Genomic DNA, 72,089 nt, shown 5'->3' on the forward strand with positions numbered 1-72,089 from the left:
GACAACCTTAAGGTCCTTGTAGCTAAATTATCTGCCAAAGACTCCTCACCAAGCCCTCAGATCAAGGAACCTGAAGTATCTGTAACACTCCGAAGTGATGCAGTAAGCCATGAGCAGGAAGAACGCATGCTACAAAGACAAGTGAATGATTTGCAACACCAGATACAAATAATGGCCGTGAGCCAGCGTACCCCTAGTAGTCAGGAATGGAGACCCCAAAATACAAATGAATACAATAGTCGTCGTGGTACAGGCCGCAGCAAAAACTCTCCATCAGAGGGCTCAGGGGAATATTTTTGCTACCGGTGTGGGGAAGATGGCCATGTAGCTACTCGCTGTGATGCACCTGAGGATTCCAGTAGAGTTATTAGTCGTTTGATTCGGTCCTTGAAAAAACACAAAGATGGCCAACAAGAGGCCTCCTCTAGCAGAGCAGGGACCACCGACACTCATGTAAAGCACATGTCGAGTCGCAGTAACATGCATATATAGTGGGGCAAAAAAGTATTTAGTCAGCCACCAATTGTGCAAGTTCTCCCACTTAAAAAGATGAGAGAGGCCTGTAATTTTCATCATAGGTATACCTCAACTATGAGAGACAGAATGGGGGGAAAGAATCCAGGAAATCACATTGTAGGATTTTTTATGAATTAATTGTTAAATTCCTCGGTAAAATAAGTATTTGGTCACCTACAAACAAGCAAGATTTCTGGCTCTCACAGACCTGTAACAACTTCTTTAAGAGGCTCCTCTGTCCTCCACTCGTTACCTGTATTAATGGCACCTGTTTGAACTTGTTATCAGTATAAAAGACACCTGTCCACAACCTCAAACAGTCACACTCCAAACTCCACTATGGCCAAGACCAAAGAGCTGTCAAAGGACACCAGAAACAAAATTGTAGACCTGCACCAGGCTGGGAAGACTGAATCTGCAATAGGTAAGCAGCTTGGTATGAAGAAATTAACTGTGGGAGCAATTATTACAAAATGGAAGACATACAAGACCACTGATAATCTCCCTCGATCTGGGGCTCCACGCAAGATCTCACCCCGTGGGGTCAAAATGATCACAAGAACAGTGAGCAAAAATCCCAGAACCACACGGGGGGACCTAGTGAATGACCTGCAGAGAGCTGGGACCAAAGTAACAAAGGCTATCATCAGTAACACACTACGCCACCAGGGACTCAAATCCTGCAGTGCCAGATGTGTCCCCCTTCTTAAGCCAGTACATGTCCAGGCCCGTCTGAAGTTTGCTAGAGAGCATTTGGATGATCCAGAAGAGGATTGGGAGAATGTCATATGGGCAGATGAAACCAAAATAGAACTTTTTGGTAAAAACTCAACTTGTCGTGTTTGGAGGAGAAAGAATGCTGAGTTGCATCCAAAGAACACCATACCTACTGTGAAGCATGGGGGTGGAAACATCATGCTTTGGGGCTGTTTTTCTGCAAAGGGACCAGGACGACTGATCCGTGAAAAGGAAATAATGAATGGGGCCATGTATCGTGAGATTTTGAGTGAAAACCTCCTTCCATCAGCAAGGGCATTGAAGATGAAACGTGGCTGGGTCTTTCAGCATGACAATGATCCCAAACACACTGCCCGGGCAACGAAGGAGTGGCTTCGTAAGAAGCATTTCAAGGTCCTGGAATGGCCTAGCCAGTCTCCAGATCTCAACCCCATAGAAAATCTTTGGAGGGAGTTGAAAGTCCGTGTTGCCCAGCGACAGCCCCAAAACATCACTGCTCTAGAGGAGATCTGCATGGAGGAATGGGCCAAAATACCAGCAACAGTGTGTGAAAACCTTGTGAAGACTTACAGAAAACATTTGACCTCTGTCATTGCCAACAAAGGGTATATAACAAAGTGTTGAGATGAACTTTTGTTATTGACCAAATACTTATTTTCCACCATAATTTGCAAATAAATTCTTTAAAAATCCTACAATGTGATTTCCTGGATTCTTTCCCCCCATTCTGTCTCTCATAGTTGAAGTGTACCTATGATGAAAATTACAGGCCTCTCTCATCTTTTTAAGTGGGAGAACTTGCACAATTGGTGACTGACTAAATACTTTTTTGCCCCACTGTATCATCAGCTACTGTATTACCAGAGGGGTTAGTCGGGAAGCCCTCCGTAAGTAAGGTCATTGTTGAGGGAAATGAGTGTAGCGCCCTCATGGATAGTGGCTCCACTGTCACCATCATTTTTGATAAGTGGTATAATGAGAATCTGCCCCATATTCCAATCCAGCCCATTTCCAGCTTATGCATTTGGGGACTGAGTGACTCTAGTTACCCGTACAAGGGTTACGTGGCAGTTAATGTGAAGTTTCCCGAGGATGGGTCAAGCGGAAAGCTTCGGACTATACTCGCATTGGTCTGTCCTGACCCCCAAGGGCCAGATCAGGTACCATTGATCATTGACACTAATGCTAGAGGTTTCCACCATGAACCAGTATCAACCCATATGGCTGTGAATGCCAATCAGGCAGTGGCTTGGCAGATAGGTACTAGTAAGGTGGAGCCAGCGAGTTTGAGACTCGCTGATGCTCGGACTGATCATAGTGTTGGCCATGTGACATGGACCAGGCCAGGGCCTCTTAAGTTGACCCCTGGAGAATCCCGCATTGCTGTAGGTAGGGTATCCATCGATACACCCGGAACCCCTGGCATATGGGTCCTTGACAACTCTAATGCTCTGCCCCAGGGTGTGGCTTCGCCACCCTGTGTAGTCCTACCAACTAACCTAGATAAGAATCACTGTACAGTTCTGCTACAAAATGTGTCCTTGAAGGAGCGGTGCATCCCCAAGGGTACTGTTATTGCTCAAATACACAAAACTGATGTGGTGACGGCAGTGGACCCGAGTCATCCCTCCACGAGTAGTATACGTCCAGAACTTTTCAATTTTGGTAGCTCCCCTCTACCGGCATCCTGGAAAGATAGGTTGGCGCGGAAACTGTCAGAGAGGACAAATGTGTTTTCAGCAGAAGAGTGGGATGTGGGGTTAGCAAAAGGAGTTGAACATGAGATTCGACTCCAGGATCCAAGGCCCTTTCGGGAGCGGTCTAGGCGTATCGCTCCCGCTGACATTGATGATGTGAGGCGCCACTTACAAGAGTTGCTGGCGGCTGGGATAATCAAAGAATCCCGTAGTCCCTATGCCTCCCCTATTGTGGTGGCAAGAAAGAAAAGTGGTAAGATTAGAATGTGCATTGATTATCGCACCCTTAATTCTTGAACCATTCCAGATCAGTATACTGTACCTCGCATAGATGATGCTTTGGACTGCTTGACCGGCAGCCGTTGGTTTTCAGTGCTTGACCTGCGAAGCGGTTATTATCAAATCCCGATGTTGGAGGAAGATAAGGAGAAAACTGCGTTCATTTGCCCCTTAGGTTTCTACCAATTCGAGAGGATGCCACAGGGCACCACCGGGGCCCCTGCCACTTTCCAGAGATTAATGGAAAGGGTGGTAGGGGACATGAACCTGTTGCAGTGCATTGTTTACTTGGATGACATAATAGTTTTCAGTTGCACCCTGGAGGAGCATGAAGAGCGTCTGCTTAAAGTTCTGGATAGGTTGGAGGAGTTTGGGTTAAAGGTATCCATCGACAAATGTCAGTTTTGCCAAACCCAAGTTAAATATGTGGGGCACATTGTGTCTGCAGACGGTGTGTCCACTGATCCTGATAAACTGAGGGCAGTAGTGCAGTGGAAACCGCCAACTAACCTCAAAGCCTTGCAGTCCTTTTTGGGCTTTTGTGGCTATTATAGGTGTTTCATTGCCCATTACTCGTCCATTGTTCATCCACTAACTGACTTGACCAGGGGTTATGCCCCTCCCCAGAGAGGGCGTCCATCTAAGTCTACCCAAAACAAACCATATATGAGTAGGTCTGAGCCTTTTGGAGACCGATGGACTGCTGAGTGTGCCCAGGCCTTTGTGAAGATAAGAGATTGTCTAATTAATGCTCCAGTCTTGGCCTTTGCTGACCCAAGCAAGCCATATATACTCCATGTTGATGCCAGTTTTGATGGGTTAGGGGCCGTGTTAAACCAGGAGTACCCCGAGGGATTATGCCCAGTAGCTTTCGCCAGCAGAAAACTCAGTGTGTCAGAGAGAAACTATCCCATCCACCAGTTGGAATTTTTGGTGTTAAAGTGGGCGGTAGTCGACAAATTCCATGACTATCTATATGGAGCCCAATTCACAGTTAGAACTGACAACAACCCTTTAACGTATGTGCTGTCTTCTGCAAAGCTGAACGCTTGTGGCCATAGGTGGTTAGCAGCTTTGGCCACATACAATTTTGGAATCCAGTATAGGCCGGGACGTGAAAACATTAATGCTGACCTGTTGTCGAGAAATGTAGCAGAGGAAGAGGGGTGGATACTGCCATCCGGGGTGAAAGCAGTCTGCAAAAGTGTCAGTTTGACCCATTCCCCAGGAACTATATTACGAGGGGTTGACCAGCTAGGAGCCTCTCCCCAGTGCATTCCCCATGCTTATGTACACCCTACGTGGGTTAGCACCAAGTCATTGGAACAGCTGAGTGTAAAAGATCTACAGTTAGCGCAGGATCAGGATGAGGCCATTGGGAGGGTAAAAAAGGTTTTGGCCCATGGGGGGCACCCAATCACCCCTTTAACTGACCATGCAGAGGTCCCTTTACTGCTGAGGGAGTGGCCCCGGTTAGTTCAATGGAATGGAGTTCTGTACAGAAACCTCAGTAAGATGTCAGGAAAAGAGACGTCCCAGCTCGTCCTCCCAAAACAGTTTCGTCCACAGGCATTGAAATCCTTGCATGATGATGGGGGGCATTTGGGCATAGAGCATACTATTGAGCTTGCTAGAGATAGATTCTATTGGCCTAAGATGGCCGCTGATATAGCTAGTTATGTTAAGACCTGTGGCAGATGTGTAGCGCACAAATCCCAACCTCACCGAACAGCACCTCTCCACCAACTCACTAGCAAGGGCCCACTTGATTTGGTTTGTATAGATTTTTTGTCCATGGAGCCTGATTCATGGGGTATTGCTAATGTCTTGGTTGTAACAGACCATTATACCAGGTATGCTCAGGCGTATCCCACTAGAGATCAAAAGGCTCCCACAGTAGCTAAAGTTTTGCTGGAGAAGTTCTTTGTCCACTATGGACTACCTGCCCGCATCCACTCAGATCAGGGCCGTGATTTTGAGAGTAGGCTAATCAAGGAGCTGCTCAAGGTTCTGGGGATCCGAAAATCAAGAACAACGCCCTATCATCCCCAAGGTGACCCAAGCCTGAACGTTTTAACTGCACACTGTTGTCCATGTTGGGTACGTTAGACCTGGTTAGGAAGAGGTGTTGGAGTCAGCAAATAGGAGCCATGGTGCACGCCTACCATGCACGCGTACCAAAAACGATGCTACTGGCTACCCCCCGTACTTCCTTATGTTCAGGAGGGAGGCGCGTCTCCCAGTGGACATATGCTTCAGTGCTTTGTGGGAGGGTGAAGAGGAAAAATCCCATCAGCGGTATGTTGAGACACTTAGGAAAGACCTGAAAGATGCTTACGAATTGGCTGTCCAGGAAGCTGAAAAGAGTCACCAACGCAACAAGCAGGCCTATGATCTGAGAGTTCGCTCCCACTTGCTAGATGTTGGCGACCAGGTACTTGTCCATGCGTTTGGTGGGGCAGGCAAACAAAAACTGAAAGATAAATGGAACTCAGTCCCCTATGCAGTTGTGGAAAAATTGCCAAACCTGCCTGTGTACAGAGTAAAGCCAGAGAAGGAACAAGGTGGGCCAAAAACTCTGCACCAAGACCACCTGTTACCAATAGGCTCCCTAGTAAGATTTTCAGAAAGGTCAGATGAGGCTATGCTGATGGTTCCCAGAGTGGCTCGGACACAGCAGCAGCGTCAAGCACAGCCACAAGTGAGGGGATCAGCTGGTAGTGAGTCAGACTGGGCAGATTCTGAGGATGATGAATATGTGTACACACCTGAGGTGAAAGCAAGCTTTGCACCTCACCGAGCCCCAGATGGGCCTTCACTGTCATTGAGTAAGGTGGGTGAGCCGATAGCAGACCTACCTGGTATTGTTGAGGGAGGAACCCAAGAGGATGCTGATGCAGGTCAACTAGATCCTGATAACATTGCTGTGCCAATGGAGTGTGAAGATGGTAACATGTCTGAGGAGGGGGGTATTGAAATACTACGTTCTCCCCAAGTGCAAACTGCTAGTTCCCCGAGAGAGGCATACAGCCTCTCAGATGATAGTGTGGGAAGCGGTGATGGGGCAGAAGATATCGCCCCCCGAGAGAGACGAACAGTCAAGCCTGTGATCCGTTTCACTTACGATGAATTAGGGCAGCCCTCTGACCGTCCCGTGGTCATACAGCATAAAGGGATGAAAATATGTATATCCAGGGATGGGGAGCTGAATCGAGAGGGTCAAGTGGTTAAATGCTTAACTTATTAGTATCTTGCCTGGTCACAGTGGTTAGTTCAGTCTGATGAGGACATCCAGACCTTTAGAAAGGGGGGAGTGTAACCCAGGTGTTACTCAGGGTTGTTTTCTTTTCCTTTTTTCTAATTCATTCTGTTAAGTCAGCCATGGGTTATGTAAGTCATATTGCAAAAGGTACAGTCCGTGTATTTTGTAAGTGCTAAACATTTAAAATGGTGTACTGCTTTGTTAACTTGTATTTAATATAAAGGTAAATTTCATTAGAACAGAATGGAAATGATATAACTTTTGTTGCACAGAGCTGTGCGCATAAATCTAGATTGTCATATGTGTATATTAGTGAAATTATACTATTAGAGCATTTCATTGGTGGAGAGATAGGAAGAACTACGCAGGATACACCGGAACAGAAATGGAGAGGGCAGGGTTGAGGACGGAAGAGAAAGGAGACATGCAAGAGGAAGCGCCATTTTTTTTTTTTTAGTTAGTCGGAGCCACCGAGTTTTTCTGCAGGGCTAAATGAGAACCTGTAGCAGTAGACGACTGTTTTGTTGGGGAAAACCGTAAAGGAGTACAGAAGCAAAGACTGTATTCGGAAGACAAGCTAAGTTTAAGTGGAATAGTTCCACAGACTTTTATCGTTAGCAACTGTGTTTGGTTCGCTAGTTTTAGACCAGCTCCGCGCTGCATGTATGGCATGCTGTGTGGTGTTAGCACACTGCTAGTCCTAGCTGCTCAGTTAGCGCCCTGGCTCCCGTGCAGTCAGTGGTTCCACTGAGTGGCCGGCGCGGGAACAATGCAGCCCTGATAGCGCCCTGGTGACCAGGAAAGCCAGTGGTTCCTCTGGCTACGAGGGAAGAAGTCAGCTATTGGCCCCAGTAATCTGGGACAGCGGGTCCAAGAGATGGTTGTTTTGTGTGGCTCACATAAGAAACAGAATCAACGGTACCATGAGTAAGAGACATTGTTTCTATTAACAGGCCTGCAACGTTTATTTTTTGGGGGTATTACCGATTGAATGCCGGCTATTTTGTTTGATACATGCGCATGTGTTCCAATGTGAAAGCTTGCTGTTTGTTTTAAGTGTGGCCACATGTGTTTTATTTACTTTGCAAGTATTGCGCCCTGCGTGGCTACTGTGTTTTGTTTTTTTTTTTGATTATATGTTACGGGGCATTGTATGGGTACTAATTAGAAGTTTAATAACACACGTTTTGGTTTAACTGCCAGTTTTGATTTTGTGTGAACTAGGATTTCTGTTTGAATTCGGGGGGCATTGAGTGTGGTAGGACCGCGATAAGGAGGACAGCCAGGGAGTGACCTGTTCACAGCTAATAGCGCAGTTATTTAATTTTAAGAGGACTATTATTATTCCTTTTGGTGTGAGTGTGAAAAAATAAATAAATGTTGTGTTTGTATAAAAATATCTTGAGCGGAGCCCACTCACTGAATAGTGTCATACCTTAGAGGATAACTACAGGTAAAACCCCACTATAGTCTGGCTATCATTTGGACATGATTCGGGCTACATAAGTAACCCTGCAGTTAACAATATAACTGTATCAGATGAGCAATTAGAATGTTTTACCCCCCCTTAGAGAAATTCATTAATCTCTGCATCAAAATCTTCAACTTGTATACTAGATCCTTTACCTACATGACTCTTCAAATAGATAATACCAGAAGCAATTGCACCACTTCTAAAAATTATTCCCGTAGAACTGGCTATATACCCAAATCCTTTAAACTAGCAGTTATCAAACCCCGGATTAAAAAAAAATGACTTTGACCCCTGTCAGCTGTCCAATTATCGGCCAATATCAAACCTCCCCTTTATGTCCAAGATCCTGTGCTGTGGCACAGCAGTTATGCTCATATCAACATAGGAATAACATCCATGAAATGTATCAGTCAGGATTTAGACCTCATCATAGCATGGAGACAGCACTGGTTAAAGTAGTAAATTACCTACTGTTGGCATCTAATCAAGTCTGTGTCTCCCTACTTGTGTTGCTTAACCTTAGTGCAGCCTTTGACACCATTGATCATTCCATTATCCTGGATAGACTAGAAAATGTTGTGGGAGTGAAAGGAACAGCCCTCTCCTGGTTCAGGTCTTATTTAACTGATTGCTATCAGTTTGTTGATGTAAGTGGTGATATTTCTAGACATACTGAGATAAAGTTTGGTGTCTGACAAAGCTCTGTCATAGGCCCACTGCTATTTTTTTTTAAATATATACTGTATGTTACCTCTGGTGATATTATTAATAAGCCTGGTAATTGCTTCAACTGTTATACTAATGACACACAATTGTATGTTTCTGCACAACCAGATGAGAGACACCAGCTTAATAGAAGTGAGGAATGTGAAAAGGACATTATACACTGGATGATTATTAGCTTCCTTCTGCTTAACTCTGAAAAGACAGAAGTACTTGTCCACATGTAGCTAAAAGTAGTTTTTTTTTAATTAGACAGTAACTCTGGATGGCCTTTCTGTTTCTTCATGTGCAGCAGTAAAAGACTTCAGCATGGTCATTGAGTACAGTCTTTCATTTGAAACTCATATCGATAACATGACCCAGATAGCTTTCTTTCATGCCAGAAATATTGCTAAGATAAGAAACATAATGTCACTACATGACACAGAAAAACTGGTTCATGCATTTGTTACCTCTAGATTGAATTATTGTAATTCCTTACTGTCTGGACATTCCAATAAGTGCACACAGAAGCTCCAGTTAGTTCAAAATGCAGCAGCAAGAGTCCTTCCTATAACTAGAAGATATGACCACATCACCCCTGTCTTATCCACACTGCATTGGCTCCCAATCAAATTTTGTACTGATTTTAAAATACTACTATTGACCTTTAAAGCACTGAATGGTCTCGCGCCACAGTACCTGAACGAACCTCTGGTCCTTTATGACCCATCACACCTACTTAGATCAAAAGGTGCAGGCTATCTGCTGGTACCTCATATAGTGAAGGGTCCATCAGGGGGCAAAGCCTTTTCTTACAAAGCCCCACAGTTATGGAATAGCCTTCCAAGTTGTATCTTCTTGCCATTTTAATTATGCTGTCATAGTTAGTTTTGCCGGAGTCTATGCTTGCACTCAATGCAAAATGTATCCTGTTCTTACTCATTAGGTGACAGTGGGCATACCTAACAAACTGTGTTCCCCCTCCCCCCACTCTGTCTGTCCATCTGAGTTACATCTCGATCCTGAGACCGAGATAGTGAACTCTTCTGCTCCTCGGACCTGCCTGATCCATCCTGATGCCCTGTGTCTGGCTGGAGTCACATCACATCACTCCTGTAGAGGATGGCCCCATATGGGCAGTGGAAAGTCACACTTGGAAGATGGCTCTGGACACTTACAGTCATACATTTATGGCTGAGGCCTACAGTTGACTTGCTAACTTTAGGGTTGCAGTTGTCATGAAAAGTTCTGCACTCAATTTTCCATCAGTGAACATTCTTTGCCCTGTAATAGACAATCAATCTATGGTGTACCCCTCCTCTTGCCCAGTGTAAGCCAAGGTTTATTCTCATCTCATTATCTCTAGCCACTTTATCCTGTTCTACAGGGTTGCAGGCAAGCTGGAGCCTATCCCAGCTGACTACGGGCGAAAGGCGGGGTACACCCTAGACAAGTCGCCAGGTTATCACAGGGTTGACACATAGACACAGACAACCATTCACATTCACGGTCAATTTAGAGTCACCAGTTAACCTAACCTGCATGTCTTTGGACTGTGGGGGAAACGGGAGCACCCGGAGGAAACCCACGCGGAGAACATGCAAACTCCACACAGAAAGGCCCTCGCCGGCCACGGGGCTCGAACCCAGACCTTCTTGCTGTGAGGCGACAGCACTAACCACTATACCACTGTGCCGCCCCCAAGGTTTATTGTCATGGATAATTGGTATAGAGAATGATTGAATTAATCCTACTACTACTACGACTAATAATAATAATAATAAAAAATACAGGCTGCAGGCCCATACGATGCAGAAAACCATGATGCTGGGATCAGCTAGGCTCCTCAGAAGAGTCCTTGAATGCTAAGGCGGCTTGCTGCTGCCTGCTGGGAGTCTCTTCATTATAAAAATACTGTGACCAGAAACTACTACAACTACTATGACTACTACTACTACTACTACTACTACTAATAATAATAATAATAATAATAATAATGGCTGAAGAATGAAAAAGGGTTATAAAGGTTTGTGTGCATATATAAATATCTGAACATATGGTTGAATTGATGCATGAATGGGTGAATGAACAGACAAATGACTGGGTTAAAAAAATGGATAGGTAAAGAATGGATAGATCTTTGAATAGATAAACAGATGGTCAGCTGGATGCACAAATAGATAAATATATAAAGGAAAGGACAGATTGATCGATGAATAAATGGTTTTGGTGAATAATATGAACAAATCGATGTATGTGGACAGGAGGACAGACAGATGTATGGATAAATGAATAGATAGATAGATTAGGTGAATACATGGAAGAACAAACAGAATGGAGTGACAGAATTAGTTATTTTATATGAGCATTACTCTGATTGTAAACTGATTAAATGTTTGTTAAATACTTTACTCTTGCATTAAATGGATTAAATGGCCTCATGTGCCCACTGTCCTTTTTCCGGTAGTGTGTAGTTTGGTTTTGCTCTGAGAGCTTTATAAGCCAATGGAACTGGAAATATTCTACAACATTTAGGAACAGTAGAAAAGCAGAAAACATGTTCTTGCCTTTGACCAGAAAATTATTGTACTGCAGGTGAAACTATAACCTTAACAATGACTTTATTTTCTCTGAATATATTTGTGTCCTTTAATTATTGTTCGACAGGCTGAAAAGCCCTCAGGCCAAACATGACTCAAGGTCGAAGGCTTCAGCAGTGAAGATAAAGCCATGATTTATTTAAATGCCATAGCTGTAGATATTTTACTGCAATTTGTTTTTTAAATGAATAAAGACGCAAGGTAATAGAGTCCTGAAATCAGTAACCTTCAATTACATCCAGCAAAGTGTGGTTGGCATCACTTCAGCTCATGCAGAATATATTCATTTATGCAGCAATAAACATTGTTGAATTTGATATGAATTAAGTTGTAATGAAACCTACAAACAGTAACTGTGCCTCTTGGACTCACTTTAACCAATCGGAACTTTAGACATCAGATGCACCTGCAAATTGTATTAATTTACAGTCAAAAGACTGTGCTATAGTAATAAATCACACAATGGCAGCTGGGGAATTTCGAGGAGAAGACACAAAAGCATTTAACTAATCTCGTTAGTCATGCTTAATTGCTGCAGATGATCGTGATCTCAAAAGCTAACAGTCTTCTGTTAAAAATACATGCTATGTGCTCTGTGTTTACTACTGTTTCCATTTCACAGGATTCTTCTGCAGGCCTGGAAAGTCTTAAAATTAAAATGTTTCTCAAAAGGCACTCATTGTCAGAAAAGACCATCAGCATGAAAATTATATAAAAATGAATATAACTTGATTTAATGCAGCGTTTCATAGGCACATCACTTTTGGTGTTCACACTTTATGATGCAGTACATATAAATCATAAAACTTAGACCTCAGGTTAGAAAGACAACAGGACATGGAAATTTTGTTACATGAACAGGTCTGTTCCAGTCAGATTTACAGTGTGTGTGTGTGTGTGTGTGTGTGTGTGTGTGTGTGTGTGTACACAGTGGTGCTTGAAAGTTTGTGAACGCTTTAGAATTTTCTATATTTCTGCATAAATATGACCTAAAACATCATCAGATTTTCACACAAGTCCTAAAAGTAGATAATGAGAACCCATTTAAACAAATGAGACAAAATATTATACTTGGTAATTTATTTATTGAGGAAAATTATCCAATATTACATATCTGTGAGTGGCAAAAGTATGTGAACCTTTGCTTTCGGTATCTGGCGTGACCCTCTTGTGCAGCAATAACTGCAACTAAATGTTTCCGGTAACTGTTGATCAGTCCTGCACACCAGCTTGGAGAAATTTTAGCCCATTCCTCCATACAGAACAGCTTCAACTCTGGGATGTTGGTGGGTTTCCTCACATGAACTGCTCACTTCAGGTCCTTCCACAACATTTCGATTGGATTAAGGTGAGGACTTTGACTTGGCCATTCCAAAACATTAATTTTATTCTTCTTTAACCATTCTTTGGTAGAATGACTTGTGTGCTTAGGGTTGTTGTCTTGCTGCATGACCCACTTTCTCTTGAGATTCAGTTCATGGACAGATGTCCTGACATTTTCCTTTAGAATTTGCTGGTATCATTCAGAATTCATTATTCCATCAATGATGGCAAGCTATCCTGGCCCAGATGCAGCAAAACAAGCCCAAACCATGATACTAACACCACTATGTTTCACAGATGGGATAAGGTTCTTATGCTGAAATGCAGTGTTTTCCTTTCTCCAAACATAACACTTCTCATGTAAGCCAAAATATTCTATTTTGGTCTCATCCATCCACAAAACATTTTCCAGTAGCCTTCTCACTTGTCCATGCGATCTTTAGCAAACTGCAGATGAGCAGCGTTGTTCTTTTTGGACAGCAGTGGCTTTCTCCTTGCAACCCTGCCATGCACGCCATTGTTGTTCAGTGTTCTCCTGATGGTGGACTCATGAACATTAACATTAGCTAATGTGAGAGAGGCCTTTAGTTGCTTAGAAGTTATCCTGGGGTCCTCTGTGACCTTGCTGACTATTATGGCCCTTTTCCACTACCCTTTTTCAGCTCACTTCAGCTTGCTTCAGCTCACTTCAGCCCGACACGGCTCGCGTTTCGACTATCTAAGAACAGCATGACTCAGCTCGCTTCAGCCCTGCTCAGCCCCCAAAACTCGCACGGTTTTGGAGTGGGGCTGAAGCGAGCCAAACCGAGCTGAGTGAGGCTAGGGGTGTGAGGAGACACTCCCCTGTGCACTGATTGGTGAGGAGGAGTGTCCTCACATGCCCACACACACTCCGCGAGCACGCTGGGATCTGTAAACACCGTAAACCCAGAAGAAGAAGAATTACGAATTACGAGAATTATGAAGCCTTATGTGCCTCGCCTCATCTATACGCTCTTGCCAGTATCTGTTGGCGTTGTCGGTGACAACAAGCCACAGCACCAAGACCAGCAACACTAACGACTCCATGTCCTCCATGTTTATTGTTTACTCGCCGGGTTGTGAGACTACCGCTTAAAAGGTCACTGATGTCACTGTTTGCGCCGCCTAATGACATCACCTGACGTCCACCCACTTTCACTAACTCCACCCAATGTGTCCACCCACTTCCAGCCAGCACGGTTCAGCACGATTGTAGTCGAAATGCAACGCCAACAGCCCCGCTCAGCTCGACTCAGCCCAACTCAGCACGGCACGGCTCAGCCCAACTCAGCTGCGTTGGTAGTGGAAAAGCGGCATTACATGCCTTGCTTTTGGAGTGATCTTTGTTGGTTGACCACTCCTGGGGAGGGTAACAATGGTCTTGAATTTTCTCCATTTGTACACAATCTGTCTGACTGTGGATTGGTGGAGTCCAACCTCTTTAGAGATGATTTTGTAACCTTTTCCAGCCTCAACAATGCTTTTCTAAGGTCCTCAGAAATCTCCTTTGTTTGTGCGATGATACACTTCCACAAACATGTGTTGTGAAGATCAGACTTTGATAGATCCCTGTTATTTAAATAAAACAGTGTGCCCACTCACACCTGATTGTCATCCCATTGATTGCAAACACCTGACTCTAATTTCACCCTCAAATTAACTGCTAATCCTAGAGGTTCACATACTTTTGCCACTCACAGATATGTACAGTAATATTGGATCATATTCCTCAATAAATAAATGACCAAGGATAATATTTTTGTCTCATGTATTTAACTGGGTTCTCTTTATCTACTTTTATGACTTGTGTGAAAATCTGATTATGTTTTAGGTCATATTTATGCAGAAATATAGAAAATTCTAAAGGGTTCACAAATTTTCAAGTACCATTGTAGACTGTGCAGGGGGAAGGATGAAACTGTGACCCACCTTCTAAGTGAATGCCCCAAGCTAGCACAGTCAGAGTACAAATGTCAACATGATAATGTAGCCAAGGCCATCCACTGGGATCTGTGTATACAATATGATATGAAATGCGAGAAGAAATGAAATAATAATAATACATTTTATTTTTAAGCGCCTTTCAGGTACCCAAGGACACTGAACAGTAAAAAACAAACAATAAAAAGCAAAACAATAGAATAACAACAATAATAAAATAATAAGAAATCAAGAATAATAATAATGTTATTAAAAATCAAAGAGAAAAGGCCAAGCTAAAGAGATGTGGTTTTAGCTGTTTTTTGAAAGAGGACAGTGTTGAGCATTGGTGCAACGCTAGTGGCAGGGCATTCCACAGCTTAGGGCCATTTACACTGAAAGCCCTGTCACCCATAGAGCAGAGCTGAGAGTAAGGGACTGCTAATAGGTGGACATCTGTGGAGCGAAGATTTAGAGGTAACTGATATGGAGTTAGGAGATTTGATAAATATGGAGGGGCCAGGATGTAGGGATTTGTAGACAAGTAAGATAATTTTGTACTGGATGCGGTATTTAACTGGGAGCCAGTGCAGGTTGTATAGAATAGGAGTGATATGATCCCAGGGCCTGGTGTGAGTGAGTACCCTAGCAGCTGAGTTTTGGACATATTGCAGCCTATTAAGTCGCTTGGCTGGGATGCCATCGAGCAGGGCATTGCAGTAGTCCAGTCTTGAGGTGACAAAAGCATGTATAAGCATTTCAGCTGCAGATGAAGTTAAAGAGGGATGGAGTTTGGAGAGACTTTTCAGGTGAAAAAAGCTGTTTTAGTAATACTTTTAATGTGTGAGTCAAAAGAGAGAGTAGAGTCCAGAATAACACCCAGATTTCTTACTTCAACAGTAGTGAAGGTGAAATAACCAGGAATAGATAGCTGTGAGTGCTCCAGTTTTTTCAAGATAGAAGGGGTGGAAATGAGGATGGCTTCTGTTTTGTCTTGATTTAATTTAAGAAAGTTCTGCACCATCCAGTTGTTAACTGCATTTAGACAGTTGACAAGATTGGACGGAGGGAGTGGGTAAGAGGGTTTGGTTTGAATGTAAATTTGGGTGTCATCTGCATAACAGTGAAAGTTAAGCCCATAATGCTGTATTATGTGGCCAAGAGGAAGGATGTATATTAAAAATAATAAGGGTCCCAGGACAAAGCCCTGAGGGACACCATGAAGGAGGGGTGATTTAGGGGCTCTAAAGTCTCCAATTGACACAAACTGTTCTCTCATGGTAAGATAAGATTTGAACCAGGCTAAAGAAGAACCGGTGATGCCAAGCAGAGTTTCTAAGCGGCTCAATAAAAGATTGTGACATACAGTGTCAAAAGCTGCTGTAAGGTCGAGGAGAACAAGTATACTGACATGGCCAGTGTCAGCAGCTAACAGCAAACCATTGACAACCTTGACCAGGGCAGTTTCGGTGCTGTGCATGGCCCTAAACCCAGACTGAAACTTCTCCCAAAGATTATATTGGGTTAAATGCTCTTGGAGCTGATTGGCAACAATACGCTCTAGGACTTTTGCAATGAAGGGAAGATTGGAAATGGGGCGATAATTTTTAAAATCATCAATAGCTGCTCCAGGTTTTTTCAAGACAGGAGTCATAGCTGCTGTTTTGAGAGCCTGAGGGACTAGTCCAGTTGAAAGGGACGAGTTTATTATCTTAACCAGCAGGGGACAGAGAACTGGCAGGCAAATCTTGACCAAAGAGGTGGGCATAGCGTCGAGGAGACAGGTGGTAGGCCTGGATTTAAATACTAAGCCGAAGACATACTGCTCATCAACTAATGAGAAAGCAGAGAAAGATCCAGCTGGTGGTGGACAGGAAAAGGGGACATTAGAGGGAGTGATGGAAGTGGATTTGATCTGCTTGTATATAGAGTTAATTTTATTTTGGAAAAATTCAAGAAATTTACAACAAAGATCAGTGGAAGGAGTAAGAGGAAAGGTTTTAGCAGGCAAAAGAAGTTTGTTTACAGTAGAAAAAAGTGCTCTAGGGTTTCCTTGGCCTCTGGTAATGATGGTGGTGTACTAGCTGGTCTTGGCATCAATTAGAGACTCTTTGTAGGCAGAGACATGGTCACTGTATGCCAGTGCATGAACTGTCAGGCCAGTTTTACGACTAAGTCTCTCCAGCTGCTGACCAGCAGCCTTCATTTTATGAGCTCAGGTGTAAACCATGTAGCAGAGTGAGAGAAAGAGACAGTACGCGTCTTCAGGGGGGCAAGGTGATTGAGAGAGTCAACAAGGTGAGAGTTGTAGAGCACGACTAACTCCTCAGGTGATGAGTTTAATGATTTAGTGGTCAGAATAGGATGTAGTGTGTCAAATAAATCAGCTGTTACTATGTTTTTTTGTGTTCCTGTATGTGATGGTGCAAAATGCATGCCTGCGATGGAGAGGCTCAGGGACAGCAATATTAAAAAAAATAGCCGTGTGATCAGAAACACAGAAATCTCTGGAATATAAATTTGATGGTGTGATGCCAGAGGTACAAACAAGATCTAAGATATGACCCTTTGAGTGGGTGGGAAAATCTACATGTTGAGTGAAATCAAAACAATCAAGGACAGCCACAAAGTTTTTAGCAAAATCACAGTTATCTGAGTCAACATGAATGTTCAAATCACCAAGCACCAGCATAGATGGACACAGAGCACTGACAGATGAAAGCAGCTCAGACAATTCATTAATAAATTCAAATGGTACTAACACAGTCCCAAGCCAGTTATAGAGAACAGCCATGCTAAGGTATTGTGGGAAAGTAGATAAAGAGAACCCAGTTAAACAAATGAGACAAAAATATTATACTTGGTAATTTATTTATTGTGGAAAATGATCCAATATTACATATCTGAGTGGCAAAAGTATGTGAACCTTTAGAATTAGCAGTTAATTTAAAGGTGAAATTAGAGTCACGTATTTTCAATCAATGGAATGACAATCAAGTGTGAGTGGGCACTCGGTTTTATTTAAAGAACAGGGATCTATCAAAGTCTGATCTTCACAACACGTTTGTGGAAGTGTATCATGGCATGAACAAAGGAAATCTCCTTTGTTTGTGCCATGATACACTTCCACAAACCTCAGAAAAAGCATTGTTGATGCTCATCAGGCTGGGAAAGGTTACAAAACCATCTCTGAAGAGTTTGGACTCCACCAAGTCAGACAGATTGTGTACAAATTGAGGAAATTCAAGACCACTGTTACCCTCCCCGGGAGTGGTCGACCAACAAAGATCACTCCAAGAGCAAGGCGTGTAATAGTCGGTGAGGTCACAAATGACCTCAGAGTAACTTCTAAGCAACTGAAGGCCTCTCCCATATTGTCTAATGTTAATGTTCATGAGTCCACCATCAGGAGAACACTGAACAACAATGGTGTGCATGGCAGGGTTGCAAGGAGAAAGCCACTGCTCTCCAAAAAGAACATTGCTGCATGTCTGCAGTTTGCTAAAGATCATGTGGACAAGCCAGAAGGCTATTGGAAAAATGTTTTGTGGACAGATGAGACCAAAATATAACATTTTGGTTTAAATGAGAAGCATTATGTTTGGAGAAAAGAAAAGACTGCATTCCAGCATAAGAACATGGAACATGAACATGAAACATGGTGGTGGTAGTATCATGGTTTGGGCCTGTTTTGCTGCATCTGGGCCAGGATGGCTTGTCATCATTGATGGAACAATGAATTCTGAATTATACCAGCGAATTCTAAAGGAAAATGTCTGTGAAACATGGTGGTGGTAGTATCATGGTTTGGGCCTGTTTTGCTGCATCTGGGCCAGGATGGCTTGTCATCATTGATGGAACAATGAATTCTGAATTATACCAGCGAATTCTAAAGGAAAATGTCAGGACATCTGTCCATGAACTGAATCTCAAGAGAAGGTGGGTCATGCAGCAAGACAACAACCCTAAGCACACAAGTCGTTCTACCAAAGAATAGATAAAGAAGAATAAAGTTAATGTTTTGGAATGGCCAAGTCAAAGTCCTCACCTTAATCCAATCGAAATGTTGTGGAAGGACCTGAAGTGAGCAGTTCATGTGAGGAAACCCACCAACATCCCAGAGTTGAAGCTGTTCTGTATGGAGGAATGGGCTAAAATTCCTCCAAGCTGGTGTGCAGAACTGATCAACAGTTACCGGAAACTTTTAGTTGCAGTTATTGCTGCACAAGGGGGTCACGCCAGATACCGAAAGCAAAGGTTCACATACTTTTGCCACTCACAGATATGTAATATTGGATCATTTTCCTCAATAAATAAATGACCAACCCTGGATTATTTTTATCTCTTAAGTTGGTAAACTTTTTTTAATTTTATTTACATTTTTAAAAGGGATTGTATTTAAATTTAATTCATATAGGTCACAATTCTTCTATGCACATAAATAATAAAGTGCACCTCTATGTAGTTTTCTCACCTTGATTTAAGTCTATGACTTACATGTCATTAAGGCAGTTATGCACTTTTTGCAAAGCAAACCCATTTCTTTTGTAAACACAATTTACACACATTCTGCCCTTGACTTATGCACTTTTCATCTACACGCTTCTAAGGCCTATAGTAAATCAAGTGTTACTACATGGTGAAACACCATATTGCCTTATAAGTCAGTGGTAGGCCTGCTTATATTCTTATTATACATGCACAAATAATGTGCAAAATTCCTAAATTTGTGTGTCATTTATTGTATGATAACAATTTCCTGTCACCCTCTATTACATCATTAAACAGGAAAAAAAATGCTTACATCACATGACATCATGAAAAAAGCCTGGTACTGTACTTTAGGGAGCGATCATTATCCTATTGTTTGTACCTTGGATGTTGAGATAAGATTAAGACCAGGAGTGAGGTCAGGGAGGTGGATATTCGAAAAGGCAGATTGGGTAAGGTTCGTGGAAATTAGTAATTTATATCTTAGGTCAGTTCCAGACACAGATGATATTGAAGGACATGAAATGGAGGTGCGCCAGAGGATTTGTATGGCTGTGATGGAAACAATTCCCAAAAGTTCAGGGAAATTGGTTAGGAGTGCAGTACCATGGTGGAATGATGAGTGTGAGAAGGCTGTGAAAGGTAGAAACAGGGCTTTTAGAAGGCTGAAAAGAACACATAATTTTAAACATTTAATTGAATATAAACAGGAGGGTTATCAGACAAAGAAAAAAGACCTACTGGAGAGATTACTGCAGCTCAATAGGTTGTTGATATAAATGAAGTATGGGGCATGATTAAAAAAATGGAGGGTAACAGAAGAGAATGGAATTATCCAATTCTTTCAGATGGAGACCAGTTGGCCGTATCTAACATGGAAAAAGCAGAAATGTTTGTGAAGACTTTGAGCAAGGTTCATAGCTCTGATAATCTGTCAGAAGAGGAAAGACAGGGTAGGGAAGAGACAATGAGGGTTTATGGTGAGGTTGTTCAAAGAAAAGAAAACTCTGAGGACAAGTATAATGTTCCTCTCACACTGTTGGAACTTAAAAATGCTTTAGAAAGGTGTAGAAATTCAGCCCCCGGCCGTGATGAAGTCTGCTATAAAATGCTGTGTCATCTGAGTGATGAGAGTTTGAAGACAGTCCTAAAATTGTATAATAGGGTGTGGGAGGAGGGACGGATTCCTGCAGGCTGGAAAGAGGCTGTCATTATTCCGATTAGAAAACCAGGAAAAGATGCAAGTAACCCTGCCAATTACCGGCCAATAGCTTTGACATCCCAGTTGGGTAAATTGATGGAATGATTAGTTAATGGGAGATTAATGCACTTAATTGAGGAGAAGGGGTTGATGACAAAGTATCAGAGTGGTTTCAGGAAGGGGCGGAATACAACTGACTGTATTCTATGTCTTGAAGATGCAATTAGAAAAGCACAGGTAAAGAAAGAAACTGTTATAGCAGTGTTTTTAGATGTTGAAAAAGCATATGATGTGTTTTGGGTGGAGGGACTTTTAATTAAGATGCATTTGTTGGGCATTGGGGGAAATATCTTTAACTGGGTAATGAATTTTTTGAGTGGCAGAAGCATTCAGGTCAAAATAGAGACAGACATATCAAGACAATGTCTAGTTGAAAATGGAACTCCACAAGGGAGTGTGATCAGTCCACTGTTATTTAATATTATGATCAATGATGTTTTTTGTAATGTTCAACCAGACATTGGCCAGTCTCTGTTTGCAGACGATGGTAGTTTGTGGAAAAGGGGAAAACATGTAAGACACACTTTGAAGAGGATTCAGGAAGCCCTAACCATTGTGGGGAATTGGGATAGGAAGTGGGGTTTTAGATTTTCAGTTGAGAAAACCAAAGTAATGTTTTTTACCAGGAAGAAGATATGTGACAGTCTGGAACTACAACTTTACAACCGTCCCTTGGAGAAAGTTCCTTGTTTTAAATTCCTAGGTGTGTTTTATGACACAAGACTTACATGGAGAACACATATCTCCAGAGTGGTAGATAAATGTAAAACTGTACTGAACTTAATGAGGTGTCTTACTGGAAAGGAATGGGGGGCAGATTTGACATCTTTAAAACAGATTTATATTTACCTAATTAGAGCAAGAATTGACTATGGGTCAAACGGCTTATGCATCTGCAGCGGCGACTGTACTGGCCAGGCTGGATGTAGTCCAAGCTGATGCTTTGAGATTGTGTACCGGAGCCATACATTCTTCCCCAGTGTGTTCCTTGCAAGTTGTGGTAGGAGAAATGCCTCTTGGTTTGAGGAGAAAACAGCTGCAGGCCAATTATTGGGTAAATCTGATGGGACAAGGACCTGATCACCCTGTTAGGGGAATAATTGAGCCAAGCTGGGAGAAAGAGGTGGCAAATCTGTCAAGCTTTGGATGGACGGTAGAATCTGTGGCCCAGGACATGAAAATTCTCCATAGAACCTTTTGCCCAGGAGTATTGTGGCCGTTGATTCCTGTGTGGCAGCTGGGGGTCCCAGACACTGACTTAATGTTGCTAAAAATTAAGGAAAAGGATCCTGAAGCAGAGCTGGTATATAACTTTTATTGCCATGTAGAAAATAGGTATCAAGACTATGTCTTAATATTTACTGATGGGTCAAAGGATCAGGGCACAGGTGCTACTGGGGCAGCTTTTATTGTTCAGGGAATGAATGTGCAGGCCTTGAAGAGAACCTCTGATTTTTTTAAGTGTGTTTTCAGTAGAGTTATATGCCATCCTGATGGCTGTGAGGTGGACTGAACAACTACAGAATAAGAAGGTATTAATATGCAGTGATTCAGTGTCAGCTATTAGAAGTCTTGGGAAGGGAATGTCCAAGGCAAGACAAGATTTGATACATGACATTTTACTGGCGATTAGAGATGTTGGAAGACATGGAGTGAAGGTATCATTTTTATGGGTACCTGCCCATGTAGGAGTCAGACTGAATGAAAAGGTGGATAAGTTAGCTAAGGAGGCAACTCAAAGGGAATCCATCGATGTCAGTGTGAGCCTATCAAAATCAGAAGGCAAGAGTATTGTGTGGCAGGAGTCTCTTTTGAGATGGCAACAACTGTGGGAGAATGACACAAAGGGAAGACATCTGTTCTCAATCACTAGTAGTGTTACTGACTCAGTTAAAGTTTGCAGTAGTGGTAGACGTAAGGAATATGTAATCATTGCTAGTTTGAGAATAGGTCATACTGGCCTAAACAGTACTTTATTTATTTTAGGAAAACATCAAGACGGCTTATGCTCTTGCCAGGAGATGGAGACAGTTCAGCATGTTTTGCTGTCTTGTAGGAATTATGACAGCTATAGACAAGAATTGTTCAGTCACTTGAGACAGAATGGCATGACAGAGGTGTCTTTGAAAAGCTTGTTGGATATGGGGACAAGTGTGAAGTGCAAACGTCACTTCTTCAAGTTTTTACTGGACACTGGACTGTACGGAAGGATCTAGGCCAATGGCGTTTTAGTTCTATAGGCGGCAGCAATGCAACTTTTTGGATGCCGGCTGCCTTAAAACCACAAAGAAGAAGAAGGGACTTTGCCAAGGACTGGAGGAGTTAATCCGAAAAGTTGCAGAAGGAGCTGTGTTGGTTAGCCTGCTGATCTTTCTTTTGACCAGAGAAGAGAAGAGAAGAGAAGAGAAGAGAAGAGAAGAGAAGAGCTGCAGTGTTCAAGCCTACAAACAGGGTAGGGATAGGCTGTGAGTGGAGAATTCTGTGAGTATATCGGCCGACGACCTGTATAGGTCCGGTATACGATATCCTTGCAAATTCTCCGCCATGGTGGGGAGTCAAGGGGGGGGGAGGAGAGTATTAGTATGGATGGCAGTAAAGATGATAATAGTTGGCAGTTAAAAAAAAGGTTTAAAACTATGGTGACGGGAGAAGGGGGAAGAGACAGGGAGAAGTGCTCTTTTGTTGTTGTAAGGTTTGAAAGTGGTGGCATCAAGAATATGGATCCTATAAAACTGATGAACGTGCTTAAGAATCAGGTTGGGGCTATAAATAACGCCAGAATGTTGAATGATGGTAATTTGTTGATTGGGTGTGTATCTGAAGAACAGGTTGTGAAGGCTGAAAGATTGCAAGTTGTTGGGAAGGCAAAGGTTGTGAAAGTGATGAGGGTTGGTAATGAAAGGAGTAGAGGGGTGATATATGGAATTCCTGTTTCGATGCAAATGGATGAGTTGGTTAAAAATCTGAAAGAAAAATGTGGAGCCATTCAGAGTGCAACACGGTTGACCAGGGGAGTTGAGAAAAAGGAGACTGAGTCGATTCTGATTAAGTTTAGTACCAGAGACATACCCTCCGAACTTTATTTAGGATATTTGAGGTATCGAGTGAGAGAGTTCGTGCATAAGCCTTTGAGATGCTTTAAATGTCAAAAATTCAGCCATACAGCCAAGGTGTGTAAAGGGGTACAAACATGTGCAAAGTGTGGGGGAGCTCATGACTATGGGAAGTGTGATGTTGGAGCGAGACCTAAATGCTGTAATTGCAGAGGAGCGCAAAGTGCAGCGTACTGGGGTTGTGAAGTTATGAGAAGAGACTGAAATCCATAATGTGAAGTTAAAAAAGAGTAACTTATGCAGAAGCTGTTAAAAGTGTGGACCAGTCTAGGAATAGTGGAAGAAATGTAAGAGGAGACTTAGCTGCAGTAACAGACAGGGAGGCGGGATGTGTATCTGTTAAAGTGAAGGAATATGGTTGGAGGGAGAAAAGACACCTTGTAATATTTATTGCAGGGGTAATAAATGCCACAGCGGAAATGAAATCGAAGACAGACAGGATCCAAATTATTACAAAGGCAGCGGTCCAGCATCTGGGTATGGTGGGATTAAAGTGGGAAGAGGTGAGGGATGGGCTCTGTGTGATGCAGCCAAGCTAGGATAGTGTAGGATGATTATTCCGTTTATGATCATTTTACAATGGAATGCAAGGAGTCTGCTGGCAAATGGACAAGAATTTAAAAAGTTTGTGGATGATATGACCGTGAAACCGGATATAATATGTATTCAAGAAACATGGGTCCAACCTAGGTTTGATTTTGTTTTGTTTAATTATATAGTTGTCAGGAGGGACCAAGTGGGAGGAAGGGGAGGGGGTTGTGCTACAGTACCTTTGTTAGACAGGGGATACCATATAGAGTACTGGTATGGGGATGGAGCAGGAATATGTGGTGGTGGAAATATGGGTGGGTTCAAGGAAAATAGTTGTTATAAATTATTATAACCCTTGCAAACGGTTAGAATTAACTGATCTAGAAAAGATAGGACAGGATAGAGGAAATGTGGTGTGGACTGGAGATTTCAATGCTCACAGTTCATTGTGGGGTGGGGATAGGATTGATAGCAATGGTCAGGTGGTTGAGGACTTGCTGAGTGAGAGGGACTTAGTTTGCTTGAATGATGGGAGGGGAACTAGATTTGATGGTAGGATGGGGCGTGAGTCAGTGTTAGATGTGACACTCTCATCAACTAGGTTGGCCCCAAGGTGTGAGTGGGAAGTACATGGAGTCAGTGTAGGGAGTGATCATTACCCTATTATTTGTACTGTGGATATTGACGTCAGACTTAGAGCAGGAGTGAGGCCTGGGAGGTGGGTTTTTGAAAAGGCAGATTGGGAGAGGTTTAGGGAATTCAGTGACCTGTTTCTTAGGTCAGTTCCAAACACAGATAGTGTTGAAGGGCATGAAATAGAGTTGTGCCAGAGGATTTATATGGCTGCAATGGAAGCAATCCCGAAAAGGTCAGGGAAGCTGGTTAGGAATGCAGTCCCGTGGTGGAATGAGGAATGTGAGATGGCTGTGAAAGTCAGGTATAAGGCTTTTAGAAAGGTGAGACAATCACATAATTTTCAACGCTTTATTGAATATAAGCAGGCGCAGGCAGTCGTCAGGAGGGTCATTAGACAAAGGAAAAGGACTTACTGGAGAGAATACTGTAGCTCAATAGGTAGTGGTGTGGACATAAATGAAGTGTGGGGTATGATTAAGAAAATGGAGGGTAACAGAAGAGTGGGGTTATCCTATTCTTTCAGATGGAGACCAGCTGATTGTGTCTGACATGGAAAAAGCGGAAATGATGGTGAAGACTTTGAGCAAGGTCCATAGTTCTGATAATCTGTCAGAAGAGGAAAGATGCGGGAGAGAAGAGACAATGGGTATATTTGGCGGGGTTGTTCAAAAAAAAGAAAAATCAGAGGATAAATACAGTATAATGTTCCTTTCACATTGTTGGAGCTTAAAAATGCTTTGGAGAGGTGTAGGAATTCAGCCCCTGGGCAGGACGGAATCTGCTATCAAATGTTATCTCATTTGAGTGACACGAGTTTGCTGACAGTTTTGAATCTGTACAATAGGGTGTGGGAGGAGGGACATATTCCAGCAGGATGGAAAGAGGCTGTCATTGTGCCTATAAAAAAAAAACAGGGAAGGATGCTAGTAACCCTGTCAATTACCAGCCTATAGCTTTGACCTCACAGTTAGGTAAGTTGATGGAAAAACTGGTCAATGGATGGTTAAGGCATTTTGTTGAGGAAAAGGGGTTGTTGACAAGGTATCAAAGTGGTTTCAGGAAGGGGCAGAACACAATTGACTCTATTATGTCTTGAAGATGAAATCAGAAAAACTCAGACAAATAGAGAAACTGTAGTGGCAGTGTTTTTTGATGTTGAAAAAGTGTATGATATGCTTTGGGTGGAGGGTCTTTTGATTAAGTTGCACCTGTTGGGTATTAGGGGGAATATTTTTAACTGGGTGATGGATTTTTTGAGAAACAGAAGCATTCAGGTCAAGATAGGGACGGGCATATCAAGTCGATGTTTGGTTGAGAATGGAACTCCACAAGGAAGTGTGATCAGTCCTCTATTGTTTAATATAATGATCAATGATATTTTTTCTGATGTTCAGCCTGATATTGGACAGTCCCTGTTTGCAGATGATGGTGGGTTGTGGAAGAGGGGGAAAAATGTGCGACATACTTTGAAGAAGGTCCAGGAGTCTCTGACTCTTGTAGAGGACTGGGGTAGGAAGTGGGGTTTTAGATTCTCAGCCGAGAAAACAAAAACAATGTTTTTTACAAGGAAGAGGGTCTGTGACAGCCTAAAACTATATCTTTACAACCATCCTGTGGAAAGGGTTTCTTGTTTTAAATTTTTAGGAGTGTTCTTTGACACTAGACTTATTTGGAGAGTACATATCTCAAGAGTGGCAGATAAATGTAAAAATGCATTAAACCTGATGAGATGTCTTGCTGGAAGGAACTGGGGAGCAGATTTGACCTCTTTAAAACTGAGATTTTAAAATTTCTGAGAAAAAAACTGAGAAATTTAAAAATTTATGTTTACCTGATCAGAGCAAGGATTGATTATGGGTGCTTGGTTTATGCATCTGCAGCGGCATCTGTACTGGCTAGGCTGGATGTAATCCAAGCTGCTGCATTGAGATTATGTACTGGTGCGGTGCAATCTTCCCCAGTTTGTTCTCTACAGGTTGTGACAGGAGAAATGCCTCTTGGTCTGAGGAGGAAACAGCTGCAGGCCAATTATTGAGTTAATTTGATGGGACAGAGTCCCAGTCACCCTGTTAGAAGAATGATTGAGCCAAGCTGGGAGAGGGAGGTGGCGAATCTGCCCAGTTTTGGGTGGACTGTAGAATCTGTTGCTCAGGAATTGAATATTCTTCAGAGGACCTTATGCCCAGGAGTATTGTGGCTGCTGATCCCTATTGAGGTATTTCACCCACATGACCAAGTCACGTGACGCAGCCATTTTGGACGGCACGCTTAAGTCCTTCAGTGCAAGGCGGTATGAGATGGTGGAGACCTTTGCACATTTTAACAAGAAATTAAGCTGTGATTCGTGTTAAATTGGATCTGTCTTTTATCACAAACACTGTACCCAGCCTTGGTATGGAGCCCTGTTTATTTATTTCTGTGTCCCGTTTCTTTCTAGCCTCTGTTATTGTGTTTTATGTCCGATGTCTGCTACATGCAACCCTAGACAAATTAACACTGCCTTGTTTCACTGCTCAGATGGGTTAACAAACACTGACCCATTTACTTTTTGCTATATATTTTATCAAAATTGCATTAACTGATAAACTAACCTGAAATGAAATGATCACTGCAAAGTCTGGAGTACTCTGTTGGCTCTCAATCCTGTCTCTTCACAGCTGCAATCCATTTGGCCCTCTTGTCTGGGTCAGTAGGAAACCGGTAGTGATGTGTTGGTCGCGAACGATCCGGTTCAAAGAGTCGGCTCTTTGAAGTGAACGACGGGAGCCGGCTCTTCGGTGGGAGCCGAGTTGGGGAGCCGAATTAGTTTTTTGTCCTTAGGTGCCTCAGAGAGAGAGAGACTTTCACAAAAAAAGTTGCTGTCCGATTGCGTCTTTGTGTTGTCTATTACCATTCAAAGGAAAAAAAGTAGCATGGTGTACACCTACTTTTTTTGGTTGGGGGGGTTGATGTCATTCACAGCTGCGAAAATACGAAAATTGGTGTAATGCTTAAAGCTGTGGAGCGCAGGGGAGAGGAGTCTGTGAGGCACCTGAGGAGGGGAAAATCAGCTGTGTATTTTATATTGGTAATATAACACAGTTTTGCATTATGTTTGTGAGAAAATAATTTATTAATTGGTAAGTAAGTTTTATTTCTATAGCTAGAACATTGTTACACTGCTATACTTTACAAAGCTTTACAATGGCTACAAAAACTAAAAAATAAAATGGAAAACATCCTATTGATAAAATATAAATAATAATGTAATTAATTAACTAGTTAATTGCAGCAATTAAATAAAAAATAAAATCTCAGGAGCCGTTTGGGAGCCGAAAGAGCCGGCTCCTTATAGTAAGAAGAGCCAAAAGAGCCGGCTCCCGAAAAAGAGCCGAAATTCCCGTCACTAGAAACCGGTAAAAGGAGCGTCCTGCACTCTGTCCCTGTCTGTTGTGGCAGCCCACAGCACAACAAGCAAACACCATGGTTATTTATAGAGTGCTTACTGACAAATTAATCTATTCTAGGTGTCTGTAACATGTTTTTTTTTTCAAGCTGGTTCTCCCTCTCTGTCTGCAGCATTAGTATGTAGCTTGACGTTCAAAATGGCGGACACCGGGGCATCACGTGACCCTGTGGCGTCAGGTGAAATACCTCAATATGGCAGCTGGAGGTCCCAGACATTGACCTAATATTGCTTAAAATTAAGGAGCGAGATTCTGAAGCAGAGTTGGTTTATAGCTTCCATTGCCATGTAGAAGACAAGTATCGTGAGTATGTATTAATATTTACTGATGGATCAAAGGATCAGGATACAGGGGCTACTGGGGCAGCTTTTGTAGTCCAAGGAATGAATGTGCAGGCTTCAAAGAGGACTTCTGATCTGTTGAGTGTGTTTACAGTGGAGTTGAATGCTATCCTGATGGCTGTGCAGTGGGTTGGACAACTTCAGAATAGGAAGGTGCTGATATGCAGCGACTCTGTGTCGGCTATCAGGAGTCTTGGGAAGGGAATGTCCAAGGGGCGACAAGATATAGTACATGACATCCTTTTGGCAATTAGAGATGTGGGAAGATATGGAGTGACAGTGGCATTTTTATGGATACCTGCCCATGTGGGAATTAAGTTTAATGAAAAGGTGGATAAATTGGCTAAGGAGGCGACTCGACGGGAAACCGTAGATATTAATCTGTCCTTATCAAAGTCCGAAGGCAAATCTATTGTGTGGCAGCAATCTCTTTTGAGATGGCAACATCTTTGGGAGCGAGATATAAAGGGCAGGCATCTATTCTCAATAACTAGTAGTGTTGCTGATTCAGTTAATGTTTGCGGAAGTGGTAAACGTAAGGAAGATGTCATTATTACTAGATTGAGAATAGGTCAGGGGCGGCACGGTGGTGTAGTGGTTAGTGCTGTCGCCTTGCAGCAAGAAGGTCTGGGTTCGAGCCCTGTGGCTGGTGAGGGCCTTTCTGTGTGGAGTTTGCATGTTCTCCCTGTGTCTGTGTGGGTTTCCTCCGGGTGCTCCGGTTTCCCCCACAGTCCAAAGACATGCAGGTTAGGTTAACTGGTGACTCTGAATTGACCGTAGGTGTGAATGTGAGTGTGAATGGTTGTCTGTGTCTATGTGTCAGCCCTGTGATGACCTGGCGACTTGTCCAGGGTGTACCCCGCCTTTCGCCTGTAGTCAGCTGGGATAGGCTCCAGCTTGCCTGCGACCCTGTAGAACAGGATAAAGCGGCTAGAGATAATGAGATGAGAATAGGTCATACGTGTCTGAATGGCTCTTTATTTATTTTAGGGAAACATCTGGATGGGTTATGTTCTTGCCAGCAGATGGAGACAGCAGATGGAGAAGGGCAAATGTCATTTGTTCAAGTTTTTACGAGATACTGGCCTATATAACAGAATTTAGTTCTTTGACTGCTTAATACTGTAGGTGGCAGCAATGCAACATATTGGATGCCAGCTGCCGTAAAACTCCAACGAAGAAGAAGGGACTTTGCCGGGTTTGACTCGGTAAGGACAGGAAGATGGCGGAGGAGTGAGACGGAAGGGGAGAGGAGCACACGGCCATTTGTGCTTCAGGCTTGGGAAATTTTCTTTAGAGGTTCTTGCTTCAACAGTGATTGAACGGAACTTCTTCCCATTTAAACCTTCAAGATTTCGGCTGCGTGGAGCTTTGGGGGGCTGGAGGTGTGATCCGGGATTTGCAGGAAGTGAGTGAGATGGAGGGGATTGAGGAGGCAGATGAAGGTGGTGATCTAGCGTCAAGCGACTACAATGAGAGAAATACATACTCAGGAGAATGGCAGAGGGTCAATCGAGGAAGTAAGAAAAGGAAAGAACTAGAACCCGATGAAGAGGGGAGGGAGGAAGGTAAAAGAAATGAAATAAAAGTTATCCTTAGATTCCAATCCCTGTGTACTCTAAATCCTTTAAAAGTTAGTGAGGCAGTATACAAGCTAGTAGGTGAAGTACAAACAGTCAAAACTTTAAGAGATGGCAATTTGATGATTGTGTGTAGGGATGGAGACCAGCAGCAGGGGTTAATGAAGTGTAAAACACTATTGGGGAAAGCGATAAAGCCGCAAGTGTGGGAGGAAAAGGAAAAGTGTATGGGTGTGATATCTGGAATATCTACTGAGTTGACAGAGGAACAGATCCGAGTTAACATGAAAGGGGTTAGAGTAACCAAGGTGAAACGTTTGCCTATTACAAGAGATGGAGTTACAAGTCCTAGTTTGTCAGTTATGATAGTCAAGTTTATTTGTATAGCGCTTTTAACAATAAACATTGTCACAAAGCAGCTTTACAGAATTTGAACGACTTAAAACATGAGCTAATTTTGTCCCTAATCTATCCCCAATGAGCAAGCCTGTGGTGACAGTGGCAAGGAAAAACTCCCTCAGACGACATGAGGAAGAAACCTCGAGAGGAACCAGACTCAAAAGGGAACCCATCCTCATTTGAGCAACAACAGACAGCATGACTATAACATTAACAGTTTTAACATGAAGACAGTTTCATTGATGTTATAACTCTTCATAGATGGAAACTTGAGTGCAAAACTGTTCATGACAACTGCAGTCCTAAAGTTAGCAAGTAAACTGTAGTCCTCAGCCATAAAAGCATTATTGTAAGAATCCAGAGCATCCTCCAGGTATAACCCTCAACTGTCCTCATGGGGCCGTCCTCCACAGGAGCGATGCGATAAAACTCTGACCAGACACAGGGCACCAGGATGGATCAAGCAAGTCCGAGGGGCAGAAGAGGCCAGCATCTCAATCCCAGGACCAACATGTAACTCAGAGGGACAGATGGGAGGGGGAGAGAAAGAGAGAGAAAGAAAGCACAGGTTGTTAGGTATGCCCTAAAAATGACAAGTATTAAATAGCTCTGGACGAAGAGCAATTACCGGAAAGAGTTAAGATTGGGTATGTCAGTTATGCAGTACGAGCATACATTCCTCCACCAACAAGGTGTTTTAAATGCCAAAGGTTTGGGCATATTGCTGCAGCCTGTAGGGCTAAAGCCAGGTGTGCTAAGTGTGTGGGGGGGGACATGAATATGGCAAGTGTGCTGTAGGAACTAAAATAAAGTGTTGCAACTGTGGAGGGGAGCACAGCGCTGCTTATAAAGGATGTGAGGCCCATAAAAGAGCAGTACGGATTCAAAACATAAGGGTGAAGGAGAAACTTTCCTATGCTGATGCAATCAAAAAGATAGATCGCAAAGTACGATCTGATGCTAAAGCAGTGTCTGTATCTCAACCTGTGTCTCAACCTCCTACTCAAAGAGTTGCACAACCTTTGAATTATAAAATTTCTGAAGACACCTTGATTGTGGAGAAGAAAAAGTTTGTTGCCTTCATAGTGGAAGTTATCAGTTGCTCAGCTCAGACAGACAGCAGAACAGAGAGAATAAAGATTATCACAAGAGCAGCAGAAAAGTACCTGGATATAGGGAAATTATCCGTTGAGTCTGTAAATGCCGTATTAGCAACCAGGGTGTCTGAAAGTCAGCAGTCATGTGGTGGTGTTTTATAATGGTACTGTCCATATTACAGTGGAATGCCAGGAGTTTAATTGCAAATGGGCAAGAATTTAAACATTTTATTGAAGAACAGCAGGTTAAACTTAATATCATTTGTATCCAAGAAACGTGGTTAAAGCCATCACTTGACTTTATAATCTATGGATATGTAGCAGTACGCAAAGATAGAAGCCTAGGAACAGCTGGGGGAGTAGCCACATTTATTCAACAGGGACTTAATTACAAAGCACAAAATATAAATAAAGAAATTGAAGCAATGTCAGTGGTAGTATGGGTGGGTAGAACTAAGTTTAAAATAATTAACTTCTATAACCCTTGTCAAAAGATTAGAAGAGATTTATTAGAGAGTTTTTGTGTGGAGGGAAATAGTAGAAATATTTTTATGTGGAGACTTCAATGCTTATAACACATTATGGGGAAGCATAAGAACAGATGATAATGGGAGTACTGTTGAGGAGTTTATGGATGACCACAATCTAGTCTGTTTAAATGATGGATCAGGCACTAGGTTTGATCTAGTACATGGAACAGAATCAGCGCTTGACCTTACCTTACTTTCAGAACGATTAACAGGAGTCAGTCAGTGGGAAGTTCTTAATAATAACCCATTAGGAAGTGATCATTACCCAATTTGGACCAAGATACAAGAGCAGAATGTTAATTTGGAAGAAAACTGGTACCCATGATGGAAAATGAGAGGCTAATTGGGGGCTATATAGCATGAAGGCAAGTGGCAAACTTATGGAGAATATGTCAAACTTGAGTGATGTTGAATTAGTAAATCCCATAATCACAAATATATTATATGAGTCAGCAGAGGAGGTTCTGGGTGAGTCTTCTGGGATAAGGGAAAAGAAAATGGTGCCATGGTGGTCAGATGAATGTAAAAAAGCGGTCAAAGCCAGAAATAAAGCATTTAGAATGGTGAAATCAAATCATTCCTTCAATAATTTAATATTATATAAAAAGGCACAGTCTCAAGCTAAAAGAGTAATAAGGGAAACTAAGAGGAATTACTGGAGGAGTTTCTGTAATAATATTGGATCAGAAGTTAAGGTCTCCGAGATATGGGGAATGATCAGAAAGATGGGAGGAATAAGAAGGGATTTCTCTTTACCAGTAATTAAAGATAGTGATGGTGAAGCAGTAAATAATGATGAAAAAGCAGAGACGCCTTTATTAGGGCCTTTATTAAAGTGCATAGCTCTAAAAACTTAACAAATGAAGAGTTATTATGGAGAACAAAAATGATTGAAGATAATGGAAACTTATTAGGAAAGAAAGATATAAGTGAGGGTACACTTGATAAGAATTTTACATTATTTGAACTGAAAAGAGTGGGTGTTAAAAATACGTCTCCAGGTAAAGATAGAATTTGTTACAAAATGATTGAACAATTATCTGATGTGGCTAAAAGTGTGATTTTAAAGTTATATAATAAAATCTGGGAGCAAGGTAAGCTGCCCTCTAGCTGGAAACATTCAGTAGTGGTACCTATAGCTAAACCAGGTCAAAAAAAAAAAAAAAGGCAGAGGTCAAAAGCTATAGGCCTATAGCACTAACATCTAATCTTTGTAAGTTAATGGAAAGGATGATAACTAATGCCGCTTTTCCACTACCAACGCGGCTGAGTTGGGCTGAGTCGAGCTGAGTGGGGCTGTTGGAGTTGCATTTCGACTACAACCGTGCTGAACCGTACTGGCTGGAAGTGGGTGGACACATTGGGTGGAGTTAGCGAAAGTGGGTGGACATCACGTGATGTCATTAGGTGGCGCAAACAGTGACATCAGTGATCTTTTAAGCGGTAGTCTCACGACCCGGATAGTAAACAATAAACATGGAGGACATGGAGTCGTTAGTGTTGCTGGTCTTGGTGCTGTGACTTGCTGTCACCGACAACGCCAACAGATACTGGCAAGAGCGTATAGATGAGGCGAGGTGCATAAGGCTTCAGAAATTCTCGTAATTCGTAATTCTTCTTCTTCCGGGTTTACGGTGTTTACAGATCACAGCGTGCTCGCAGGGCATGTGAGGACACTCCTCCTCACCAATCAGTGCACAGGGGAGTGTCTTCTCACGCCCCTAGCCCCACTCAGCTCAGTTTGGCTCGCTTCAGCCCCACTCCAAAACCGTGCGAGTTTTGGGTGCTAAGCAGGGCTGAAGCGAGCTGAGTCATGCTGCTCTGAGGTAGTCAAAACGCGAGCCGTGTCGGGCTGAAGTGAGCTGAAGCGAGCTGAAGTGAGCTGAAAAAGGGTAGTGGAAAAGGGCCATAAGAGGTTAGTATACGAGATTGAAAAAAGAAGTCTTTTCTCTCCACATCAAAGTGGGTTTAGAAATGGCCGTACTACTATGGATCCAATAATCTGCCTAGAAAATGAAATTAGGAAAGCTCAAACAAATAAGGAGTCAGTCTTGGCAACATTCTTTGATATTGAAAAAGCATACGATATGCTCTGGAAAGAGGGTCTTTTACTTAAATTGAATAAAATGGGAATAGAAGGCAAAATGTTCAATTGGATTAGAGATTTTTTTTTAAGGAATAGAACCATAGAGGTAAGAGTTGGAGCGAGCCATTCAAATATCTACGCTATAGAAAATGGTACCCCACAGGGTCTGCAGCCCAATTCTATTTAATATAATGATTAATGATGTTTTTAACAATATTGATTCCAGAATCAGTAGAGCACTTTATGCAGATGATGGAGCACTGTGGGTGAGAGGCTGAAATTCTGATAGTCTAAGGAACAGAATGCAAATAGCTATAAACGAGGTGGAAAGATGGTCACATGAGTGGGGGTTTCATTTATCTGTTGAAAGGACACAAGTTATATGCTTCTCAAAAAAAAAGGGTTAACCCTACAGTGGACCTCAGGTTGTATGGGCAGCCACTCAAACAAACGGATAATTTGAGATACCTTGGTGTATGGTTCGATATCAAACTTTCTTTTAAAAATCATATTCAAAAGGTTATAGACAAATGTAAAAAGGGAATTAATATTCTGAAATGCTTAGCAGGGAATGACTGGGGGGCATCAAGCACATCCCTGAAAATAATTTATAGTCCCCTAATCCAACCAGTATTGGATTAGGGATGTATAGCATATAATTCAGCAGCTTAGACTTCCTTGTTAGAGCTAAACAAGATACAAGCCAAAGCTCTCCGTATATGTTGTGGTGCCTTCAGGACCTCTCCAGTCCCAGCACTTCAGGTGGAAGTAGGGGAGATGCCACTGGACCTCAGGCGACTGAAATTATCAGTATCATATTGGCTAAACCTACAGGGTCATGAAGATAATCACCCAACCAAACAGGTACTAAGGGAATGCTGGGAGTATGATCAACCCGTACGCAGTTTTGGGTGGGATGGTAATCAGCAGGCAGATCAATTGGGGATCAGTGACATTCCTCTTTGCAAAACAATTACAAGGTCAATCATTCCCCCTTGGTTATTTTATTTCCCTATTGTAAATTTGGAAACTAAGGAGATTGCAAAATCCAGAGGTTTTTACCAGAATGTACAGCAGTATTTAGAAGTAAAGTATGATGACACGACACAGATATATACAGATGCTTCTAAAGACGAAACTGGTAAGACAGGAGCAGCAGTATTCATCCCCAGTTACAATATAAGTATTGGGAAAAGGACGTCAGATCACTTGTCAATTTTTTCAGCAGAAATGATGGCTATTATACTGGCCCTGCAGTGGGTGGAGGAGGTGAAGCCTAGTAAAGCAGTTATTTGCTTGGATTCTATGTCTTCCTTAAATAGTATCCAGAGTGGAAAATCTACATGCTGACAAGATCTCTTAGATGAAATTAACCATCTCATATTTAAGATAAATCAACATAAAACTTTTATTCAGTTCACATGGGTTCCAGCTCATAAGGGGGTTGAGGGTAATGAGAAAGTGGATAAAATGGCCAAAGAGGCCATCAAGGCAAATGAAGCTGAGTTAGAAGTCCCATTAAGCAAGGCAGAAATTAAAGTAATAATTAAAGACAACATCAACAAAATGTGGCAGGAGAGATGGAATACAGAGGAGAAAGGAAGGCATATATATATATATATATATATTACAAAAGGAGGTGGTGATTGGTGATTAGAAGGGGTGGTGAACTGAAACGACAGGAGGTTTGGTTGACAAGGCTGAGGATAGGACACACAAGGGAAACATCATTCTGGGGCCTGTGCATACTGTTGTTGGTAACTCGCCAGCGCCCCCTATAACGATCCCACAATTTCCTTGCGCGCTCCACCCGGATGTGACGTGAAGTGGAACTGCTTTAACTGTATCGAGAGCGCCTCGATTCGCTCTCTCATGTTCTGACTACTGGAGTGGTCGGACGGACTGTAGGCACGCTCGCCTACAGTGTTGAGACTAACCGCTATTGTCTGAGAACAGCCTGTTCAAATTAGTTTCGGCCGAACTTTTGAACGACCCGCTAAGTTTCAGCGATATAGTGGTTTTGATTCTAAACCTTTGCAAAGTTTAACTACAGTTAAGTAGTTTTCCACGCTAAGAGGCATTTGCGGACAGCTTCGCTCCTCTCAGCCTTTTCCTCGTCGACGCATCACCGGAGGTTTCTCCTGAAGCACCGTGGGCCAGCTAGGCCTTCATCTCCCTGCTTCGTTAGCCGCGGTTGGACGCAACGCGCCGCTAACCTCCTCTCCTCGGACCGCGACCCTCAGCGCGGACATCGGAGAAAGAACTTCCATCGCATTGAGTAGGCACTTGGGCAAATTTTTTAATTTGTAGCTTATTCAGATGGTTGTTAGGGTCATGTTTAAGCTTTGAGCTATTTAGCATACCCGCTCAGACACGGAAGGTGTTTGTTTGTTTTTATTGTTTGTTTGTTTGTTTTTATTGTTTGTTTTGGTTCTGTTTTTTTTCTTTGAACTTGTTAGACAGGGTATCTTGCATGATATCTTTCCTTAACTCCATTGCTAGCTTCCCTATCTGATTAGCAGCGCAGCGACAAGTTTGTTATTTTAAGCTCCGAGGCTAGACCGCTACAAGGCCTAGTTCTCTCCATCCAACACATATACACACTCTCTCACACTCTTTCTCTCTCTCTCTCTCTCTCTCTCGCGTTGAGTTCTTTGCCTAGATAGTCTGTTGGAAATTGTTAAGTGCAGTGTTTGGATCCAGCTGTAGCGTGGTCAGATTCTCCTTAGCAACTTATTGCTAGCTGGTAGGCTTGTGTTCTCGACTAGGCCTGCAGGCGCCATTTTTCCGACGCCATTTTGATACCTTCCTCATTGAGTTACCTGTGATACGACACCTAGGCACTGACCGCCATTTTGTTTAAGCATTGCCAGAGTGGCTAGCATTAGCATCTGCCCACAGATACCTACACAAAGCACACATTAGCCACAGAGCTAATCCTTTGTTCTATTTAGCTAACATTCCTTTGTTTTAGCTAACATTCCTTTGTTTTAGCTAACGACAAGCTAGGTCACACACACACACACACACACGCATCGGCTTGCCCTAGCCTCACACACACGCGCACACAAGGGATTCTTTTCTTTTTTTTTTCCTTCTATCTCTTTCTCTCTCTCTTTCCCTCAAATTTATAGTCCAGGTGTAATTGTTCCATTGTTTTGTCTTATTACCTTTGCTGACATTGAATGTATTTTGAGTTTATTATTATTAGTGAGTAGTAGACAAATAAAAGCTAATAAAATTGAATTGCATTTTACTTGTTCCTGTTGTTTATTCACAAGGTCAACTATTTAGAACTCCTTTTTCCTTCAGAATTTAGCTTTTGTATACAACTGGGTTTCCCATCTAATACAGAGCTACCATTAATCTTGAGTGTAACCATTCACGGTGAGTATTAAGATTAATAATTTAAGATTTTATGAGACTGATCTTTATTTATAAATTGATTAATTTAATTATCAATTATCACATAATTTATAATTTAATTAATCCCAATTCAACCTACATTAAAGTGGTGCCCCGTGTGAGGAATAGTTTAATGACCTTGTGAATTTCTCAACAATAACTTGTAAACTGCTGTATACCCAAAATCAACTGCCAAGGTATAACACAGATGACTTTAATGGTGAATCATTAACAGTGTGTTAATCACAGAACTGAAATTCAGCTGCCAACCACAGTTAGCTGATAAACTGGTTTAATTGATTAGTACCTTAGAGTAATATCTAATCCAAGTACTTAAGTAATATTATTAATAATCATTATTATTAACTAATTATTAATTAAGCTAATTAATACAAGTGAAACATTAGTGAAAACAAAGTAGCTAAGAAACCACATCAATTATTTAGCAACTTGGATTAAATTAAATTCTAACCTAATCAACACCTAGTATTAATTTCCTTTAAGTTAATTAATACATTTCGAACAAAATGTCGCGTTCCCCATCAAGGGAGTCAGAAGGGCCCCTCCTCTCTCTCTTCGACGTTGTAGGCGATTTAGGCCAAGTCCTGGAGGATAGGAGAAATTACTTCTGTGATCTGGACCAAAAGGCTCGCTTTGATGAAATACACATAGCCGTTAGGGAACTTAAGGAGCGTACTATGACTCTCCCAGAAGGGCTACCCAAATTGTTCATGATCTACTATAAGGAAATGGAACATGTGTGTATGACCCTCGAACAAGAGAAAAGAACACTAAAACGACAACTGGCCGAAGCTCAAAGGAGAGCAGAAAGCGCGGAGAGTAGCCTCGTGGGCCTGAGAGCCACACAAGATGAACTAAAGCGCGAAATAGAATACCTCAGAGAAGAAGTGACGCAAGCACGTCGCTCAGATGAGGGATCGGCCAAACCCTCCCAAGAACAGAGTTCCGCTCTGGAGGAGGAAGAACCTGAGCTTAGAACGGTAGATCAGACACCGCACTCAAGCTCAACTCGCGTGAAAGTCGCGCGATCGCCACCTCGTGGCGCTGGGAGTTTTTACTTTACTCCCCACTACACCCCCTCGCGCTTCAATATCGCTGCAGCCTCTAGCCCGCAGAAAACGCCGCGCTACGTACCCTCAGACTCCTCTGACGGAGAGGCCGCCTACAAGCCGAAACGCAGACATAGGCGATATGAGAGCAGCTCAAATAGCGAAGACAGCGAGGACCCCTACGGGTCAAAATCAAAACGCCTCGTCGCAGAACGCAAAACTAGGATCCGCCAAATCGACGCCCTTGCGAAAGACATAGAGCGTTTTGAGCCGGAAAATCATAGACACCGAAGCGTTAATGATTATTTCCGGGAAATCGAGCGTAGCCTCCTGGACCTGCCAGAGGCTACGTCGCATGAAAAGGCCAGACTAGTCTGGAAAACTTTAGGTAGCGGCGTACGAGCATTCGTTGAGACCCTACCGCAGTCAGTCCTCGACAACTACAAGAAAATACGTAAGTACTTGAAAGAGGAATACTCGTTGTACGAGGATGAGACTGCTGCGACGATGGGTGCTATTCTGATCAGACAGAAACGAAGCGAACACCCTCGCGAGTACTACCGTCGGCTCCGTGCAGCGTACTTTCAGGGCAGAAGCGAGCCCGGGCTAGAGGAAGATCGCAACTTCAAGTCCCTCTTCCTCCATAACCTTCACCCGTGCATCCGTAACCAAGTAACACTCGCGTGTCGCCAGCGCCCCCATACTATGAGAGAAATGCGTCGCACCGCACAACTAACGTGGGAGACGTTCGTCCGACCCACAGACCGCCACGAGGACGATCCCAGAGTCCTCGGCCTATATGAGCAGGAAGATCAGTCCTTAGGCCTAGAAGGGGGTGAAGCCCCAAACCGCGGGCCCCCTTGGGCGAACCCAAACCCCGGCCACCAGACGTCGAGTCAACCCAAAGGTAACTGGAAAGTTCGACAAGCTGGAGCCAAGGGGGAACAGGGCCCCAACGCCAAAGGACAAGGTAACCGCAAACCTGGCAGTCACGGCCCTAAATCTCAGAATAGCGGACAGTCAAGGCCCCATCGCAACTCCTCTCGAAGGGAGCGGAGCCCTAAGCTAGCTACCGCTAAACAAGCCAACCAAGAGCCACTTGGGATGGCAGAACTGAGGGCTGAATTAGCACGGATTAAACAAGCCAACCAAGAGCCGCTTGGGATGGCAGAATTGAGGACCGAATTAGCACGGGTTAAACAACTGCTGAGCAATAAGAACAGGAAGGGTAAGCCGAGCAAGGACAGGGACGAACCGTCAGCATGACTAGGCCGGGACCCATCCCCACCACCACCGCGTGTCTACCTCGTGGGGTGGGGAAAGGACCCCTGCCCAATAGGCAGCGATGAGTTGAAACCACCCCCTCCGTTAGTGAAGCCTGACCCGCAGGATGCACCCCTGACGCAGTTTCTTGGAGATTTGGTTAGGAAAGGCAACGCCAAGCGTATCTATACCCCAGTGGTGGTAGAAGGCAACGTTTCCCTCCAAGCTCTCTTGGATACCGGGTCAGAAATCACCCTGATGTGTTCCAAAGTCTTCGCAGAGGTTTCTGATGCGCGGCGCGCGCAAGGTAGACCCATCAGAACCGAACGTTGTGACGTCAACTTGGTTAGCTTCACCCAGAATCAAGCCCCAGTAACAACCATTGCATGGTTAGAACTCACCTTCCAGGGCATGTCCATCACTCACCCCACTTACATCTGCTCTGTTGGGGTAGAACCGTTCCTCATTGGCCAAGACCTACTAGATAGGCTAGCGCCCCTCATTGACTGTCGTCGTGGGCAACTGTGGGCCCAGGTCGCGTCCCCACAGACCCCAGATCCTCGTCGTCACGATCGAGCCTGTTGCGATGAAGTTAGGGTGGAGGCTACTCCACCGATAGCTGAGTCAGGGCAGGTCCCCGAGAACCTCGAGACCACTCCGCTCCACCCTGAGCCGAGTCAAGACGCACCAAACTCAACCGACACTCCTCTCAACCGCAACGCGCTTGATGGCCACCCGTCTTTCCTTTGCTTTCTTGGCGAATCTGCCCCAACCAGGTACTACCCCTGGATATCTGGCAACATTGCTGTCAACGGCGTCACGGCACCTGGCGTCAGGTTAGCGCTTTGGTCAGAGAAGTCAGCCATCAGCCAAACGTGGTTCGACATAGTGCGTCAGAGCACTCCTTCCCCTGTCTTTGTGCAGAAGAGCCACCGGCTACTGTCAGCCGAACAACCCCAGAGCCCCATCAAAGCCACAGGCGTCTGCGCCGTGTCGCTCGCCATCGGTCAGAGAGAATTCCTTCATTTCTTGAGTGTCGTCCCCGGACTTCCTGACCCACTGGTCATTGGGGCAGACATCTTGGTCAGACTGGGAGCCCAACTGGACCTAGTCAACCGGGTCATCTGGACCCAAGCCGACGCTGCTAAGCACCCGTTCCAAGCTGACCCGGAACAGATGCGGTCAGGACAAACGATTCCCCAAGCCTGCCATGTCGCTAGCGAATTTGACATCGTCATTCCCGCTAGGACTGCTGGTTCCCCTCTTAAGCTGGTCATCATGAAAGACCAACAGTTTCGTAGCTCCCAGGCGTTCTTCCAGCCTCTCAGATTCTTCATGGAGCTCGATTTAGCCGTGTGTGGGACTCCGCTGCTTGAAGTGAGTCATCGTTCCGCTTACCTCCTGGTTCAAAACTCCACGCGGGACGCCATCACGATCCCCGCCCGTCGGCCTTTAGGCCTTCTGATAGACCAGGCATTCCATGACTTTGAACTCACCATTCCAGTCATTGGTGAGCTGCCAACGCCGGACACTCATTCCGATCCAGTGGAACCTCCCTGGATCACTCTTCCTTTCCACATGATCCGCATCGAACCTCACATCATGCTTTGCGACGAGCGCATAGTCATGACCAAAACTGACACCCCGAAACACATGCTGGTGTACGCTCTTGCCACGCAATCGAGCAACGACACCCCTGCAACTGAGGTCGTCGATTCAGCTCTAGGTGAACCGTACCCAGGCTTCGAACGAGAAGTTCAACAACAGCTGGTGAAAGCTGACAGCCTGACCACGGACGCCCAGAGACGACAGCTCCGTGAACTGTTCTACGACTTCAAGGCGATCTGGGCGCGAGATTCCAATGACTGCGGAGTCACGGACATCCACACCGTCCGAATCCCAACAGATCCGAACGCTCCACCGACGTTCGTGCGGCAATACAAAATCCCGTTAGCCGCATACGACTCAATACAAGAAACACTGGACACTCTGCTGGAAAAGCAGATCATTCGTGAGTGTAACTCGACTTACAACTCCCCCTTATGGCCAGTGCTGAAACCGAACGGCAAGTGGCGTCTCACCATTGACTATAGGCAGCTGAACAAGCAAGTGCCCTTGTCAAGATGGCCCATGATCCATCTGGATCAAGAACTTGCCAAGATGAAGGGTGCAAAGTTCTTCTCCACCGCCGACGTGGCGAGTGGATTCTGGACCATGCGCGTGGATCCAGCTGACCAGCACAAGCTGGCCTTTTCCTTTGGGAACCGCCAGCTAACTTTCAACCGATGTCCGTTCGGCTACGCGAACTCCCCCGCTGAATTCAACATCTTCTTGCATAAGGCAATGAGCGATGCCGCAGCTCGTGGCAACTTGATCTATGTCGATGACATCCTCATTAGGTCACAGACTTTTGATGCACACCTCGAAGAGATACGCCATGTTCTGTCTCAGCTGTCCAGAGCAGGAGCGAAGCTCTCTGTCACCAAAGGGCAGTGGTGTCGCACCAAAGTCGAATACGTTGGACTGTGCGTCGGACCAGATGGCATTGAACCCCAGTCAGGGAGGGTGCGGGCTATCCAAGACATCAAAGCCCCATCCAACGTACCCGAACTCAGGAGCTTCTTAGGGGTCTGCAACTACTCCCGACAGTTCATTGAGGACTACGCGGACATAGCACGACCGCTCACCGAGCTCCTCCGGAAGGATAAACCCTTCCAGTGGAGTGACCCTCAAGAACTCGCGTTCAAGAGCATGAAGCAGAAGTTCTGCTCCGCTCCCTGCCTCGCGTATCCCGACAAAGACAAACCGTTCTTCTTGGAGGCTAGTTTCTCCACCCACTGCCTGAGCGCTGCACTGTCACAGCAGCATGACAAAGATCGCCGTGTCGTAGCATACGCCAGTCGGCCCCTCAGTGCTGTGGAGTTTAAATTTTCAGACTGCGAAAAAGCCCTGCTGGCCACGGTCTGGGCCGTTGAACACTTTCGCAGTTACATTGGTGGCCAGAAGGCGGTGATAGAGACCAATCATCAACCGGTCTCGTTCTTGAACAGCCAGAGGCTGAGAGAGGGAAGAGTTTCGAACAGTCGCATCGCAGCTTGGATGATGGCACTACAGGGCTACGACGTCGAGGTGAAGTACGCCCAGAACCACAAGATGGCGCTTGGCCGAGGCCTGGCGGAATGCCAGCATTGCGACTGCGAGAATAGTCCGGATCAAACCGAACTAACAACCGTACCTGCTCTCCCCTCCGACCACCACTACTATGACGAGAACGTCTGCAAAGACCTCCCCACCGCTTACATAGATGGATGCTCATTCCATCATGAACGCAAAGTCCAAGCCGGTGTCGGTATCGTATGGGCGAACGGCCCTATACAAGGGAAATACCAACATCGACTCGGGGCTAAGACTAGCCAATATGCGGAGGTAGCAGCCGTGCTCATCGTCCTGCAACAAGCTGCCCGTGAGAACATCAAGCGGTTAGTCCTCTGCTCTGATTCAAATTATGCCAGGCATAGCTTCGTCTCACACTTTCCCTCGTGGAAGGTGCGGGACATGAAAAACGCAAGGGGCAAGGAAGTGAAACACTCCGAACTCTTCCTAGCATGCGATCGACTCGTAACCGAACAGGGAATGTGCGTCTATTGGAAGAAGGTGAAGGGACATTCTCAAGTCCCAGGACCTGACAAAGTCGGTAACGATGAGGCAGATGGCCTCGCCAAAGCGGGAGCCGTGGACGGCCCCCTTTGGGAATTCCAGCCGTCATGGCTTCCCGAGACGCCACGCCATAACGTAACCGCGATTACTCGCCGACAGGCTAGAGCAGGTCAAACTGACGCAGTACCCCAAGCAGGAACCGTGCAACTCGGCCGACTGCCCCAGGACGCCGACCTGGTGTCTATGCAGGAAAGGGATCCCGTGATCCACCAAATCCGTAAGTTCCTTGCGGACCCCGTGGCGTCCCCAATTTCCCCACAAGAGTTGCAACAGTCCCGAGACTTAAACCACCTTCACAATCTCAAAAACGGCTTAAAACTCGAGAAAGGACTCCTGGTGTACACACCACGCAACCAGGGACCTCCCCGGTGGGTCGTGCCCACAGATCATAGGGGGGTCATGTTGCAGTACGCTCACGACAGCCCGTGCGGGGGCCATAGGAACGCTCAGGCGACCTACCAGACACTCCAACAGATTGTCTATTGGCCCTTCATGATTCAGGACGTTACTGAGTATGTCAAAGGGTGCTTGATTTGCTGCCAATTCCGACCAGCCCAACCGTTGAACCGCGCCCCACTGCAAAGCAAAGGCATCTCATTCCCCTGGTCTAATCTCCAGATAGACTGGGTCGGACCAGTGCCGAAATCGGCTCGAGGTAATAAGTATCTCCTGACCGTCACTTGCGCGTTCACGAAGTGGGTGGAATGCTTGCCCGCCCCAAACGAAACCGCAGAGACCACCGCTCTCCTTCTTATGAACCATGTGTTCAGCCGTTGGGGCTTGCCCCTATCCATTGATTCCGACCGAGGTACTCATTTCACCGCAGAGGTCATGAGAGTGTTGTGGGAGATGCTCGGAGTCGAGGCAAAATTCCACATCGCGTATCATCCTCAGTCTTCTGGTCAGGTCGAACGCGCCAACCAAACCATCGTGAGCATGCTTCGCAAGTATGTTAGCCACCATGGCAAAGATTGGGACATCAAACTCCCTCTGGTGCTGATGGCCATTCGGTCCACTCCTCACCGCACCACCGGAGTCACCCCGTTCGAAATGATGACTGGCCGTGAAATGGTTCTTCCCTTACACCTCCTCTACCGACCAGAGGACCTAAGCGTTGCCACTGCGTACACCGCACACCAGTACGTCACCGACTTGCAACGCCACTTGCAGGCCACATTTGCGTGGGCCCAGGAACACCTCGAAAAGAGTGCGAAAGGACAGAAAGCTTACTACGACAGAAAGGCGACACACCGTGAGTACGAAGTAGGCGACAGAGTCCTATACTTCAATTTCACCAAACCGGTAGGAGTAGCCAGAAAATTCTTACCCCGTTGGTCCGGCCCTTTCGAAATCGTCGGTAAACTGTCCCCCGTCGCCTACCGCATCAAAACTTCGAAGCCCAGCCAGGCGCCTTCGTATAGATGGGTCCATAGCAACCAAATAAAGCTTTTTGAGCAGTCCACACTCCATAGGGGGGTGGACAAACAATAAGTTATAGCCTGCCCAACTTAGTTGCATGCCTCTCAATCCATAAGCGTGCATCTATAAGTAACCACCCTCGTTATCACTCAAATCGGAATAACAAACTCCTGTATGTTGCAGAATGGCCCCTCTCTGGATCCTCGGTATCTTCCTAGTCCTGCAGACCACATTGGCCGGTAACATAGTGGAACCAGGTCCGCCGAGTGGCATTGTTCTCCAAGATGCCCCAGGACTGCTCCTCACCAATTGCCGCGTCCATACCCAGCGCGTGTACACCCGCCTCGATCCTTGGGACGTGTACCGTAAGCATTTTAGATCGCCCACACAAACAAACCTCGAAACCGGGCCTGACTCCGAGATTGGGTCCAACATCGAACACGCCAAGCGTACCACAGTTCACATGCTCGAACAGTTACAGAAGTTCATAGTCACTGAGGAGGAACTCAGCGGCAAAACACGCCCTAAACGGTTCCTCGGAGGACTACTTACTGCTGCATCCGCCATTGGCTCTCTGTTCTCAATGGGCCTCTCTGCCGTTAACACCGTTAGCCTAACCGCGGTCAAACGAGAAATGAACATTCTTAAGGAAGAAATGCCAGAAATCCAGGGTAGACTACTAACTCAACAGGAGGAGCTGCAGGGCCTAGGCAAAACCCTGCAGGGAACCATACTAACCGTTAACATGCATTCTACATTAATCAAGAACACAGTACATGCCGTAGACAGGCTAGCGACAATCATGAGAAGCGAAGTCAAGTACGTCCGAGTAATCCGAGACCTAATGCAGGACCTGATGAGAGAAGTAAGTAGCTCTCTCAGCACCCTGAGTGGAGGTAAAATCCCACCATATTTGATACCCCTCAGCATGGTTGACAGCATACTCTGATCTACTACCACGACTAACGTTTACTCATCACAGATTCATCTGGCTTATAGTCTTGGCAGTGCTATCCCCATTTTTGTGAACCCTCAAAACCTAGAAATAGGCTTCATCCTCAATCTCCCCGTTATTGAACGGCAAAACATATACAGAATCAAATCTGTCCTTAATGTAGGTTTCTGGAACAACGACGTACACGTACGTTTGCAGACACCTCCCACCATAGCCTATCACAATGACAACCCCTCTATCTACCTCGTCCCTAACTTAGACATGTGCATCTCTACCAAAGATATCCACTGGGTCTGCCCCAGCAATCCCTTTATCCGAGACACCACAGACCGTCTCTGTGGATTGACAAAAGTCCCCGAGCAGAAGTGTGCAGGCAAATTGTCTATTAAAGATGAAGGAATAGGAACTAGAGTAGAAAGAGCTGGTAATCGGTGGCTAATCAACACTCCCCAAACTGAGATTCTGGTATCATATGATCAACATAACACTGCCACTAGAATGAAGATCCCTAACGAAACCTCTCTCCTAAGTGTCCCACTAGGAGCCACTGTTCACGTGGGTGACATCACCCTCCATCACCTTAGTGCTGACCAGTATGAGACCGAGATAGAAATGCCCGATGCCTTCCCAGGTCACGAACTTGAGATAAACTCCACCCTCCAAGCACAACTACTGCTGGAAGGGACCAAAACCGTGCAATTCGATCTTAAGCCCACTGGCATCGCTACCACTTTCTTGAATAACCGCGCAAACCCTTCGTCCGATCAAGGATCTTTAATAAGCCGAATTGCGCTGGGATTTCTAGCTAGCGGTTGGGTTATCACAGTCTTCATAGCCATCACTCTACACAGGTACATACTGACACTACACCGCAAACTGGACAAAACGATCTACGCACCTGAGAAATTAGATCGTGGCATTGTCCGATTCTCCATCAGGCCTAAGGCCTCCACTAACTTTCTTGAAGAGTAGGCTTGCTAACACGCTAACTAACCCCTCTTTTCCATTTTCCTTTATGGAGTTTTGATTATTTTTGTTTGCTGTGTGAAATATTGTATGTAGAAGGTAGTTAAGTAGCCATAGTGTAATTGTTTTCATGTCCAAGTGCCTATGCTTTCATGCCCAAGTGCCTATGCATCTTATGGACTGTATGAAATGAATTGAACTGTTGAACTGTGTCTGAAAGACTTTTCACAGAAAGGACCCTTGGAACTACCTCATTGTGGAACTACCTCATTGTGGAACTACCTCATTGTGGATTACTAGGGACCGTGGGTCGCAGACTAAACACCATGTGCCCATAGGGTATCACTCCTTTCAGCGCCTATGGCCAAGGGGGGAATGTTGGTAACTCGCCAGCGCCCCCTATAACGATCCCACAATTTCCTTGCGCGCTCCACCCGGATGTGACGTGAAGTGGAACTGCTTTAACTGTATCGAGAGCGCCTCGATTCGCTCTCTCATGTTCTGACTACTGGAGTGGTCGGACGGACTGTAGGCACGCTCGCCTACAGTGTTGAGACTAACCGCTATTGTCTGAGAACAGCCTGTTCAAATTAGTTTCGGCCGAACTTTTGAACGACCCGCTAAGTTTCAGCGATATAGTGGTTTTGATTCTAAACCTTTGCAAAGTTTAACTACAGTTAAGTAGTTTTCCACGCTAAGAGGCATTTGCGGACAGCTTCGCTCCTCTCAGCCTTTTCCTCGTCGACGCATCACCGGAGGTTTCTCCTGAAGCACCGTGGGCCAGCTAGGCCTTCATCTCCCTGCTTCGTTAGCCGCGGTTGGACGCAACGCGCCGCTAACCTCCTCTCCTCGGACCGCGACCCTCAGCGCGGACATCGGAGAAAGAACTTCCATCGCATTGAGTAGGCACTTGGGCAAATTTTTTAATTTGTAGCTTATTCAGATGGTTGTTAGGGTCATGTTTAAGCTTTGAGCTATTTAGCATACCCGCTCAGACACGGAAGGTGTTTGTTTGTTTTTATTGTTTGTTTGTTTGTTTTTATTGTTTGTTTTGGTTCTGTTTTTTTTCTTTGAACTTGTTAGACAGGGTATCTTGCATGATATCTTTCCTTAACTCCATTGCTAGCTTCCCTATCTGATTAGCAGCGCAGCGACAAGTTTGTTATTTTAAGCTCCGAGGCTAGACCGCTACAAGGCCTAGTTCTCTCCATCCAACACATATACACACTCTCTCACACTCTTTCTCTCTCTCTCTCTCTCTCTCTCGCGTTGAGTTCTTTGCCTAGATAGTCTGTTGGAAATTGTTAAGTGCAGTGTTTGGATCCAGCTGTAGCGTGGTCAGATTCTCCTTAGCAACTTATTGCTAGCTGGTAGGCTTGTGTTCTCGACTAGGCCTGCAGGCGCCATTTTTCCGACGCCATTTTGATACCTTCCTCATTGAGTTACCTGTGATACGACACCTAGGCACTGACCGCCATTTTGTTTAAGCATTGCCAGAGTGGCTAGCATTAGCATCTGCCCACAGATACCTACACAAAGCACACATTAGCCACAGAGCTAATCCTTTGTTCTATTTAGCTAACATTCCTTTGTTTTAGCTAACATTCCTTTGTTTTAGCTAACGACAAGCTAGGTCACACACACACACACACACACACGCATCGGCTTGCCCTAGCCTCACACACACGCACACACAAGGGATTCTTTTCTTTTTTTTTTCCTTCTATCTCTTTCTCTCTCTCTTTCCCTCAAATTTATAGTCCAGGTGTAATTGTTCCATTGTTTTGTCTTATTACCTTTGCTGACATTGAATGTATTTTGAGTTTATTATTATTAGTGAGTAGTAGACAAATAAAAGCTAATAAAATTGAATTGCATTTTACTTGTTCCTGTTGTTTATTCACAAGGTCAACTATTTAGAACTCCTTTTTCCTTCAGAATTTAGCTTTTGTATACAACTGGGTTTCCCATCTAATACAGAGCTACCATTAATCTTGAGTGTAACCATTCACGGTGAGTATTAAGATTAATAATTTAAGATTTTATGAGACTGATCTTTATTTATAAATTGATTAATTTAATTATCAATTATCACATAATTTATAATTTAATTAATCCCAATTCAACCTACACTGTGGAGAAGTAGAAAACGTTGAGCATGTTCTTATACACTGTACACAGTATTCCAGTGAAAGAGAGAAGATGGGGAGAACAATAAGAAAATCTGTAACTATAGATAACTTATTAAGTCAGCCATTCACACAATCAGCAGTAACAGCTCTAACACAGTATTTAAAGGACACTCAACTAGCAAATATAATTTTTTTTTTTGTTATCAGTCTGCAATGATTTGTTTATCCTTGTGAAGGGTTTCACGGGAAGATGTTTATCCTCATGAATGGTTTCATGGGAAGATTTGTTTATCCTCATGGGAAGATTTGTTTATCCTCGTGAAAGGTTTCACAGGAAGATTTGTTTATCCTCATGAATGGTTTCATGGGACGATTTTTTTATCCTCGTGACTGGTCGTCACGGGAAGAATTGGTTTATCCTCGTGGAGAATACCACGGGAAGAACTAGTGACACAAATTCTAGACAGTTTGGCCGGAGTTTCTCTAAGCTCCAGTGAGGTGGGACGAGGGCTGATGGGGCATGCCCGCCCTCTGAGCACCAATACACGTCAAGAAGAGCAAGGATTAACTCAAGCATGCATCTCTTAATATTGTTAATACTCTACTCCATTCTATTTTACTATTTCATCTAGAAGGCTAGAATTCTTCTGTGACCTTGTGTCTCACTGTGTACTGTACTGTTGTGATGACACATTGCTCGAGACATAATATTGATATCTTTTTGAACATTCTATCAGGAATGGCCTTTGATATCTCTCTGCACATTGTTATCATATCATAAGAACATCTTATTATTGTATACCATCGCCAAGGTTTCACTCACACACATACATCTGAACATTCATTAGAACAGTGATACGTGACCTGCTTAAGGTCTGACTACAGGCTCAGATTTGATTTATCCTCATGCAGGCATTTGCAACGATTAATATCCCTTGAGATCACACCTCAGCCCGGTAGATGGCGGTAATACACATCGATTGTTAACCGCCAATAAATCAACAGAAGAAGAAGAAGGGACTTTGCCAGAACATCTTGTCAGTTTTTCTCACTGTTTCTGTGCCCTTTATGCCTTCATGTTTTTTTGCTCTCTTGCCTTCTTGTTTCTTGTCTCGGTTTTTGCTCTAATGTTTTGTCTTTTTCATGTTTTTTGTGCTAGTGTTTTTTTTTTTTTTGTCCTTGCCTGCCTCATTTTTTGTGCCAAATTTTGTCTGGACTATTTCATGTTCTTTGTGCTAACGTTTTTTGTCCTTGTCTGCCTCGCTTTTTGTGCCAAGTTTTGTCTGGACTATTTTTGCTATTTTTCATTTGTTAAATTTTGCTTCAATTAACTCACCTTTTTTTATTGGGATTACTTGTCAGTGTTCTGCTTTTGGATCCTATTGCACCTCATCTTGCCACCCTTAATAGTACTTTCTGGCCAATATGGATCCAGCAGAACTGACCCAGCTGAGAATGGCTATACAGCAGCAAGGAGCTCTCCTCGGGACCTACCAACAGGAGCTCCAACAGATTACCCAGAACCTCTCCACCCTGTCCAATTCACTCAACCTTCTACCCACACAACTCCAGCACTCCCAAGCCATGCCTACCCCTGCCCAGCCGCCTCCTTCCTCACCTCCTGCCACCATTGCTCTCCACGAACCAAGACTCCCTTTGCCTCAGCCCTACAGTGGAGAACCAGGTACCTGCAGATTTTTTCTGTCTCAATGTTCACTGATCTTGGAGCTAAAACCTCTGGCCTTCCCCAGAGAACGCTCCCAGGTAGCCTATACCATCATGCTCCTCACCGGCAAGGCCAGGGAATGGGGAACAGCAGTCTGGGATGCCGATGCATCCTTTTGGTCCAGCTTCAAAGAATTCTCCAATGAAATGAGGCAAACATTTGACTGCTCTCTGTCTGGCCGGGAGGTGGCTAGGGAGCTCATGGAGCTGCAGCAGGGGTCACGATCTACCTCGGATTATGCCATCGAGTTCCGGATGTTGGCGGCATCATGCTGTTGGAACGAGAGTGCCCAGGTCGACGTGTTCCTACAAAGCCTGTCCAATGCCATTAAGGAAGAACTAGTCTCTTGGGAACTGCCGTTGGACCTCTCCAGCCTCATGGACCTTGCCAATTGCATCAATGCTCGGATTCAACAATGGAGAGAAGAACTGCCCCAGCTTCACCTCCTCTCCACCTTCCGCCTCGTCCATCGAACCCATGCAGGTAGATCGGGTATGGGCGTCAGCGGAGGAACAACTGTGCTGGTGGAGCATGGGGGCGTGCTTCTACTGCAGTCAGCAAGGACACATCTGCCAGGCCTGCCCGCCAAAAGGACGAGCCCACCAGGGAATCGAGGGGCCCTGGTGGGCAAAGCTCAGAACCAGTCCCTTGCTAACTGACTGTTGCTCCCTGTTATCACCCACAACAACCGACATCACCATCTTCAGGCACTTGTCGACTCAGGGATGGACAGGAACCTGATCTGCTCCACCACCGCCAAGGATCTCGGAATCCCGTTACTCACCTTTGAAGTCCCTCTCACTGTCCTGACACTCAATGGTACTGGCTTGACCACCATCACTCACCTTTCAGGCAATCACTCCAAAACTATTCAATTTCACGTCATGAATGACCCTCACGTTCCTGTCATTCTAGGACTACCTAGGCTGACGCAGCACAACCTCACTTAAATTGGACTAATAACACCATCCTAGGCTGGAGTCCTTCCTGCCTGGCTTCCTGCCTGAACTCCGCTCTGCCTCCCGCCAAACCACCATAGCCCTCAGCCAGCGAGTTTCCTGACCTCTCTCATGTGCCTCCAGAATATCTGGACCTTAAACTAGTTTTCAGTAAGACCCGAGCAGTGTCCCTCCCTCCTCACAGACCCTACGACTGTGGTATCAACCTCCTGCCTGGGACAGCACCACCCAAGGGACTCCTCTACTCTCTTTCTCCCACCAAAAGACAAGCCATGGAAAAATACATCACCGAGTCACTGGCAGCTGGGATCATCTGCCCTTCCTCCTCCCCAGCAGGGGTAGGTTTCTTCATCGAAAAGGACAAGTCACTCTGCACCTGCATTGACTATTGGAGTCTCAATGCTATCACAATTAAGAATCGTTATCCACTACCGCTCATGACCACGGCCTTCGAACTACTCCAGGGAGCCAAAGTGTTTACTAAACTGGACTTATGCAATGCCTACTATCTTGTTAGGATTAGGGAAGGGGACGAGTGGAAGAAGGCCTTGAACACCACTACAGGCCACTATGTGGTCCCTTTCAGCCTGACCAATGCTCCCGCGGTCTTCCAGGCACTAGTTAATGATGTCTTGAGGGACTTCCTTAACACCTTTATCTTCGTGTACCTGGATGACATCTTGATTTTCTCTCACTCCTTGGAGGAACATCGGGGTCATGTTTGGCAGGTCCTCCAATGCCTGCTAGAAAACAAGCTGTTCATCAAGGCGGAGAAAAACAAGTTCCACCAAAGCTCTGTCTCATTCCTGGGGTTCATCATCTCTCCAGTGAAGATTCAGATGGACCCCCTCAAGCTGGAGGCAGTCGCTGACTGGCCCACCCCATCTTCGAGACGAGAGCTCCAAAGCTTCCTGGGGTTTGCCAACTTCTACAGGCACTTCATCTGCAACTTCAGCATGGTGGCCGGACCTCTCTCAGCCCTGACCTTGACCAAGACCCAGTTCAAGTGGGGGGAGGAAGTGGAGAAAGCCGTTTCCATGCTCAAGCGCAGGTTTACCACAGCACCCGTTCTCACCATACCCAATCCAACCAAGCAGTTTATTGTCAAGGTCAACACTTCTGAGTCAGGGGTCGGAGCCATTCTCTCCCAGAGAGCCAGTGACAACAAGGTCCACCCATGCGCCTTCTCCCACCAGCTGACCCTAGCTGAATGTAACTATGACATTGGTGACAGAGAGCTACTGGCTGTGAAATTAGCCTTGGAGGAGTGGAGGCACTGGCTCAAGGGGTCTGATCTTCCCTTCCTAGTCTGGACAGACCATAAAAACCTGGAGTACCTCAAGTCTGCCAAATGCCTCAATTCCTGACAAGCCCAATGGTCTCTCTTCTCCCGGTTCAAATTCACGCTCTCCTACCACCCAGGCTCCAAGAACGGCAAACTTGATGTCCTGTCCAGGAGGTTCTCTTCCTGCCAGGAGGAGTCCAAAATGCCCATAACCATCCTCCCTCCATACTGCCTGGTAGGGGCTGCCATACTTGAGGTTGAGACACTAGTGCAGAAGGCCCTGGAGCAGGACCCCAGAGAAGGTAACTCCAACGACATTCCACATAATCATCTGTTTGTTCCCTGTCCTGTGCGAAACCAGGTGCTGCAGTGGGGTCATGGCTCCAAGCTGGCCTGTTATCTGGTAGCTGCCCGAACCCTGGCACTCATCCAGCAGCGCTTCTGGTGGCCATCTGTCAAGGAAGACTTTCAGGAGTTCGTGGCAGCCTGCAACACATGATCCCAGAACAAGACAGCCCCCTGCTGGCTTGCTAAGACCCCTCCTGACTCCACATCAACCTTGGTCTCACATTGCCCTGGACTTCATCACAGGACTCCCCAACTCAGGTGGCAACACATGCATCCTCACTGTTATTGACCGTTTCTCTAAGACCATTCATTTTATCCCTCTGCCCAAGCTCCCCTCAGCAAAGAAACTGCTGAACTACTCATTCAGCACATTTTCCGTCTACATGGACTGCCCACTGATATCGTTTCTGACCGGGGTCCTCAGTTCACTGCTCAATTCTGGAGGGCCTTCTGCAAACTCATTGGGGCCACCTGAAGTCTCACCTCAGGCTTCCACCCACAAACCAACAGCCAGGCAGAACGGGCTAACCAAGCTTTGGAGGTAGCACTCAGGTGCATGGCATCCAGTGATGCCAGTTCTTGGAGTAAGTACCTACCTTGGATCGAATATGCTCATAACACTCTCCCTTCCTCTGCCACAGGTTTCTCTCCATTCCAGTGCTCCCTAGGTTACCAACCACCACTGTTCCCCAGCCAAGAGGAGGAGGTCGCTGTACCCTCAGCCCAGCTCTTTATATGTCGCTGCAGGAGGATGTGGGCATTGGCCCGGAGAAGACTCCTTCACTCCGCCCTTGCATCCAAGAGGCAGGCTGACAAACGTCACTCCAAGGCACCTACCTACTGGGTAGGACAAGTTATGCTCTCCACATGCCACCTGCCACTTAGAACCATCTCCCACAAGCTAACATCCAGGTTCCTTGGACCCTTTCCTATCAAGAAGGTAATCAACCCATGTTCCATTAGACTGGCATTGCCACTCACCATGTGATGTGTTTCACGTATCACACGTATCACCTTTCACGTATCACAGCTCAAACTTCTGGTCTCCAGTACTTTGTTTGTTATTAAACAGTAGACAGGCAAAAGGTCGAGTGACCTTTTGGGTCACTCGACCTTTTGCCTGTCTACTGTTTAAGATTCTGCCTACTGATTTGGACTCTATGCCTGATTATTATTTTGAGAATAAACACACTCTTCTGCACTTACATTTGGCTCCACCAACCCGTTACTGACATCTACAATGTAGAAAATAGTCAAAATACAGAAAACAACTATGAATGAGTGGGTGTGTCCAAACTTTTTGGGGGGAATTCAGAATTAGTGGTTTTAACATGATCAGATCAAGTTGCCATGGTGACTGTGTCCTTCTGGGCAACTTGCCCCCATCATTGTTTGCAGCTATTATTATTATTATTATTATTATTATTATTATTATAATACCTTTTATTTAACCTGCAACATTATTTTACCAGGGAAAAAAAAGAGAAAATCTGTTCCAGGAATATAATCAGCACAAATCAGAAATAAACATAAAATGTAGGACATGTAAAGCACCATGATATATAATCTCTCTTCTGAGCGAGAGATTATATGCCATGGTTCTTTACATGTCCTACATTTTGTTTATTACTGATTTGTGCTGATTATGACACAGTGGTGCTTGAAAGTTTGTGAACCCTTTAGAATTTTCTATATTTCTGCATAAATATGACCTAAAACATCTGTCATGGCCATTTCTGTTTTTTGTTATGTTCACTACAACCTGTGATTTGGAAATGCCTACCTAGGCGCAGGTGTAAGTATTTAGGTCACGCCCTCCTCTTTAATTTAGTTTTTGGAAGCAATGTCGGGCGGCTTGACATGGTTTTTGGGGAGATAAAAGATTTTTACCACACACTAAATGAACTAAAGTATTGGATGAAGAATATGGAAAATTTTTGTTGGAATTATTAGTTAAAGAAAACCTGGACTATTTTGCGTTGGAATAAACTTGGAACCTCCTTTTTTGGAAAACTTGTGTTGTGCGTAAACTTGAACTGAAACCACGCCACCCACGGCCTTTAGTTTGGATTTTGGAAATTAAGAAAGGCCGATACATTAAGTAAAAATCTTTTTTCGTTTTGGACTTTTGAACTTGGAAGATTGGACACCGAATTGAAGTGGATTATTTGTTGGGCTACTTTTCTGTTGTATTATTGGACTTTGGAAGCCGAATTGAGAAGATGAGCCAAGTTGTGAGTAACAGGTGCTTTTTTTTGATGACCCGCAACGTCGGGGTGGACTCATTTGAACTGTATTTTTTAAGACATTAAAAGAAGACAAAGCAAAAACTTTTGAGTTTGAAAACATTCTTTGGATTTTGTCAAATCGAATTTTGTCAAATCGAATTTTGAGTTTAATCATTATGTCAGACGCAGAGGAGGAGGAAGCTTTGGAAATGGAAAGAAAACTTTTAAGTTTGATTAAGACGCGAAGAGGAAAACTAGGCGCTCTCACAAGAAAGCAGAATGAAATTCATGCTTTAATTGATAGCGGAGAAACCACCACTGTTGTTGAAGAGCACATGAAAGTTTATACTTGTTTTCTGGAGGAGTTTATGGAGCTACAAGTGTCCGTGCAAAGTTTATTGAATGAAGATGAAAGAGAATCTGACCATAGTGACTGGTATGAACCTAAACTGATAAGCTGCAGAGAGTTTATTGATGACATCGAAGCGTGGCTAAGAGGAGGTGACTCGCAAGGCGCCGCTAATAATTTAGACCAGGTGGAAAATGTCTCGCATGCTGCACATCCCCAAAGTGATGACGTAGAGCCCAACGATAGCGTCTCACAGGCTGCGCAAAAGGTTCGCCCCAGCAGCAAAGCAGCAGGCAGCGAGTCCTCTAGTCCATCCTCTGCCAGTAAAAAAAGCAAAGTCTGTTCCGACATGGAAACCAAGGTCAAGCTGGAACGCGCAACTCTGCAAGCGCAGGCTGACACGTTGCAAGAAAAGCACGCGCTTGAACTAGAAGAGGCTAAATTAAAAGCAAAAAGGGAAGAGCTGTCAAATAAAACAAATTTGGCCATCGCAAATGCAAAAGCGCAGGTGTTTAAAGAACAAAGTGTAGTGTGCTCTAAATCCTCATCATCTACACAATTCATACCGGCTGGTCCATCTACAAAACCGACAAAAGTTTCACCTGCTCCTGTTCCGCTGTCAACTATTGGACCAATTACGGCAGCTGCTCAACCCACACATGCAAAAAGCAAAGCAAAAACACGTCATCTCAAGCAAAGTGCAGGTAGTGATAATGACCAACATGATTTGGCTGAAGCAATGCACAGGCAAAATGAGATCACTGCAATGTTGATTAAGCAGCAGAGACAGTCTCTTTTACCACCCATACAAATTCCAGTTTTTGATGGCAACCCCCTGCAATTCAGATCCTTTATTAAAGCATTCGAGCAAGGCATTGAGAGCAAGACAGATGACATGCAGGATAAGCTTTATTATTTAGAGCAATTTACTTCTGGGCAGCCCAGAAAACTGGTGCAGAGCTGCATGCACATGAGCCCACAAACAGCTTTTGGAGAGGCTAAAAGACAATTAGAGTGGAACTTTGGAAGCAGAGTAAAAATTACAGCTGCATTCTTGAATAAGGCATTGGATTGTCCAGTCCTGAAAGCAGATGACACTGTGGCATTAAGATCATACACATTCTTCTTAAGAACCAGCTATAACACAATGGAGGAAGCAGGATTTCTGGACGAATTGGAAAACTCCTCTCACATGAAGGTGTTCATCTCCAAGCTGCCATTCAGACTGCGTGAGGCCTGGAGGATGAAAGTGTGGAGCATCAGAGAGGAAAAAAAAAAAAAACGCAGAGTCAAATTTAAAGACCTACTTGACTTCCTGGAAAAACATGTGAGAGCTGCAATGGATCCTGTCTTCTGTGAAAATCAAAACTCAAAAGTAAAAGTCACAACACCACCACCCCCCAAATCAACTGGAAAAGCCAAAGGCAGCAGTTTCGCCACCTCTGTTGCTCAGGTGTCACACCAGAGTGACATGCCCAACCAATCCAGTCAGGATGCTGGAAATGCAGGTGGAAATCAGTGCTTGTTTTGCAGCAAAAGCCACATACTTGACAAGTGCACTGCATTCAGAAAGAAACCAAACAAAGAAAAAATTGATTTTTTAAAGAACAAAGGTGTGTGCTTTGGATGCTTGACAAAAGGGCACATGAGCAAGAACTGTCAGGAACGCCTAACCTGCCTCACCTGTAGTAAAAACCACCCAACAGTACTGCACATAGAACCAAAACCTCAGACGACCCCAGCTGACCATGAAACACAAACAGTCACAAACGCACTTGTGTCCTTGGACTCTGAAAGCTATACTGGGGCCGGTTCTAAAGAATGCTCACTGTCTGTTCTGCCAGTCAAAGTAAAAGTAAACAAAAGAACAAAAGTTATTGAGACGTACGCTTTTTTGGACCCAGGCAGCTCAGCAACATTTTGTACCGAGTCTCTAATGGCCCAGCTGAACGCACCTGGACAAAGAATGGACATACTGCTGAAGACGATGGGGCAGGAGAAGTCTGTGAGTAGCTATAAGATCTCTGGCTTGGAAGTAGCTGCTTTAAAAGACAACAACTTTTTGAGACTACCAGATGTGTACACTCAAGTCAATCCCTGTCACCAGAGACAACATACCCAAGACAGAGGACCTCAGAAAATGGCCTTACTTGCAAGAAGTGGAACTCACACCAATTGATGCAAGTATTGGGCTGTTGATTGGTGCAAACGTGCCTAAAGCGCTGGAACCTTGGAAAATCATCAACAGTGAGGGTAATGGGCCCTACGCTGTCCAGACACGCCTTGGATGGGTCATCAATGGCCCACTTGGACATGAAGAAGATGGCGATGTTCATAACACAACTTCTGTGCAGGTGAATCGCATCTCTTTAGGAAAGCTGAAAGAAATGTTAATTAGGCAGTATAATCAAGATTTTGTGGACCAGCAATGTGATGAACATGCTGAAATGTCTGTGGAGGACAAACAGTTTATGGAAATAATGTCAAGCTCAGCAACACTTACCAATGGTCATTACTACCTGAAGCTGCCATTCCGTGACTCCAATGTAGTGATGCCCAACAACAAACAAGTTGCCCAGCAGAGGGCGCAACACCTGCTGAAAAAGTTCAAGAGGGACCATTCATTTTTTGAGGAGTACAAAAGCTTCATGAATGATGTGAATATGGAAGGATACTCAGAGATCATACCACAAGATCAGCTGAGCCATGAAGAAGGGGGGCGTGGTTTTTGCCACATCATGGCATCTACCACCCCTGCAAGAAGACATTACACGTGGTGTTCGATTGTGCCTCCACTTTTGCTGGAACCTCACTGAACAAACAGCTGCTCCAAGGGCCCGACTTAACAAACACCCTGTCAGGTGTGCTCCTACACTTTCGTCAAGGTCCAATAGCCCTAATAACTGACATTAAAGGGATGTTTCATCAAGTCAGAGTAGCTAAAGAACATGTGAATTACTTGCGCTTTCTATGGTGGCCTGACGGTGACCTTACCAAAGACCTTGCTGAGCACAGGATGTTGGTCCACATCTTCGGAGCAGTGTCCTCCCCCAGCTGTGCTACATATGCCCTGCTAAAAACTGCTGAGGATAATGAACATCTATATCCAGAGGAGGTCATTAACACCATCAGAAAGAATGTTTATGTCAATGATGCCCTCAAGTCAGTTCATTAAGTTGGACAAGCCACCTCTCTCTATCAGCAACTTACTGAGGTATGTGCAAAAGGAGGGTTCAAACTCAATAAGTGGATATGCAACGACCGCTCTGTTCTCTCTCAGATCCCTGAAGCAGATCGAGCCAGTGGAGTGAAGACACTTGACCTAAGCCGAGACCAGCTGCCTATGGAAAGGGCCCTCAGGGTCCAGTGGGATGTTGAACAAGACACCTTCACCTTCAGCATTCTAAACAAGCACAAGCCACTGACAAGGCGTGGAATTCTGTCAAGTGTGAGCTCCATTTATGATCCGCTGGGGTTCTTAAGCCCAGTGATCCTCCCTGCAAAGCAGATTCTGCAGTATCTGTGCAAGATGAAGTTGGCGTGGGATGAGGTAATACCACCAGAGATGGCATAAGCATGGCAAAGGTGGGTGGATGATTTAGTTTTGTTACACTCATTCAGTGTCAGAAGATGTTTCACACCTAGTGGTTTCAGAATGATAAAAATGGCACAGCTGCATCACTTTTGTGATGCCAGCGAAGTTGGATTTGGTGCTGTATCATACTTACGGCTAACTAACAGCGAAGAAGAAGTGTGTGTTGCTTTTGTTATAGGCAAAGCAAGGGTGGTGCCACTCAAACAAGTCACCATACCTCGCCTGGAACTGGCTGCAGCCGTCGTTGCTGTGCACCTGGACAAGATGCTGTCAAAACAGCTGGAGATCAACCTCGGTGAGTCAGTCTTTTGGTCCGACAGCATGACTGTCCTAAAATGCATTGCCAATACCACCACTCGCTTTAAAAAATATGTGGCCAATAGAGTTTCCATCATAAGATCACTGTCTAATGTCCGTCAATGGAGACATGTTGGTTCTAAGTTGAATCCTGCAGATGCAGCGTCGCGAGGCATTAAAGTTGATGCTTTCCTGAAGTCCTCAACCTGGATCACTGGTCCTGACTTTCTCAGAAAAGCTGAGTGTGAGTGGCCTGCAAGTGTGGATGAAGCATCGCTGCATCTGGATGCTGACCCAGAGGTGAGAGAGGAGGTCCTTTCCTTTGCAGCACAAGCTGAAGAGGTATGTCCCACCACTAAGCTGCTGATGTATTTCTCTAGCTGGACAAGGCTCAAGAGAGCTGTGGCATGGATTATGAAACTCAAAGAAAAGCTAAGACTAAAGATAAAACAGAATATACAATGTGGAGATCAAACTTGTGCTAAACAGGAAAAGAAAACAAACTACTCACCACTCACAGCTGATGATCTGCTCTTAGCAGAGAAGGTGATAGTGAGCTTTGTGCAAAAGCAACATTACTCCAGTGAATTGGCTGCACTGAGATCTGGTGGTGTGAAGTCCAGTCACCTATACCAACTTGACCCCATTTTCACTGATGATGTGCTGAGAGTGGGTGGTAGGCTGAGCAGGTCTGCTTTACCAGAGGAAACAAAACACCCTGCAATACTGCCAAAAGAAAACCATGTCTCAAAGCTCATTCTTCAACATGTGCACAATAAAGTTGGTCACAGGGGAAGAAATCATATGCTCTCCACCCTACGACGTCAATACTGGATTCCCCATGCAAATGCAGCAGCCAGAAAGATCATCAGTGAGTGTGTGGTGTGCCAAAAACAGCGCCAAAGACTAGGTGAGCAGAAAATGTCTGATCTTCCTGTTGACAGAGTGTCTGCTGATTCCCCACCATTCACATATGTTGGCCTAGACCATTTTGGACCAATAGGAGTAAAGAAAGGCAGAAGCCTAGTTAAAAGATATGGAGCCCTTTTTACTTGCCTAACCTGTCGAGCAGTACACCTGGAGGTGGCGCATTCTCTCAATACAGATTCCTGTATAAACGCCATCAGGAGGTTCATCTGCCGCAGAGGCCAAGTCAAAGAAATCCGGTCGGATAATGGAACCAACTTGGTCAGCACAAACTGTGAGTTGAAACAAGCCATTGCAGAATTGAATCAAAGTAAAATTCAGAACAGTTTGATGCAGGATGGAATTAAATGGACATTTAACCCCCCATACAGGGCCCACCATGGTGGCGTATGGGAACGCTTGGTGCAGGATGTGAAAAGATTGTTGTGCTCTGTAACTAACCAACTAGTCCTAGATGATGAAGCCTTGCAGACAGTCTTCTGTGAAGTGGAGGCCATACTGAATGACCGTCCAATCACCACCTCCTCTGACGATCCCAATGACCTCGAGGCCTTGACTCCTAACCACCTGCTCCAGCTGAAAGGTAAACCCATCTTGCCACCAGGTTTATTCAAGAAGGAAGACCTGTATGTTCAGAGATGCTGGAGACAAGTGCAATACATCTCTGACCTCTTTTGGAAGAGGTGGATGAGCGAGTACCTACCTCAACTGCAAGAGAGACAGAAGTGGAACAAGGCTCACAGAAACTTTGCAGTTGGCGATGTCGTGTTCGTGGTGGAAGAGTCTGCACCTAGAAGTTCGTGGCCCATTGGACGCATCACTGACACCATGGCAGACTCCAAAGGGTGCGTTCGACGTGTCCGTGTCAAGACACAGGCCAATGAGTTGGAAAAAACCATTAACAAGATCTGCCTCCTGGTGGGGGTAGTTTAAGGGGCAACAGTGAATGTTTGCCTCCAACTGAGTCATGTTCTGGAACCTCTGACTCTACATATTACAGATGCCCACTCACTGATCTATGTGATGCTGCATTAGGTGTCATAACCTTTTTTCTGAACACATGCACTCAGTCCATTGCACATTAACACAAGCGCACAGACCATTGCATACACTTGGAGCCTTTTTCTAATCAAGAAGATGATTTTTTGGACTGAACTTTTTTTTTTTTGATGCACTTGACTATGAACTTAAATACCCCTTGAAAAAAATGCACAAAAAAATTTAAATTATGATACCTGAATTGTAAATATGTAAACAGTATTGTTGTATTATATGTAAGCTTACGTTATTATTGTAATTGTAATGGCCATTCTCTTGTAAATATTGTATATAGATTTGTAATTACTTGTTGTACAAGAATTAGGGGCCGGAATGTCATGGCCATTTCTGTTTTTTGTTACGTTCACTATGACCTGTGATTTGGAAACGCCTACCTAGGCACAGGTGTAAGTATTTAGGTCACGCCCGCCTCTTTAATTTAGTTTTTGGAAGCAATGTCGGGTGGCGTGACATGTTTTTTGGGAGATAAAAGATTTTTACCACACACACACACACACACACACACTAAATGAACTAAAGTATTGGATGAAGAATATGGAAAATTTTTGTTGGAATTATTAGTTAAAGAAAACCTGGACTATTTTGCGTTGGAATAAACTTGGAACCGCTTTTTTGGAAAACTTGTGTTGTGCGTAAACTTGAACTGAAACCACGCCACCCACGGCCTTTAGTTTGGATTTTGGAAATTAAGAAAGGCCGATACAACATCAGATTTTCATACAAGTCCTAAAAGTAGATAAAGATAACCCAGCTAAACAAATGAGACAAAAATGTGACACTTGGTCATTATTTATTGAGGAAAATGATCCAATATTACATATTTGAGTGGCAAAGGTATGTGAACCTCTAGGATTAGCAGTTAATTTGAAGGTGAAATTAGTCAGGTGTTTTCAATCAATGGGATGACAATCAGGTGTGAGTGGGCACCCTGTTTTATTTAAAGAACAGGGATCTATCAAAGTCTGATCTTCACAACACGTGTTTGTGGAAGTGTATCGTGGCATGAACAAAGGAGATTTCTGATGACCTCAGGAAAAGCATTGTTGATGCTCATCAGGCTGGAAAAGGTTACAAAACCATCTCTAAAAAGAGTTTGGACTCCACCAATCCAGTCAGACAGACTGTGTATGAATTGAGGAAATTCAAGACCATTATTACCCTCCCAGGAGTGGTTGATCAACAAAGATCACTCCAAGAGCAAGGCGTGTAATAGTCAGTGAGGTCACAAAGGACCCCAGGGTAACTTCTAAGCAACTGAAGGCCTCTCACATTGGCTAATGTTCATGAGTCCACCATCAGGAGAACACCAAACAACAATGGTGTGCATGGCAGGGTTACAAGGAGAAAGCCACTGCTCTCCAAAAAGAACATTGCTGCTCGTCTGCAGTTTGCTAAAGGTAACATGGATAAGCCAGAAGGCTATTGGAAAAATGTTTTGTGGATGGATGAGAGCAAAAGAGAAATTTTTGCTTTAAATGAGAAGCAATATGCTTGGAGAAAGGAAAACACTGCATTCCAGCATAAGAACCCTATCCCATCTGTGAAACATAATGGTGGTAGTATCATGGTTTGGGCTTGTTTTCCTGCATCTGGGCCAGGACAGCTTGCCATCATTGATGGAACAATGAATTCTGAATTATACCTGCGAATTCTAAAGGAAAATGTCAGGACATCTGTCCATGAACTGAAGCTCAAGAGAAGGTGGGTTATGCAGCAAGACAACGACCCTAAGCACACAAGTCATTCTACCACAGAATGGTTAAAGAAGAGTAAAGTTAATGTTCTGGCATAGCCAAGTCAAAGTCCTGACCTTAATCCAATTGAAATGTTGTGGAAGGACCTGAAGCGAGCAGTTCATGTGAGGAAACCCACCAACATCCCAGAGTTGAATCTGTTTTGTACGGATGAATGAGCTAAAATTCCTCCAAGCCAGTGTGTAGGACTGATCAACAGTTACCAGAAATGTTTAGTTGCAGCTATTGCTGCACAAGGGGGTCACACCAGATACTGAAAGCAAAGGTTCACATACTTTTGCCACTTACAGATATGTAATATTGGATCATTTTCCTCAATAAATAAATGACCAAGTATAATATTTTTGTCTTGTTTGTTTAACTGGGTTCTCTTTATCTACTTTTAGGACTTGTGGGAAAATCTGATGATTTATGCAGAAATATAGAAAATTCTAAAGGGTTCACAAACTTTCAAGCACCACTGTATAATGGGGGAAAAAATCAACCATAAAGCAAAAATGCCCATCCATCCATTCATCATCTGTAGCCACTTTATCCTGTATAGGGTCACAGGCAAGCTGGAGCCTATCCCAGCTGACTATGGGCGAGAGGCAGGTTACATCCTGGACAAGTCGCCAGGTCATCACAGGGCTAACACATAGAGACAAACACCCATTCACATCTACGGTCAATTTAGAGCCACCAACCTAAGCTGCATGTCTTTGGACTATGGGGGAAACCAGTGCACTCGGAGGAAGCAGACGCAGGGAAGAACATGCAAACTTCAAAGCAAAAATACATTAAAAGCAATTATTAAATTGCTTAAAATTATTAAATTATTAAATTATTATTAAAAAAAAGTCAGTTAAGACTGTGTCCATTTTTTTAAAGTGATAGTGATTTGAAAGATATAATTGGTAAAAATTTCTGAAGTTTTAATTCAAGCAACAGCAGAATTCATTTTGAAAGAACGAAACCCATAAAAGCTTATTTACCAGATTTGCTACTACAGAGCGAGAGAGGGAGAGATGGAGGAGATATGGTTTTGCATGCCTAGCATTGTAATGCAGTGTCTTGCAAAAGTATTCACCCCCTTTGGTGTTTGTCCTGTTTTGTCGCATTACAAACTGGAATTAAAATGGATTTTGGGGGGATTAGCACCATTTGAGTTACACAACAGACTTACCACTTTAAACGTGCAAATTGTGTTTTTTTTTTTAATTGTGACACAAACAAAAATTAAGGTGAAAAAAAGATATCTGGAGTGTGCATAGGTAATCACCCCTTCTGTATGAAACCCCTAAATAAGAGCTGGTCCAACCATTTAACTTCATAAGTCCCATAATTAGTTGATTAAGACCCACCTGTGTGCAAAGTGTCACATGCCTTTGGGGGGTGAATACATATGCACAATCCAGATTTCTGTGTTTTTGTTTGTTTGTTTTGTTTTGTTTTTTTACCCCACCTTTACTTATTGTTTGTGTTACAATAAATAAAATTCACCCTTAAAGTGCTAGGTATGTGTAAATCAAATGGTGCTACCCACCCACCTGGGGGGGAAAGGGGGGGAAAACCCTCTTTTAATTCCAGTTTGTAATGCAACAAAACAGGACAAACACCAAGGGGGATGAATACTTTTGCAAGACACTGTATATAATGCATTTGCACGGGAGGAAACTACTTTTTTTCTAAGTAAAGTCAAGTTGACTTTATTTGTATAGCGCTTTTAACAACAGACATTGTCACAAAGCAGCTTTACAGATCATTAAGGACTTTAAACATGAGCTAATTTTATCCCTGATGACCAAGCCTGTGGCGATGGTGGCAAAGAAACTCCCTCAGATGACATGAGGAAGAAATCTTGAGAGGAACCAGACTCAAAAGGGAACCCATCCTCATTTGGGAGATAACAGATAGCATGATGATAAATAACTTGGTTCTATAACTGTGTCCTATATAGTCACAAAGTACAACTGTGTAACTAGAAACTTCATTATAGTTTTAGCATGAAGTTTGTTGTTGAAGTTATCAATTATTCATTGATGGAGACTTGAGTGCAAAACTGTTCATGACAACTCCTCATTGTATCATGTCATTTGAAGAAAACTTTTCAAACATTTTCAAAACATTTTAAAATGACCTAACACTTTGAGTGAGGACTTCTTTTCTTCCTTAAAACAACAGGCTCAAAAGAATGATCCCCATATGAAATATAGAGCATTGTAACTTGAGAAGGCGCATTGAAAGAACTGAAAAAGTGCACTGTGAAACTTTACAAGAGGGGGCTCCCTCAAACCCTTTACCTTCAATATCTGTATGACTTTTAGGCCAATAAGCTGACATTGACATAGACCTTTATACAGTACTATGACAATAAATCCACATTGTCCAAGATCTTCTCCATGAGTTGTTTCTCACTACTTTACAGTCAAATTTTCTTCAAAATGGTTGTCAATTGTAGTCCTCAGCTGTAATCACAAAACTGTGTCCAGAGCCATCTTCCAAGTGTGTCTTTTGACTGTCCATATGGGACCATCCTTCACAGGAGCAATGTGATGAGACTCCAGCCAGATGTAGGGCATCAGGATGGATCAAGCAGGTCTGAGGAGCAGAAAAGGTCAGCATCACTGGTGTCTCAGGATTGACATGTAACTCAACAGAGAGAGACAGCCAGAGGGAAGAGACAGAGAGGTGTGGGGGGGAGAGAGAGAGAACCAACACAGGTTGTTAGGTCTGCCCAGTGTCACCTAATGGTTAAGTACAGTACACATTTTGCATTGAGTGCAAGTGGGGTCTCCGGCAAGACTAACTATGACCGCATAACTAGAAGGGAGACCCAGAAGGTAAACCAGACATGAGGGAGCCCTGGGACATAAAGCAGCCAGCCACTACACTGTCAACAAACCCGAGTGAATGTGTGAGAGTGGGGGTGACAGCATCCATACATCCCAGTTTACCAAAACACTCTATACCTGAGGACCCTCCACATCTACTCATTTACCTTAAAAAAAAAAAACTATTAACCAAAGGCTTGACTAAAAAGATGTTTTCAGCCTAGATTTAAACACTGAGACTGTGTCTGAGTCCCAAACACTGCTTGGAAGGCTATTCCATAACTGTGGGGCTTTGTAAGAAAAAGCTGTGCCCCCTGATGTTATCTTCACTATATGAGGTACAACCTGGACCTTTTGCTCTAAGTAGGTGTGGTGGGTCATAAAGGACCAGAAGTTAGCTCAGGTACTGTGGTGCAAGACCATTCTGTGCTTTAAAGGTCAATAGTAGTATTTTAATATAAATGCAAAATTTGATTGGGAGCAAATGCAGACAAGGGTAAATGCAGTCATATCTTCTAGTTTGAATAAAGATTCTTGCTGCTGCATTTTGAACTAACTGGAGCTTGTTTATGCATCTATTGGAACATCCAGACAGTAAGACATTACAATACTCCAACGTAGAGGTAACAAAAGCATGGACTAGTTTTTCTGCATCATGTAGTGACATTATTATATTTCTTATCTTCGCAATATTTCTGAGATGAAAGAAAGCTATCTGCGTAATGTTATCAATGAGTTTCAAACAAAAGACTGGAGTGAATCACCCTGAAATATTTTACTGCTGCATGTGAAGAAACAGAAAGACCATCCAAAGCAAGTGTGACTTTATAAATTCATTCATTCATTTTCTATACTGCTTCTCCATTGTTGTAGAAGAAGCTGGAGCCAATCTCAGGTGACTTCGGGCGAGAAGTGGGATACACCCTGGACAGGTCACCAGTGGCTTCATAAATGGAAAATATATAACTCCTTGGCTTAAATAGACATTCTTATGATGCTTTATTTTCCATTGCTTTTCCAGTACAACTAGTTTCAGAGGTAAAATGTTCTCAAACATTCTGTATGTTGTGAAGGAAATTTAGTGAATGAACATTCCTATTCTGTGTGTTGAGCTCAAGTGGCCTAGTGTACTGAGAAGTTGTTTTTTCTACATGCTGTAATCGCCTTTCTGTGCCCTTGGCTGGTGATAAGCAGGGTGTCTGAGTTCTCCCTAACCACGCATCTGCCTGCACATATCAGAGCACGCCAGGTGCACGCTTTAACAAAGCTTCATAGAAAATCTTGAGCCAATCACATGAAGACATGAACAGTAAGCGAATGCCTTTAGAGTATAATAGATAACCGCCACTAAAACACAACTCAGTGTGTGCGTACTCTCGGCATCACTGAAGTGGTGTCTTCTCTTCTTCTTTTTCCTTTCCTATTTTATATATGTTTTATATGATCTACTATAATAAATAACTGAAAAGACAACTGCTAAGCATTCTGAAGTGTTTATTAGTAGTTTCCATTACAATATTTAAAATATTTACAAAGGGATAAATCACAATAGGGCTTGATGTTGGAGGAAAATTATCATGAGATTGTGTTTAAAATGTGTTAGAACCTGTGTCTGTCTCAGTTCAGATGCGTTGACGTAAGAGCGCTCTGGAGCAGGGTTGAAACAAACCACACGAGTTAAATCAATCTGGTTTATTCAGGCACTGCTCAGTGATACACACAGAGAGCAGGGTTTATATACATCAGAAGCTTGCGTGACAAGATAAGTAAGGGGCTCGGGGGCACAAGGTCAACTCGCCAGATAAGGAGTCGTTTTTATTATACATGAAAGAGCAGACCATACACCCCCTAGAACAGGAGGAACCAGGAATGTGGTTTCAGCGAAACTAGAAGGTACAGAGAAAATAAAAGAGTATGTTCTCGCGATTATGCACGTTTACCAGGGTGTGAAAGGGTCATAAGTTCAGTACAGCTATGCACGAGAACACACATACAATCTTACAATCCCCTCTTTTATACTTTGTTTACAGAGTATAACTACAGTTTAGACTCTAATGTATTGACAGACATAACAAGACTGATTAGTATGTTGTTTAGCAGTCCAATTGGCAAATCGCCAAAAAACGTTGTCCTCGTGGCTGGCTTGAGCGGGATTCCCTGCTCCAAGCGCTAAGACCAATACCAGAAGGAAAGTCATACTGGTCACTGACTTTGTTCTTTCTGTGTCCACAGGATGTAGATAGTTGAAGGTAGCCCAGGCTCACGTGTCTTTCAGATTCTTTAGCCCAGAAGTCTGCGGGACGCACCGACCATCCCCTCTTTGTAGATCAGCCGAAACCGGATCACTCCGGATGCTGGAAAGGGGATCCCTGAAAAGGCCGTCAGCTATTGTCACAGCAACTTTCTGAAACACAAAAACCTGTTAAGCATCAACAATATAGATTTCTATTACATTGGAGCCTTCCTTATTCGACTGGCATGAATCCACTGTGGAAAAAGGTCAGTTAGTACAGCCGTTCGAGTTACAGCGAGCACATCCGTGGGTTCACTGTAGGGTGGTTCCTCCAAAGGAGCGCCTAATTTCGCAAATTTCTTTACCAACACTTTATCCCCTACCTCAAAGGGGTGAGTGGGTGCCTCAGGAATGGGAGGCTTTTTGGAATTTAGTCTCGTCCAGTATTCATCAAGTACCCGCATGAGACCCACGGCGTACTCACTGAGATGTACATCAAGATCACTCGTTCCTATAGCCTGCATACCTCTGCGCCAGGGTGTAGGAAAAGGCCGGCCCATCACGAGCTCATACGGAGACAGGTTGTCGAGGGCCACTTGAGCGGTCATTCGCATGTCAGCGAGAACTAAAGGCAAAACTTGTACCCAATTTTTAGTACCAGCTTCTTGCATGGCTTTACGCAGCTTACCCTTGATTGTTCTGTTTGCGCGCTCCACAATACCGGAGGATTGTGGATGGTACGGGATGTGGAATCGCCAAAGGATTTTTAAGTCTTTACACAGTTCTTGTGTCACCTTAGAGGTGAACGGCGTACCTTTGTCAGAGTCTATCCCTACCGGGAGACCATAACGCGGAATGATTTCTTGCGTCAATTTGTTTACCGCCGTGCGAGCGTCTTCTTTCCCACAGGGGAAAGCCTCCACCCATCGTGAAAATTTGTCGACCATGACCAAGAGATACTTAAAGGGGCCCTGTTTTGGCATGTGAGTAAAGTCAATCTGCCATTCCTGGAACGGCGTGTCAGGTATGGGAAGGTGCTGATGTACCGCGCCTGGTTTAGATGGATTATTCTGGGCGCACGTTAAACATCTGTCTAGAATGTGATGTACATCGGTGTGTATTTTGTCGATGCAAAATATTTTGGATAAATCCTCCACTACCCCCCTTCGTCCGCGGTGAGTGGGACCATGAAACTCGCGGACGAGAAATGGAGTGCAATGTCTAGGCAAACAAAGGCGGCCCTGAGCATCGATCCGAACGCCGTCAGACGGCTGCGCGCCGCATGAGTCCCAGAAATGGTTGTCTGAGGCCGAAGCGGAGGCCTGGAGGGAGATCAAGTCAATGTCCGGAAGAACGGCACTAATCATGCGACTGGATGAGACCAGGGAGAGAGTAAGCGAAGGCGGAAAAACACCGGAGGCAGCCGCGGCTTTGGCAATGCGATCGGCGAGAGAGTTTCCCCTGATCTCAAAAGAGTCCCCAATACAATGAGCACGAGTCTTAACAATGGCTAAAGAGCGCGGGAGAAGACACGCTGTAATAAGATCAGTAACAAGCGAAGAATGAGAAATGGGCTTACCGTCTGCAGTGGTGAACCCACGCGAAGCCCAAATCCGACCAAAGTCGTGAGCAACGCCGAAAGCGTAACGTGAATCAGTGTAGATAGTGACGTCTGTGTCCTGGGCAATAACACATGCACGGGTTAGAGCGTATAGTTCGGCAGCCTGAGCCGAGGAGAAAGGAAGAGAAAAAGCTTCAACAGTTTCATCAGGAAGGCGGCACACAGAATAACCACACACGAAAACGCCGTCAGAGGGGCGTGAGCACGAGCCGTCCACAAACAGCGAATCACCTGAAAGTAACGGGGTGGAGCGTAAGTCGGGGCGGATACTTGTCTCGAAAAGAATGCTAGAAATGCAGTCGTGTGTTTCAGAAGGAAGAAAATCATCCTGTGAATTGAGGAGGCGCTGAAGCGCGTGCGCGAGAGAATCAAAGGAGGAGGAGGGTTTGACAGTAAGATTCTCGGTGGCCAAAAGAATAGACTCGTATCCAGAGCGACGCTGCGCAGATAAATGCTGGGTACTGAGGTTCTTTAAAACGTGCACTACATCATGTGAGGTGTGGAGAACGAGCGGGTGAGACAAAACCAGCCGTTCAGCGTCCGTGACCATGACAGCACATGCAGCCACCGCCCTGAGGCAAGCAGGGAGACCCTGTGCCACAGAATCAAGAGTTTTAGAGAGGAACGCACAAGGCCGCATACCCCCCCCCCCGTGCTCCTGCGCCAAAACCCCAGACGCAGTTCCCTGCTGGTTGCACACATATAAATGAAACGGCAAACGGTAATTCGGAAGTCCGAGAGCAGGGGCCGAGCATAAAGCCTGTTTCAAGGCCCTGAAGGCCGTCAGCATCTCATCAGACCACACCAGGGGCTGAGTCAAAGGGTCCGAGTGCAGAATTGCAGAGCGCAGACACTTGTCATAGGTGGAACAGTCAGGAATCCACTGGCGGCAGTAATTGATAAGTCCCAGAAAAGCCATGAGGGCGTGTTTGGTGGCAGGCACCTGAGTGTCTAGGATGACCTGCACACGCTCGGGGCTGAGCCTGCGGGAGCCCTGGGAGAGATCGTGACCCAGATATCGAACATTGGGGAGGCAGAACTGAAGCTTAGTTCGTGAGACCTTGAAACCTTCTTGCGCCAGAAGAGAGAGGAGAGCGAGTGTGGCTTTAGCGCAAAGGTCCTCGTCCTCCGCCGTTACCAGAAGATCATCCGCGTATTGGAGCACGGAGGAGCCCGAGGGGAGGCACAAACCGGCCAAGGCGTCCCTCACTACGGCTGTAAAAACCGCGGGGGAATCGACATATCCTTGGGGTAACCTGGTCCATGTGTACTGCTTTCCCCTGTGCGTAAAAGCGAACAGGGGCTGCGTGTCGTGGCCCACAGGGACGCTGAAAAAGGCAGAACAGAGATCAATTACAGAGAAAAACGCATGTTCACACGGAATCGAGGCCATAAGAGAGGGAACGTCTGGAACTAATGGGGCGACTGGGATAATTAACTCATTAATCTTACGCAAATCCTGGGTGAAACGCCACGTGCCGTTGGGCTTCTGCACCGGGTTCACTGGAGTGTTATAAGGGCTGACACAGGGAACAACCACACCTTGCTCTAGGAGAGAACACAGAACATCATCAATGCCAGACAGTTTAGCTGGGGAAAGGGGGTACTGTTTTACATATACTGGCGAAGAGTGTTTAATGACCGCCTCGTAAGGGGTACAGTTAACAAAGCCCACCTCGTCCTTATGTTCCGCCCAAAGAGAAGCTGGGAGATCAGAAAGAGAGGGTGTGAGGCAGGTAACGGCACAAGCAGCATTGAGAAGGTTATGGGGGAGAGAAAGAGAGGTGAGGGCAAGAGCAGCCGACGAGGTTTCGTCTGGTATGTCAACAACCATGTGTGAGCCATTAAAAGAAATAGAGAGCCCTAGGAGGCTCATGAGGTCCCGTCCAAGCAGGTTAAAAGGGCAATCAGGCATGCAAACA

The sequence above is a fragment of the Neoarius graeffei genome, chromosome 18 (assembly GCF_027579695.1).
Source record: "Neoarius graeffei isolate fNeoGra1 chromosome 18, fNeoGra1.pri, whole genome shotgun sequence".
In the NCBI taxonomy this organism is placed as follows: Eukaryota; Metazoa; Chordata; class Actinopteri; order Siluriformes; family Ariidae; genus Neoarius; species Neoarius graeffei.